The sequence below is a fragment of the Electrona antarctica genome (genome assembly GCF_951216825.1).
Source record: "Electrona antarctica genome assembly, chromosome: 4".
NCBI lineage: Eukaryota > Metazoa > Chordata > Actinopteri > Myctophiformes > Myctophidae > Electrona > Electrona antarctica.
Window position 1 is genome coordinate 41,422,391 of NC_136809.1, and position 60,948 is coordinate 41,483,338.

The 60,948-nt window shown below is 43.3% G+C and overlaps 1 protein-coding gene across 3 annotated transcripts; it reads right to left on the bottom strand.

Moving 5' to 3' along the window:
- Positions 1 to 3,720: 3,720 nt before the first annotated feature.
- On the bottom strand, positions 3,721 to 57,303 carry LOC306921762 (complement C3-like). Of its 3 annotated transcripts, none has more exons than XM_079499049.1 (37): positions 57,244 to 57,303; positions 56,080 to 56,171; positions 55,014 to 55,102; positions 50,256 to 50,343; positions 49,248 to 49,353; positions 42,745 to 42,865; positions 42,235 to 42,350; positions 41,371 to 41,520; positions 40,835 to 40,940; positions 40,404 to 40,498; positions 39,304 to 39,495; positions 37,836 to 37,892; positions 37,636 to 37,728; positions 37,263 to 37,392; positions 35,410 to 35,478; positions 30,771 to 30,977; positions 30,469 to 30,583; positions 28,734 to 28,822; positions 27,016 to 27,155; positions 26,229 to 26,444; positions 25,602 to 25,659; positions 25,097 to 25,186; positions 24,615 to 24,818; positions 23,766 to 23,841; positions 23,417 to 23,576; positions 22,720 to 22,815; positions 21,431 to 21,581; positions 21,054 to 21,136; positions 19,436 to 19,516; positions 19,105 to 19,251; positions 18,575 to 18,637; positions 16,463 to 16,505; positions 10,166 to 10,376; positions 9,813 to 9,970; positions 7,621 to 7,788; positions 6,164 to 6,306; positions 3,721 to 4,356 (listed from the first exon to the last, which is right to left on the bottom strand). In XM_079499049.1, exons 1-37 carry the CDS (start codon positions 57,274 to 57,276, stop codon positions 4,120 to 4,122), a joined length of 4,473 nt encoding a protein of 1,490 aa, XP_079355175.1. In that variant the 5' UTR covers positions 57,277 to 57,303; the 3' UTR covers positions 3,721 to 4,119. The 3 variants fall into 3 exon arrangements, with proteins under 3 accessions (XP_079355175.1, XP_079355174.1, XP_079355176.1); XM_079499048.1 differs by having other exon boundaries at positions 55,014 to 55,105; XM_079499050.1 differs by lacking the exons at positions 42,745 to 42,865; positions 50,256 to 50,343; positions 55,014 to 55,102; positions 56,080 to 56,171; positions 57,244 to 57,303 and having other exon boundaries at positions 49,248 to 49,324.
- Positions 57,304 to 60,948: the final 3,645 nt, after the last annotated feature.

Here is a 60,948-nt window from a genome sequence, read left to right on the forward strand (position 1 = left end):
TCCTTGCTGGCAGATCAGCCCGTACAATAGCAGTGTCTGATAAAGTGCATGTGAGCCCGAAACTTCACAGCACTTTAAAGGGTGCAATACATTTATTTTAAGTGGAGCCCATCAGTGTGCAAGCATTTGTTTTGCCCATTATTTCTCACTCAGCACGTGCCCATAGTGTGCACGTCTTTCATCTACAATAGCAGGTAAACTGGCACAAAGACTAAACTTTGGAGAGAAGTGGCAAAATAAATGTACATTTAACAAAACAAAATCAAGATGTTCTGAATAAGAATCGGTGTGAGACTCATATGGCTAATCTGAGTGAAGGTGAGAACAATGTACACTTGTACAGTGTAAGAGTAGAAACTGTTTTGTCTTTCCTTGAAGATACAAGGTCAGCCAACATGTTTCTATAATGAAATATCAAACGAAGCTATAGAGACAGAACATGGACTTGGGCCAGCTTTAGGTCAAACTGATTTTTTTCCTTAACCTTGGTAGAAAAGTATTTATAGAAACATAAACTGCGCGCGTGTGTGTGTACGTGTGTGTGCGTGCCCATATGCGCTGGGCTTTAACCTAGAGACAAAGCTTTCTATTTCACAAGTTAACACAGTAGTGCTAAGGCCAGACCACACCAATGCAACTCCTTACAACCACTTGCAACCATTATCCCCACATGGCACTGTAAGGCTCCAAAAATCCAGAGATGCAGAGATGCATCCTCCACCAACAGTTACAGTGCAGTATAAATAGTGAAGGCCTTAAATAACAAATCAAAATAAGACTTCCTTACACAAGGGCCCTGGCAGCTCTCCCCTAGGTGCTTACAGCTTGTTGCTCCAAGCCCAACTAACTGATCCCCTGCCCCTAGCTGCAGCCTCCCTCTTATAGGGAGTGGATCCTAGTATCCTACCACATGGCATGAAATCAATTAACAGTCTCTAAAGCGGTTTTGTTGCAAGGAGTTGCATTGGTGTGGACTGGCCTTAACATTAAAAAGTAATAATCATACACAGTAAACACATGGTCCAAAATGTCAGCATTCCCATTATATCGCTGACCCATCCTTGTAAGTCTTCTATAACAGTGCGTGTGGAGGTCCTGATTCTATCCTCGACACAGGTCTCTATCTCACTGACTGTGCTGGTTCATGATAGGCAGTATGGTCTCCACGCTATTGTGTTCCACCAGGTCAGATGTATTCCTCACCAGGATCAGAGGAACCCTGCACACACAACAACGTAACTCTTATTTTCAAACTCAAACAAAACGATCAAAAGTAGCAGGTCCACAAACGTATGACACCAGTCATATCAAAACATGACTATTGTGACTCTCTCCTTAATGGACTACCGGCATGCACACTTAAGCCTCTCCAATTGATCCAGAATGCCGCAGCACGCTTGGTCTTCAACCAGCCAAAATTGTCTCCCCCCTTCTCTGCTCCCTCCATTGGCTCCCGGTTGCTGCCCGCACAGAGTACAAAACTCTGATGCTGGCCTTTAAAGCAACCAAAGGTATGGCACTCCCATATCTTCAAAGTCTGATCGGACCCACAAATGCTCCCACACGCTCAGATCAGCCAACGCAGGGAAGCTGGAAGCTGAGGAATTTTAATTGTTGTAAAACGGCTATATAAATATAAGTACAAGTAAAATTCCCATATTAAGTTTTGACTTGAATAAAAGTGCAAAAAGTATTGGCTTCAAAACTATAAATGCAAGTGTGTGTGTGTGTGTGTGTGTGTGTGTGTACGTACGTGCGTACGTCTGAAATCCACGTAACTCAAGAACCAAAAGAAGAATCAAATTCGACACCCACAGGGAGTGCAGTGCCCGGTGTCGAGTCGGTCGGACCCACGGTTGTCCAGAACCACCACAAAAGGCCTCTGCCCAGGCTCTGGACCTGATCTCCCTCCATATTGAGCTGTCCTCTTCTGACATCATTCTGACATCTGGAGCGCCCTTGTTGCTGAAAGGTTGCCGGTTCGATTCCCCGGAAGGGCAGGAAAAATCTGGGTCGGGAAGTGATTGGTCATCACTCACCCAACACCGCTGAAGTGCCCTTGAGCAAGGCACTGAACCCCCAACTTCTCCAGTGGAGCTGCTTAGTGGCCAACAGTATAAGACTGAGGTTGTACTGGTCAGCTCCCAGGTTTTAATGTGTGTGTCTGTCTGTGTGTTTTCTATGTGCAGGGCGTTGCTGAAAAGCTACTACCCTGGGCAAATAAAGGAAGTCGTCTTACTAGTATATATTAGTGCTGTCCCCGACTAAGGATTTGTATAGTCGAAATTAATATGAATACATTTGCTGTTAGTCGACTGATAGTCGACTGAACACCCCCCTGCCCAAAAAAAAACAAAAAACAAAAACAATTAGGATATACCAGTCATTGTGAGAACGTTTCTAGCATATGGATTTTCTAGCATTAGTTGCCTAATTACTGTATGCCCTGTTGCACACCCTTCACATATAATGCTTGGGTTAATCCATCCCTGACCGCTGACAGATCATACAATATCCTAAATATATATATACTAATGGTTTGTCATAATGGATATAGATTTTTTAAATTAATTTAATTTGAAATGAACATTGTCAGATATTAAGAAATGGAATAATGTTACAGCTAAGTTTGTATGGTGTATGGAGTATGAGTGTGTATTCAATATCATTTACCATTGCATTCTATAAAAAAATGGCAGTGAATCGTGATGCATTGGGAGATTGTAGATCTGCTACTTTCGCATCATTTTAAAAAGTGTCTAACACATTTTCTTCATACTTCTTCTTTAGTAACTTTAAAAACACAAAAAAATGGTGTCAGTGAAAAAAATAAAAATAAAATAAAAAACATTATTTTTTATTATTTTTTAACATCGACTGAGAGGTTGTTAGTCGACTGAGACCCGTTCCGATCGATTAGTCGACTATTCGACTAATCGAGGTCAGCACTAATATATATATATATATATATATATATATATATCTTGTGTATAGCTGTTTAGCTATATATAGCTTGTGCTCAGCTACTACCCTGGATAAATAAAGGAAAACTCGTCTTACTGGTATGTATGTATTGTTTTCTTGTTTGTTGTTTATTGTTTGTTGTTTATTGTTTCTGGTTCCCATAGAAACCATGGAGAGAGCTTCAGGGCTGCTGTTTGTTCCAAACCTCATGAAGAGAACCAAAGCCCCACAGGCCATCACTGCTAAATAAAACTATAAATTCCAGCCACCATCACCACTAAATAAGACTACAAATGCCAACCTGTATAGTCCATACGGGTCCATCCATTTCAGATCAGATGCCCTGAGCCGAGACCCGACCATACCCAAGGGACAAGTCAATATGAGACCCGACCATACCCAAGGGACAAGTCAATATGAGCCGAGACCCGACCATACCCAAGGGGCCGAGACCCGACCATACCCAAGGGGCCGAGACCCGACCATACCCAAGGGAGACCCGACCATACCCAAGGGAGACCCGACCATACCCAAAGGACAAGTCAATATGCCCTGAGCCGAGACCCGACCATACCCAAGGGAGACCCGACCATACCCAAGGGGACAAGTCAATATTTTGGACATGGCTCAGTACTCGGTTCACTGGACATCACCACCAGATGAGTTGTGCACACTGCTAGTAGGGAAAGGAAGTACCTCCACACATTTTGTTTTCATATATTTTATGTTTTGAAATATTTAACATAACATCTGCATATACTAACCCATTAAGACAGATTTACAACAAATTATTCAAACATCTTCAACATTTTTCCAAATATTTGCAGTGAGCTTGTACATCTGTTATTCTTGAATACCCAACGCTGAAATTGATGGCATTTGATGAGATTTAGCCTCAGACAAAGAATATTTTGTTATTTTGTCCCCAATTCCATGCGGTATATAGGAGAGATAACAGGCAAAGATCAAAATAACAATTATTCTACATTATCTAATAATGTGTAGAAATTAAGTAATGCAGAATATTTTTACTCTTGAGAATGTAAAATGAAACCAAGTGCACCTTTAAAGTTAGATCTAGATTAAAGATCTAATAAGGGTCCATTTGGTTACCAACTCTCCCCATCATTTAGCTGGGGACCACCTGGAACCCCCTCAAGGACCACTGGTGGTCTCCAGACCACTGGGATAATAATTGTAGTCGAGAAGTTCAGAATCACTGTTCCTAGCGTTAGGGTTAGATATCATCTCAGTGATCCAGTCCACATATCTGTGGACGTTGGCGTAGACACCAGGCTTGTTCTTCTGAGCACATCCGTCCCCGAAGCTCACCACACCAGTGATATAGTGAGTTCCAGTCTGTTCACACACCAGGGGCCCGCCTGAGTCACCCTACAGGGATAAAGAATAAAAGAATAATAATAAATAGCTGCAAGCAGCGATAAAACGGGGTCAAGCCATAAAGGCCCCTCTCTTAACAGCGTCTCCTCTTTAAATAGCTGGTTGGAGACTGGAGATGACGTCACTTTCTTTGTTACGCTGATTGGCTGAAGGGGTTGTCTGTCAACGCTGTACTCCCGCAGCCAACCAACCATGCATTAGCAGGGTCGAGACTCCACACAAATGAATGGAAATGCAATTTCAAGGGGGAGCTAGTCCCCCCTTGACGTCAAGAGTGCATAGAGCAGATCATATAATTCATTCATTGGGAGATCTAAATGTCAAGGGTCCTTCGACGAATGACTGTGAGCTTCAGTTCTTGAGCGATTCTCACGACCCTCTACCATAACGACAGCACAGAACTGCCAAAACGGCGAAAAAATGGCGGACCCGTACGAAAACAATAACGCCGGGGCTCCACTGCACGTGCTGCGTCTCCGTCGTGTGCGTCAAAAAACGAACCGGGGCAATTTTAATGCAGTCACGAAACGCAACGCAACGCGGGCAGTGGAGCCACCCTTCATTGATTAAAAATGGAACATTCCCTGACGGTGACGGAGACACGACGCTGACGCGCCCGGTGGAGCCCCGGTGTAAGGGGTCTTCGCCCCTTCTGGCTTAATCCCTAATAAAAATACATGATTTATATAGCACTTTTCTAGGTACTCAAAGTTGCTTTACAGGGCCAAAATAAAAACAACTTTATTATGACGCATGTTGGTGTATGTGACTTGAAAGTAGTATACTGTGGTCGGCTGGACCGAAAGTGGTATGTATGTATACATGTATATAAGGTAGGCGTGGTAGGTATATTCTATAACATCTGTTGATGGTGACGTAATTAAGATATGTTTTAATGTCGGGTGGGTAAAAGGTAAATGCATGTATACATGATTGTATGTAATCTGAAACCTATCTTAATTACGTCACCATCAACAGCCGATTATAACCACACCTACCATACATACATACCACTTCTGGTCCAGCCGACCACAATACTTGCGCTCTGCTTGCGCAAGTAAATACTATTCCATATTTTGTTGAAACCTCTGCATTTTGGAGGGGTGACAAGGAAGGTAACAGGTTGTCAATCACACGCAATTCACGTGCAACATTGCTGTACAGATTGCGTGTACGTGAATAAACAGGTTTAAAAATAAAAGCAATACAGTTTTAGCCCACGCTTAAAGTGAAATTAGAAATTACGTATAATTATCTAATTTCCAAGTAACCTTTCACGGACAGGGGGAGGGGAGACGGGCACATAGGTTCTTGAACCAATAGGGAGCCGGCATCGGTTTTGAATCCGCTCCTCTAGTCCTTGGAAAGCTTGGGTACTTTCAGGCTACGGTGTGTGTAATAAATAATTAAAATCACACCTGTGTTAAGTGAGGGGCGCTCTTAACATCTTACAACATCGAGGAGGGATCACCTATGATTAGTTGATGATGTAAAACAAACGGTGTCAAAACAAACATTAAATTGTCTTTATTGTTAATGGGATTTAATGTTTGTGTTAGGGACAAAACAATCATTAATTTCTCTTCATTGTCAATGGCATTGAACTAAAAACAAACATTATAGGAAGGGCTAGCGCCCCTCAAAATAAAAAAAAACTCTCTCACACACACACACACACACACACACACACACACACACACACACACACACACACACACACACACACACACACACACACACACACACACACACACACACACACACACACACACACACACACACACACACACAAACGCACCTGACAGGCGTCAACCTCTCCCGTCAGGTATCCTGCACAGATCATGGTATTGTCCAGTCGGTCTCCATAGACATGTGGAGCCATGCAGCTATGCTTAGGGAGCAAGGGAACCTGGGCGTCCAAAAGTTTGCTGGGACGGTACCCTGAGGGTCAGGAGCACACAGAGAGGAAGACATTCTGTTTGGTTTGGTTCTAACATAGAAGCCAGACAATGAACAGTGTTGGGGGTAACTAGTTACAAAAGTAACTGTCGAATAAATCAACATGCATTAAATAAATGAATCAATTGGCCAACATTGTGTCGATATGAAGAACAACTCTGAGCATACAAATTATAATGACATTTTATTGATTTTTGTAAAAATAAAATAAAATAAAATAAAATAAAATAAAATAAAATAAAATAAAATAAAATAAAATAAAATAAAATAAAATAAAATAAAATAAAATAAAATAAAATAAAATAAAATAAAATAAAATAAAATAAAATAAAATAAAATAAAATAAAATAAAATAAAATAAAATAAAATAAAATAAAATAAAATAAAATAAAATAAAATAAAATAAAATAAAATAAAATAAAATAAAATAAAATAAGCAGAGCGTGCAAGTACTGTAGACCGCTACAAACTTTCAAATCTCAGCCTCTCAGCCCTCGCTTGCAATATTGAATTATTACGTTTAGCTATTTGCTACGTACCTTGCTTTTGGAGGAAAAAATGTAGTATTTTGAAGTATGGTAATGATTACTTATACCTGTTATGGCAGTGGTGTCAGATTACATACATGTATACATAGGGGCATTACCTTTAGTCCACCCGACACTGAAACATGTCATCGTTACGTCACCATCGATAACCAATTATACCCTGGCATTGGTACATATATTCATCACGTCATATGCTCATATGTCTATATATATGTATATGTCTATATGTATGTAATTTCTGAGTTGATTAGTGGTATACTGTGGTTACTCGGGTGGTTTGATGCGTATGTCCCTTTAATCCACCCGACACTGAAACATATCATCATTACGTCACCATCGTAAACCAATTATACCCTGGCATTGGTACATATCTTCATCACGTCATGGGACATACGCTTCGTAGCATGACGGAAAACATACCTGCACGGTCTGCTTCCGTATGTCCCGTGCCAGCATATGACGTCATATCATATGCTGCTAAGGGACATACGCATCGTAGCACCTGACTGATAGCATTACTTGCACACTCTTCTTGCGCAAGTAATGATAATAATAATAATACAAAATAAAGATCTAGGCTATTTAGTTGTTCTATTTGATCATTTTGGTAAAAGTAACAATATAATTGCTCTTGCTCAGACAGTAATATGTAACGAGATGTATTACTTTCCAACACAGACAATGAATACGGTGGTAATGTGTAGTACTAACATGGTACATTGGGGGTAATGTGTAGCTGGATACATACATGGTGGTACTTGGTGCATGCCCATGACTGGAACAGTGATGCCCCATCCAGAGATCACACACGACACCATGCCGTCAGGGAAGCGCTCCTTTGGCAGACAGGCAGTCTTAACGTAGCGGCTTTCCTTGACACAGAACGGGCTGTCCATGACTCTCAGCTGGAGTAATGCTGAGAAAAGGTGAACAGAATTAGTAATGGTACATTAGTACAGTGGGTTGGAACCTCCAGTGTGTTCCCCACATGGTTTTGGGGGTGGTCCCCCGGCCTGAAAAGGTTGAGAAACAATTCATTTGTATTTCTGACAACAAAGAAAACGGAATGAATGTTTATCAGAATAACATACTGTGGCTACATACATTCATTCATTTAGGCTCCTTGCGTCTATATCTTAATATGTATCATATCAATCAAATCAATTGCGCACTGGTGTGGGTAACAAGAGCGCTCAACCACCAATATTCCCCGCAGTTCACAGTCACCACAGTATAGTTAGCCAGTTCCAAGTAAGTGTCTCCGTGAACCTTTTCTATTATCCATCTTATTCGTGCATATGGTCCAAAACAGAGCTACAGCTATCGTTGTAAAAAGTGACAACTTATCTAATAAAGTTTACAGTTTATATAAATCAGCCTCTCAAACCCACGGCTTGTTCCAATGCGTAACTACGCCTACAAGCTGTCGACACGCCGTTTCATCATGGTGTGTTGACAGCTTGCAGATCTGTTCTTTTGAGGAAATAACCAATGATGCATGACGCGCAATGGAGTATAGGCTACTGCTAAGCATTTTTGTAACCAAATAAGCCTGTATAGGTACTGCACAGTAACATTACGCTGGCACGGGGTGAGCAACATATGGAACTTGACGTTAATGCAGTGAACATTAATTATGTAGTGTTTAACGAGGTCAGCAGTCGCAGCGCACATGAAACCTGATGTTTCAAAAACGTTCCCTCACAGACAATCCTATTATCTTATCAACATATTAAACAAATGCAAAGTTGAATGACATTGGATAGCTGATGTGAAGCCAAACATATTTGTTTATTTTCGCCGTTTTAATTTAACTTTAAATAGTGAAAGGCTCCACCGTGCATCAGATTGTGCTCGTCTCGCCATATCTGTGGTTTTGAAATCAGCTGTGTTCCGACCGAGTCTAGAGTCCCATTTGTGGCAACTCAAGTGCGACTTGAGTAGGAGTCTTTTAACTCGAGTCGCCATGTCTGCCCCTGGGCACTGAAACTCAAAGGGCCCCCCTGCACATGCATGCGTGGACGGGGGGAAGTTGCGGACCCGATATTATTTTTGCGGTTTTGTGCATTTTTAGGCATTTATTTTGGCCTATAGAGGGTATGCGTTTGCATAACGTCAATGGCAAAGTTTAATACAATCAGATAGGACTTTTCTGTTTGGATGTATGGGCTGTCAAGGCCAGAAAGTAGTTTTTGGCCACTCAGCAGGCGTTCCTGCATAACTTCCGGGTATGATGATGATGTCACGTACGTATACCCTCTATTCCGGCTGCCTCCCCCGTCCCCGAGTGACAGCCAGGCATTAACACATTATTTTTATTTGACCCACTTCGTGAGCAGAATCCGCCAGTGCCAGCGTATTTCAGTGTTTTTACCTTTTTTTGTCAAGCCACCTGACACGCTATGCGTGCAGAATGTAAACAAAGCCTGCATGCGGACGCATGTCTTTTATTCCACCAGAATCACCTCTCCACCTGTCACCTGACCTCACACGGCCCAGTGAGCCCACCCTCCTTGAACAAAGTTCATCTAGCGCATCGTTGCTGCTTTACACACAATTGCACTTTCCAGCTGCATTCTCACCAACAATAAAACACTAATTTTGACTCATTTTTTAGATAATAACAAAATGGGGGAAACTTCTGGGAATGTGCCCATATGGTAGATCCGGCCCTGTCACAACACGTGTGTGTGTGGTTCTGGACATTCTATAGAGCCTCTGAGAGGGAAGTGTGTTAACGGCATTACAAAGGACAAAACAATCACCTTAAATCTTATCAGCCTGAATCACATTTCACAAAGGGTTACGTCACTGTCTAAGCCAATTTCTTGAACAACGTCGCATACTTTCTTCATAGTTGTGTCAATACATTCAGAATGGTAACTTGCTTGACAGTTAACCATGCAGTGGTCAGTGACGCATGTAAACGCATGGCCTCACCGATGTCATTGTGCAAAGCACTGGCCCGACCCTTGCTGTACGATATTCTGTAGTCCTCGTGAACGATGGCTCTCTCCACGGGGATGAACTGGTCATACTCTTCATCTCTAATGACGTCCACTCCCCCCAAGACCACCCGCATGTCCATGGAATCGTTACTGGAGAAACAACTATGGTCAATCATTTCTCCAGAGAGAAGTAATGTGAATATACTTGGGTCTTGAGCTTAAAAAGGTTGAGAACCATTGTTTTTGAACACCGACTTGAGAAATATTATCATGCAACAGGAGTTTATCAAACGATCTCATGAAAATGGAAGTTAAATTAAGAACAAGAACATTGATTCGTCTCACATGCAGTGTGCAGCAGTGAGAACCCAGCAGGATGCAATGAGGCTGCCTCCACACACGTGTTTGAAGGGCTCAGGAGAGCCGGTGGGTCTGTGCTGCAGGGAAGCCTGCCATGGATGAGTCCCAGGAACTGACGTCTTGCCTCCAATGATCCTCTCTATGTCGCCAGGCTCAGGTCTGGCGTACTGGGGCCTGCCGCACTCTGAGAACTGAGCTGGACAACATGAAGACATAGTACCGTATATGAGAGATAAGATGAGATATACTTTATTAAAGGGAAATTGAAGCTCTACAACAGCAAAATGTGGCACATAAATCAAGCTGGACAGACAGAAAAACAACAAACACAAGTGGACATAAGCACACAAGACCAGAACCACTAAGGGACCATATGCAAAATTGGGGGAGTAGCTGGGTCCCAATTCGTTAAAATCGTGCAAAAGTTTTTGATTTTTGGCATGGTGGTAGCACTGGTAGGTATGGTTATAAGGTTTTCAAAAACCATCGCAAACGAGTTGGGCTCGCCCCCTAGTGGTCCGTTTGCAATGAATATAATATTAAAATGGGTCAGTATATGGTTACAAATCAAAATAATTGATAAAAATAGATTTTCCAATGGATTCTATTAGTATTGGGTATGCTAAATGACATACAAAATAATTGGGGAAATATAACTTCTGGAAAGGCATCGTTTTCAAGATGGCGTCAACGGTGGCTGCAGTGAGCTTAAAATGCATATAAACTGGGATTTAATACATACAAAATCATAACAATTATGCACAAGTTTTTGATTTTTGGCATTGTGTTAGGGATGGGCATAAGGTTTGCAATGAATTAATCTAATATGTAATGTGCCAGTATATGGTTAAGAACCATAATAATTGATAAAAGAAAAATTTCAATGGATTCTATTAGTATTGGGTATGCTACGTAAATAACATACAAAAAATGTAGGAAATTACTTCTGGAAAGGCATCATTTTCAAGGGTGTGAAAACGTGTACGTCACCAAGAGGAGGGCGGCGTCTGAAAAGCTAGGGACGGCCCTCTCGTGGGCATTCAATTCTAGCCCACATCACTCAGAATAGAGTGACGGTGGTATGTTTTTGTAAATATTGAGCTCGTTCTTGGCGACAACATAGTGAACCAACACCAGGATGAATATAAAGAACGTTGGGCCCAAATACATTACAAGGACAAGGAAAATGTTGTGAACAAACACGGCTGTGCTTAGATACTTTGTTGAACGTTATGTCTATGCGCCCGTGCGCCGTACAGCCGAGATCCAAGCCATTCTATATGGAGTGAGAATAGTCTCAAAAGACTCACAGCAAATATTACAGATTTGTAACTCACAAGTTCAGATTTGCAACTCACGTGAGTGAACTCACAGGTTCACATTTGTGTTTTGTATCCACAAGTTCAGATTTGTGTTTTGTATCTGTATTTCGCATCTGTGTTTTGTATCCGTGTTTCGCATCTGTGTTTTGTATTTGTGTTTTGTATTTGTATTTGTGTTTTGTATCTGTAATTCGCATCTGTGTTTTGTATCCGTGTTTCACATCTGTGTTTTGTATTTGCGTTTTGTATCTGTAATTTGCATCTGTGTTTTGTATCCGTGTTTCGCATCTGTGTTTGAAACACAAATACAAAACACAGATGTGAAACACGGATACAAAACACAGATGCAAATTACAGATACAAAACACAAATACAAAACACAAATACAAAACACAGACGCGAAACACGGATACAAAACACAGATGCGAAATACAGATACAAAACACAAATCTGAACTTGTGGATACAAAAGACAAATGTGAACCTGTGAGTTCACTCACGTGAGTTGCAAATCTGAGCTTGTGAGTTACAAATCTGTGAGACCTTTGAGACTACTTTTGAGACTCTTCTGACGTTGGGCGTTAACGAACGTCATCATTGGCTGAGGGAATCTGTCAATCATTCTGATTGACAGATTCCTCAGCCAATCAGATTGGTCCGCCTTCAGCCAATCCTATGGCTCTAACGCCCTGGGGGCACGCTGGTCCATAGCTCTAATGCCCTGGGGGCACGCTGATCCATAGCTCTAATGCCCTATGGCGGTGGGCACGCTGGTCCATAGCTCTAATGCCCTATGGCGGGGGGCACGTTGGTCCATAGCTCTAATGCCCTATGGCAGGGGGCACGCTGGTCCATAGCTCTAATGCCCTATGGCGGGGGGCACGCTGGTCCATAGCTCTAATGCCCTATGGCTGGGGGCACGTTGGTCCATAGCTCTAATGCCCTATGGCGGGGGGCATGCTGGTCCATAGCTCTAATGCCCTATGGCGGGGGGCACGCTGGTCCATAGCTCTAATGCCCTATGGCGGGGGGCACGCTGGTCCATAGCTCTAACGCCCTATGGCTGGTCCATTAGAGCTATGGACCAGCCATAGGGCGTTAGAACAATGGACCAGAGCGCCCCCCATAGGGCATTAGAGCTATGGACCAGCGTGCCCCCGCCATAGGGCATTAGAGCTATGGACCAGCGTGCCCCCCGCCATAGGGCATTAGAGCTATGGATCAGCGTGCCCCCCGCCATAGGGCATTAGAGCTATGGACCAGCGTGCCCCCCCATTGGGCGTTAGAGCAATGGACCAGAGCGCCCCCCCATAGGGCGTTAGAGCTATGGACCAGAGCAGGCCCCACCATAGGGCATTAGAGCTATGGACCAGCATGCCCCCCGCCATAAGGCATTAGATCTATGGACCAGCGTGCCCCCCGCCATAGGGCATTAGAGCTATGGACCAGCGTGCCCCCCGCCATAGGGCATTAGAGCTATGGATCAGCGTGCCCCCCGCCATAGGGCATTAGAGCTATGGACCAACGTGCCCCCCACCATAGGGCATTAGAGCTATGGAACAGCGTGCCCACCGCCATAGGGCATTAGAGCTATGGACCAGCGTGCCCCCCGCCATAGGGCATTAGAGCTATGGACCAACGTGCCCCCCGCCTTAGGGCATTAGAATTATGGACCATCGTGCCCACCGCCATAGGGCATTAGAGCTATGGATCAGCGTGCCCCCAGGGCATTAGAGCTATGGTCCAGCGTGCCCCCAGGGCGTTAGAGCCATAGGATTGGCTGAAGGCGGACCAATCTGATTGGCCGAGGAATCTGTCAATCAGAATGATTGACAGATTCCCTCAGCCAATGATGACGTTCGTTAACGCCCAACGTCAGAAGAGTCTCAAAAGTAGTCTCAAAGGTCTCACAGATTTTTAACTCACAAGCCCAGATTTGCAACTCACGTGAGTGAACTCACAGGTTCACATTTGTCTTTTGTATCCACAAGTTCAAATTTTGTTTTGTATCTGTATTTCGCATCTGTGTTTTGTATCCGTGTTTCACGTCTGTGTTTTGTATTTGTGTTTTGTATTTGTGTTTTGTATCTGTAATTTGCATCTGTGTTTTGTATCCGTGTTTCACATCTGTGTTTTGTATTTGTGTTTCAAACACAGATGCGAAACACGGATACAAAACACAGATGCAAATTACAGATACAAAACGCAAATACAAAACACAGATGTGAAACACGGATACAAAACACAGATGCGAATTACAGATACAAAACACAAATACAAAACACAAATAAATACAAAACACAAATACAAAACACAGATGCGAAACACGGATACAAAACACAGATGCGAAATACAGATACAAAACACAAATCTGAACTTGTGGATACAAAACACAAATGTGAACCTGTGAGTTCACTCACGTGAGTTGCAAATCTGAACTTGTGAGTTACAAATCTGTAATATTTGCTGTGAGTCTTTTGAGACTATTCTTACTCCATAATTCTATGTCTTTTTGTAAACTCGTCAATCTGGGTTCCTTGATGCTGTCTCCATGCTGGAAAGCTGAACATATAATTCCGTTTTCTGGCTCATTCCCTCGACGTGACCTGCTGTGGCACTTATTTACTGAGCAAGTCTGCACCATTGTGAGGTCAGTTTAAAAAAAGAACGGGATGGTCGTTCAATGTAAACAAACCAGACACATATGTGTCACCACGTGACACATATGTTGACGCCCCCTCAAGGAGATTTTGGTACACCCTATAATGTAAAAAAGTAGTCTGTTTGCAATGAATCCAATGCTGGCCTATTTAACATAGGATTCATTGCAAACGGACCACTAGGGGGCGAGCCCAACTCGTTTGCGATGGTTTTTGAAAACCTTATGCCCATCCCTAACACCATGCCAAAAATCAAAATCTTGTCACCAAGTGCATAATTGTTATGATTTTTTATGTATTAAATCCCAGTTTATAGGCATTTTAAGCTCGCGGCAGCCATCGTGGACGCCATCTTGAAAATGATGCCTTTCCAGAAGTTATTTCCCCCCAATTTTTAGTATGTTATTTAGCATACCCAATACTAATGGAATCCATTGGAAAATCTGTTTTTATCAATTATTTTGGTTTTTAACCATATACTTTAAATTTAGATTCATTGCAAACAGACCACTAGGGGTCGAGCCCAACTCGTTTGCAATGGTTTTTGAAAACCTTATAACCATACCTAACACCATGCCAAAAATCGAAAAGTGCACGATCTTGTTGATTTCGGACGAATTGGGACCAAGCTAGAGGCAGTTAATATGCATTTGCATTATAGAGTGGCAGTTGGCATGAAAGAGTCTATACCGCTCCGTATGCATTCTCAGTGGGAAGGTGAGCCTTCGACTGAAGGCGCTCACCCTATCCTGCAGAATGACATAAAAGCGGAGGGATTTTCCAGCATGGAGTTTAGTTTGTCCCTGATCCTCCTCTCCGTGACTGACTGCAGGCTCTCCATTCGGAGGCCAACAACCGAGCTGGCCTTCTTAATGATCTTATTGTCTCCACGAGGCCGAAGGATGGGGAGAGAGTATGTTTTGCACTCCGTCCGTCCGTGTGTGTCCGTCCGTCCGTGTGTCCGTCCGTCTGTGAACAGCTAATCTCTGGCACCGTTGGCTTGATCGCAGCCACACTCTGCACACACACTCCCTGAATGCCAGAGCTGAACCTCTGCCCCAAAGTTTGCACATTGGCCTGTAATAGCACCACCAGGAGGCCGCTTTGTGCAAAACAAGTTTTTGGACAGTACACCTACAGATTTTGTCCAAACATCACGCAAATTGGTACACAGTCTCTCTAGAGCAATTCCACAAAACAGGTCTTTCAGATTTTTCCGACTCCATCCTGATTGGCTAAGATTGGCTTCCAAAGTTTGCAGGAGTGCTCCGGAACATTTTCAACTCAGCCTCATGGTGGCGCTATGACTGGCCGATTAGTGTTTTTACCTATAACTGCACCGGTCTGTGTAAAACCTTGTATGCACACTCCCTGGAGGCCAAGGAAAAACCTTTGCCTGGAAACTTTCACATCTGCTCTTTATAGCGCCACCAGGAGGCTGACATATGTCAAACACATTTTCTAATATTACTCCTTCAGATTTTATCCAAATTTCACGCAAATCGGTACACATGATCTCCATAGTCCATAGTCTTGTGGCAGCGGTGGCCGAACGGATAGCGGCGCGGTCTAGATACCGGAAGGTTCCCAGTTCGAATCAGCCGTCCGACACGTTAAAATTACCACCGCTGAAATGCCCTTGAACAAGGCATCAACCACTACGATGAAATGTGTTCTATGAGCAGGGCCTGGCTGGAAACAAGTTCTTGAGCTTAGCCCAGATACCCTGGGTAAATATAGACTTCATTTCATTTCATTTCATTTCATGTGATCAAGATGGGTTTGTTTGATTTCTCATAATCCATCCTGATTGGCCATGATTGGCTTCTAAAGTTTTCAGGAGTAGCCTCCTAAACATTTTGCCAAACAACACACACATACTCTATTTCACCAGCAGAACAATATTGGAGCACATTCCTTCTGTTTAGGCCGATACAATTTCTTTTTTATAGGCTGTTTTGAGATACCATTGAGATACCATTGAGACACACACACACACACACACACACACACACACACACACACACACACACACACACACACACACACACACACACACACACACACACACACACACACACACACACACACACACACACACACAGTTGTGGAAAACCACCTCACTTTTTCAAAAAGCTGTACTGAACCGTGCTTTCTGAAAAGAAGCAGAACATTATGAAGTTTCTAGGTGAAAATATGTTGAACGTTTTGAAGAGTAATACATAAGACTTAAAAGTATAAACAAGAAAAGGTCAACACATTACATAACGAATAACATAACGTAATATAACAGCAGTTCACCTGAGAGCTCATTCCTCTTCTCTTTGAAATAGAACGACATCACCTGTCAGCCAGAGAAACACAGTGTGTTGGAACAATCAACACAACATGTAGGACAAACGGCCTCTTGTGATCCCCTCCCTAGTTTCTTAACCCATTCCATCCGGGAGAGCATTTCGAGAGTCATTTTGCATTTTACAATTAGAATTTAGGCCTTTTAGCTATAATGTAATGAGAGTATGCACATGCATCACACCCCCTCATCTACTGTAGACTGAGTAGCAAAACATTGAGCAGTATGGAGCATTGGGGTCATGGGAAGCGCTTGTTGGAAATCACTCAACGGTCCTGCGTACCACCCGTAGGGTGAGGGTGTTTGCAGATAACTATTTTAATTGAAACAAATAACATACAAAACTAGAACTGCACCCTGTCGAGTGCCTACTTGCTTGTTGCACACAAGTAGGCCATCAATGGCCTACTAGTGCGCAAGCAGAACGCGCAAGTACTGTCGACCGCTACAAACTGTCAAATCTCAGCTTCTCTGTGAAAGAAGAACATGAATTACCACCATGAAGGTAATTCTATTTAAGCATTTCAAATTAATTCTTTCGTTACGTAATTAACAACAATCAATTACGTAATGTTGTAATTAATACGGATGAGCGACGGCTTTCGATGGTGACGTATATGTCGATCAGTGTCGGGTGGATTAAAGGAAATGCCTCTATGTATATGTATATGTAATTTGTAAGTTGATTAGCGGTATACTGTGGTTACTTTGCGTATGCCCCGCTTGATGCGTATGTATCAGAGCAGCATATGACGTCAGGGTATAACTGGTACAACTAGCTCTCAATGATGACGTAATAAAGATGTGGATTAAAGGACCCAATGCCAGGGTTCAATTGGTTTTCGATGGTGACGTAATGACGATATGTTTTAGTGTCGGGAGGATTAAAGGTAATGCCCCTATGTATACATGTATGTAATCTGACACCACTGCCATATCAAGCACAAGTAGTCATTATGTCATACGGATGAGCGACGGCTTTCGATGGTGACGTATATGTCGATCAGTGTCGGGTGGATTAAAGGAAATGCCTCTATGTATATGTATATGTAATTTGTAAGTTGATTAGCGGTATACTGTGGTTACTTTGCGTATGCCCTGTTTGATGCATATGTATCGTAGCAGCATATGACGTCAGGGTATAACTGGTACAACTAGCTCTCAATGATGACGTAATAAAGATGTGGATTAAAGGACCCAATGCCAGGGTGTAATTGGTTTTCGATGGAGACATAATGCCGATATGTTTTAGTGTCGGGAGGATTAAAGGTAATGCCCCTATGTATACATGTATGTAATCTGACACCACTGCCATATCAAGCACAAGTAGTCATTACGTCATACGCTGGCACGGCGCATACACATCAAACGGCGACATACGGAAACGAAAACTATTACTTGCGCGCTCTGCTTGCGCAAGTAATAAATCTGTTATTTAAATAGCATATTTAAACCAGTAAGACCGCTGAGGGCACACATCCGCCTATAGGTGACAGCAGACTGCTGGGCGAGCGCTGGCACTTTGGTATGGGGGGTCAGATCAACATATGGAATGAATTCTGTACTGGCCATATATGGAGCGTGTCTTAAATGTACAGGGTTTGATGTGGTCAGGTCAACATATGGAATGTCAGAACAGGTCAGCTCCATATAATCTAAGGGTGGCAGAGGGGGCAGTGTACACTGCACAGGGTTGATGAGGGCCCAGGTAAGGCCTTAGTTTTCGGGCCTGTTGAGAACTAATAACTTTGGGGCGGGCCTGTCTAGAGTTAAACTGGACAGGTATCAGTCAAAAGGGAGACATCGAAGAGGAAGGTTGGATGGGTCAGAACAGGTCAACTACATATGGAGATCTAAGGGTTTGAGGTCAAGTATAGAGTTGCTGGCCAATATTGATGACATCAGGGATCTCCATATATGGGCTTAATATTGATGACATCAGGGATCTCCACCCCCTGATGATGTCATGTGATGTCACGTGATGTCACGAGGCAAGACCAAATATGGTCCTGCGGTCGCAATAAATAAATAACAAAATGGTAGGAGAGTGATATACTCACTGTGAGAGTTGCTTCTCCTGATCCTCTGGCGGTCACTTGTAGCTTCTGGTTTATACCTTTGAACTGTGCACATTTAAAGTGTTTAAAATGCACATTTACACACACACACAGTCACACACACACACACACACAGTCACACACACACACACACACACACACACACACACACACACACACACACACAGTCACACACACACACACACACACACACACACACACACACACACACACACACACACACACACACACACACACACACACACACACAGTCACACACACACACACACACACACACACACACACACACACACACACACACACACACACACACACACACACACGCACACACATTTGAGCACTGCGCTACATCTGCTTCACGTACACACCCACATGCAAATACAGAGGACAAACAGTATAGGTAGAGCATGCTCATCAACAGCTGTGTGTGTGTGTGTGTGTGTGTGTGTGTGTGTGTGTGTGTGTGTGTGTGTGTGTGTGTGTGTGATGTGCGTGCGTGTGCGTCAACAGACCAAAAAGGTTCTACTGGCATAGACGTTATAGTCGTTGAAATTGAGGCGATTTGGTCGATATGGAGGCACCGAGATCGTCACATCCAGATCATATTCTGATTCAGTGGTCCAGTACTCAGATAATGCCTGGTACACCAGCATGGTTGCCTGGAAGGAGATGACACCCACAGATAGATTAAGGAAGAGAGTGGACAAGATTTAAGTATGATACATACTTGTGTACTTGAGTTTTACTCAAGTGAATTTTGAATTCCAGAGTTTTACCCGTAACAGAGTATTTGATGCTTTTACTTGAGGAAAAAATGTGAGAACTTTTTCCACCAGTGGTTACCTGAGTGGATCCGTAGCCTCCATCAAAACTCCTCCTCTGTTTGTTCAACCATCTGACAACAGGCTCTGCATCGTCAATGGCCTTCGTTCATGAAAAGGACACATGAAAAGGACACTTTATGTTAAGGTACAGTATTATATTCATCATTAATAGTATGGTAAAGGCCTATGGGTGTTTTTATTTTCGTATTTTTTTTTACCTTCGGTTCTCTAGTAGTTATTGTCCGTTGAAAATAGCATGTCTGGCCAAAAACAGAAGCCAAAAAACGGAAGCCGAGATAAAGGCATTTATCCAAATCCATTAGAATGGAAGTGAACGTTTCTGTTTTTGTTTTGTGATCATGCGATTTACTGCTAGAATATTTCACTGAGAGTAAAATGGTGATTCATAGGTTAGAGAAGAGCCATGTGAAGTCAAAACATGTGAAGACATGTGGTACTTCATATGTTGTGACTGCATCCTAATTGATAGCTCTGGTGGCTAACTTAGCTGCTAATATGTACCTGCCGACCACTGCTGACCACTGATAAGTCAGTAATTGACGTCCCCTTGGTCCTATAGCGGGCTTGGACCAAATAATAGAAGTTATAGAACGGTTTAAAAATAAATAAATAATAATAATAATATTTCTGGCCCGGGTAGTACACAGTATACACACGTCTCATATCCCTGTTCTAATTAGACACAGACAATCCAATGGTCAGCATCTGGCCTGCACTGTAGACACAGCACTGTGCACGCCCACCTCTGCCCGCTGAGGCACTGCATGGCACTACATTTTGGAAGAATTCTATGGCTTATTGTGCGTATTGTTCTCATTGCTTATTGCCTTCTTTCTGGTCCCGCCTTATCGCTGCTTGCAGCTATATTTTAGGCTGATATATAATATCTGCCCGCAAATTACAATTACGATTTTACGTACTTTTTATCTGCCATGATCAAACATGACCAGATCCTGATCTGTGGAGATGTGAACGTTAATATTTGCTGCGGACCTCCTGGAGTCCTTCAACCTCACCCAACCCATGAAAAGGGACACACGGCTAATCCGTCTCTGTCCTTCATGTGTTTCGCATGCCATGTACGTCTGACCACTTTGTCCATTATCTTCAACATTTTCAACACCCTGCTCTGTGGTACATTCTGTTTCCCCTGCATGCACACCGCAGCCTGTGCTATAAACCCATCAACTGCACCGTTGTCCCTGTTGTTCAATGACCTCTATTCAAAATGTACAGACATTCTGGACTTCGTTGCCCCTGTTGAAGAGTTTTCTGAAAATGCATGTTTCCCCAAGGTTTTATTCACTGATTAGCCTTGCAAATTCTACTGCTTTGCAAAGAAAAGAAAAGAAGTGTCACTCCCCGACATTTCCAGCAGAGAAACTCTAATCTATTCAGGGAATCTGAATAGAATGAACATATAACACTGTGGGCAAATTCCCCCCTTATCTCACTGACAATGTTCTGACATTGCGCTGACAATCTACTGAGTTGCCAATGGCAGGACATGTGAAGTTCTCAAACGGCACATCTGTAACCCCCCTGTTGAAGTAGTAGTAGCAGAAGGATTCATGAACTGCACCATGACCCAGTGACATAAGAGAGAGGAAGCTCACCTTGACCTCGACGAGTGCCAGGAGAGAGTAGGCTGTGGTCTCCAGAGTGTAAACATCACTGGACACAGGCCAGTGGCTGGCATCTGAGGAGTGAGCGAGCACACATGCATACAGTACACTGTATAGATGTTACAGTACAAGTGAGAAATGAGTAAGCTCGGAAAAAGGCCCCATCGAGAGTCATGCCACCGGATGGACGGACCCTTTCTTATCGCGTCCGTGGGAAGGAGGGATAGTTTGTTCGTCTAAGTGTTAACTCATGCCTCAAAACGAGCCCTTCTTTTTTTATCTGGTATTTCAAACGTACTGTAACATATACGTATAGGCCACACACACACACACACACACACACACACACACACACACTTCAAAGTTACCTGTGGATGCAAACTTGTAGAGAATCTCCTTGTTCAATTTGTTTTCGATGGCCAAGGCATACGAAGTGATGGCAACAGCATATGGGTTAGTGAGGCTGGGCAGCCTTCTCTCCAGATATCCCACTGCTCCGTCTATGCTGTCTGGCATTCTCTAAACACAGTGGGAAGGACACAACATGATGATGGAATGGTTCAGTGTTTTTTTTTTTTATATGTTTTTTTTGTGGCTTTCACCTTTATTTTATATTTTTTATGGAGGGACAGACAGTAGGCTGACAGGAAATGGGGAGAGAGATGGGGGGGAAGACAGTAAAGGCCGTCGGGATCGGGAGTCGAACCCGTGGCACACTGCCAGACTGGATTACCAGCCAAGGTGCCTGGACCACTGAGCCATGGCCCAGGCCGGAGTGGTTTAGTGTTGCTCAAACATTTCAGCTCAACACCAAAGCAGACATTTTGTTCCCCAGGACCCTGCAACTACAGATGAATTAAGGAGAATTCCGGACTAAGCTTTTTCTTACCTTAATCTGTGATTATATCTCAGAACGAGTGGTAGAGATTACATCCCGACTCCCCGACTCCATCGCAGCTCAGAGCGTGAGTGGTTGAGTTTTTGCGGTAAATCGCTTATTGCAGGGGTCAATGTTCATGCTCATACATACATACAGAAAGACCTACTCGCTGGCTCACTTAATGTCAATGGGTGGTGCTCAAACATACCTGTGGCTAGTCTGTTTGATGTTGTGGGTGCTGCTATTCAGACGGTACTATATATCAGGGGTTCTCAACCTGGAGTTGGGGGGGGGGGGGGGTTCCTGATGTATTTATTTATTTATTTTGCAACTGAATTGCTGGGAAATGGAAATTTAGAGTTTGCATAGTACACATAGTGCATGCATAAACTTTCCTTAATGATTATATCTGGTTTCAGTATTTACTTATTAGGCTATATATTCTCTCTATTATTAGGGTTATTGTAGTGGTGGGGAGGGGGGCGGGGCGGGGGGCGCGAGACATGGCCAAAGCATTTTCAGGGGTCCCCAGCCAAAAACATTGAGAACCCCTGCTATATATGATGTGTAGCAGGGGCTGGTATTCAGATGGTACTACTCTATTTGAGGTTCGGGTGCTGGTATTCAGACGTTATTTTACGTGTGACCTCATTCATACCATTTTGTATGAATCATTTATAGTCATTTGACTCATAGCAAAAGAGGCTGCTTCAGATTGCTTGGAACATGGCACAGGATGGCAAGGAGTGTGAGAGTGCATGTGTGTGAGTTTCTTACATTAGTGATGGCAGCACACATATGGCGTGCCTGCTGCATGGCGATGAGCGTGAAGGCAGTTATAGAGGCATCAGAGTCCACTCCGAAAACATCCCCCTAATTATACACACACATAATGCACATACTTTACTAGGGATGTAACGGTACTTTTCTTTTTAGTTTAAAATGTTTTTATCCCACGATTTTTCAACCCATTTTTTTCACCCAGTGTCAATTATCTAATGTAATCCTGGGCGCTACACTTCCTCTGCCAACCCGGGGGGGCAGCAGACTGACCTCGTGCTTCCTTCTATGCATGAGGAGTCCAAGCTGCTTCTTTTCAACTGACAGAGAGAGTTTCCCCGGCCGGACATAGCGTGTGGAAGGAACACGTTATTCCGACCAGTTCCTTTCACCCCAGCCCCGGCTGGCCAGGGGGAGGTAGTTTAGAGACCAGGATTACTGCATGTTATTTTTGAGGGTACCTACCCTAGGGGACACGGGGAGACCATGCAAACTCCACACAAGTAACGATGTATTTTAACAGTGACGCAACACGCTAAATGGTTGGCGATACATGGGCGATATTGGTTCATTCATGGCAATACAGTACGATACGATTCAATGATTTAAAATCGATACGGTAACTATTTGTGCGAATCATGTAGTGCAGTTATTATGGATATAATTAAGTAAAGAGTGATCTCAGTGTACATACCGCCATCTCTCTATTGTTCACCCGTCCAGTTTCTACGAAGCTTCCTTTCACTTGTGTGTGGAGAATGAGCCACCTGACAAAGTCACAGATCAGCCTATCATACGCCAAGTCCACCAGCTTACTGGACATGGCTAACACCTTGACCACGAAGGCTGTCAGCCTGTAGGAAACAGAGTTATTATAGCTGTCTAAAACTCATAGTGTGTGTGTGTGTGTGTGTGTGTGTGATTTTTTTTAAATATCTATATGGTGTATACTATACAGTATATTCAAAAACTGCTATTTTTAAAGGTCTTTGATACATTTTGATAATGTTTGTGGGGGAAAGAAATTTGGAGATGAAACTCACCAAGTGCTGCATACATGTCGTTGAGACATAGCAAAACAGCCAGCAGTCTTTAGGAAGGCAAGCTGATTCATATAGCCTAAAATACACACAAAAACACATGGTCACCTTCTTCAATTAATGGCCTAAGTCCGTTTTTGAGGAAAATTATTGTTTGGCCTAAGTCAGCTCCTCATGACACCTCTGGTAAAGCGGCCTAAGTCAGCTCCTCATGACACCTCTGGTAAAGTGGCCTAAGTCAGCTCCTCATGACACCTCTGGTAAAGCGGCCTAAGTCAGCTCCTCATGACACCTCTGGTAAAGCGGCCTAAGTCAGGGGTGAAAAGGATCATGCTGATCCTAGTAAAATGGACTATCTCAAGGGTGTGATTAAAATATTTTGGCCTTAGTCACATGGTTTTGTGACTTAGGAAAGTTTACAGAAGTTTGTAACCGAAAGGTTCCCAGTTTGATTTCCTGGAACAGAATAATCTGTGTGGTCACCACTCACCCCTCCCCCAACACTGCTGATTGAATATTTATTAGACAGAAATGCAAACAGCACGAGTGCAGTCAAACACTTGGTCTAAAATGATTAAACACCCAAAAAGTCCTTGGAGTCCTGTTTCCATGGGGTCCAATAACACCAAGCAGCAGTGCAAGACTAAGAACTTTGTTTCCTCTCTTGATCCAGCCTAGGGCATAGCCACGGACGGGTTTCGACAACTTGGGATGCGATGCATGTGAAGGAAGGCGTTGTTGAAAAAGGTCATTCGTTCTCAGCGAACCTTGCCTTGGTAAATAAAGGTTAAACAAAATAACTAAACAAACCAAATCAATCCAGTGAATATTATCTGTACATAATTCCTATACCAGTTCTGATGTGCCGGATGGCTTCCTCGCGCTTGTCAAAGCCCACGTCTTCCCACGCGTTGGTTTTGTCCAGGTACGCGGCAGCGCTGACGGTCAAGGCCATGCTCATCATGTTGTGCTCTCCATCAGGGCTGGAGGTCTGGCGGATGAGACCGCCCATAGAGCTCCCACTGACCACAGGCTCCTTGAAGGGACGCTGTCCAGCTAGACATGCACGCACGCACGCACGCACGCACGCACGCACGCACGCACGCACGCACGCACGCACGCACGCACGCACGCACGCACGCACGCACGCAGAGTGGTGGAAAGTGCTTTCTTTACTTTAAGTTAAAAATATCAACTCTGCAATGTAGAAATACGTTAAGTAAAAGTCCAGAGGTATTGGCATCAAAATGTACTTAAAATAGCAGACAGACAGACAGACAGACAGACAGACAGACAGACAGACAGACAGACAGACAGACAGACAGACATCCTACTTAATAAGATCATGGTTCTGACAGGAGCGCCTGGGATTAGATCTTTCTCAGGAATGACGCTGCTGTTCAAAGATAACACATGTTCACCACCTGAAGGAAATGCCGTATGGACAGGTATAGTGTTGTTAGTATTACATTTTTATCCCACGATTTTGCAAGTTGCAACCCAGTGTCAATTATCTAATGTAATGCTGGGCGCTACACTTCCTCTGCCAACCTGGGAGGGGCAGCGGACTGGCCTCATACTTCATTTTTTTCACTTTTGTAATCGACTTGATGATAGTAAAAAATGGTAATATCGAATCGCAACAATCTTTGCTTCACAGAATGGCAATATAATTAAGGATCACAATACCATATACCATATCGAATTGGCACCCTATCGAGATCGTATCGAATCAGGAGTTAAGTGAATCCTCCACCCCTACATGCCAAAAAATATACAGTTTTTGATATTTATGAGAACATTCTTGTTTATTCCAACCAACTAAACCAGTGGACTCACCGTGTTTAGCAGGTTCCAGCTTTACATGCTTGGATTCCTTCATCAAGTCTCCTTCAGGCTGGCACACATCATTAAAGGTATATAGGGTAAGGGTAAGTGATTTTCTTTGGTTAAAAGTCAAAATGTTTGTTCAGTAACAGTGTTAAATAGCTCTATATTGTGATAGTAAACATTTCTATAGGGTGTTTGTTCAGTAACAGTGTTAAATAGCTCTATATTGTGATAGTAAACATTGCTATAGGGTGTTTGTTCAGTAACAGGGATCTCTGCGTTTCTCTTGCTCTTTAATAAACCGACAATGTGTGTTTCAGTTCCAATTTTGTCCTGTGTGAATTCTCTCTCTCCTGATGGGATAAAATTGTTCTCCTGACCTGAACATGTGTTACTACTGAATAAAACACTCAAACACTTAAAAACAAGATTGAACTTTTTTCAAACGGGTCCCGGAGAGACATCAAATTTCTCTTTTGGGTCTCAAGCTAAAAACTTTGAATGAGAAAAAGAGAAATGCAGATCTACAAGCTCACAACGTGTTGCAATAGAATATGGATGTGGTTAAAATATGTTTATTAGTGTATGATTTTGAATGGAAGTCTTATACGTCACATCACAGAGCATGTTACTTACCAATACTTGCAGGTTCCTTGTGATCCCATCACTGAAAATGTCTCCTTTAACGGAGGCTTTGACCTCAACAGGGTACCAGCCTGCATTCAGGGGCCTAATGACAAAGGGCAGCGACCGTGTGCTGTAGGGCTCGACATCCACCTTCAGACGATACTTCCCATGCTTAGAGGCCACACTGCACACATGGGCTGAAGATTCAATCAGCTCCACACGCACCTATAGGAGTTAAAGTTTGTTGCTTTAATCTAAAAAAGTGCGGAGAATGTGTCTCGCAAAATTGACATTAAAAGGGATATTTCACTTTGCGGACATTTTGCCTGTCTACTCAGGCTTTTGTTTCAACCCAGACATTTTGCCTGTCTACTCAGGCTTTTGTTTCAACCCAGACATTTTGCCTGTCTACTCAGGCTTTTGTTTCAACCCAGACATTTTGCCTGTCTACTCAGGCTTTTGTTTCAACCCAGACATTTTGCCTGTCTACTCAGGCTTTTGTTTCAACCCAGACATTTTTTTAAGTTGCTTGATTCAGTATTTAGATATTTCATAATAATTTTATCAGACACCCCCCTTCCTACTGGAACCCATTGTAACGTCAAACTCCATTTGAACCATGTTAGATTCATTGAAAACACCCGTCGGTGTATGAATGTGTGTGCGCTCGCTCGCGCGCGTGCGTGCGTGCGTGCGTACGTGCATGCATGCGTATGTGCGTGCGTGAATGGGGGAATGTATAATGCACAGCGTAAAACGCTATATAAACGCACCATTTACAGTACCATGTACTTACTGTAACTGGATATGGGTTAGGGTTGTGCAGCACTGCCTTGACCTGCAGCTGCTCTCCTTGGACGGCCACATAGGGCAGCCTGAGGTCCATGAAGAATGGCTTCCGAACCATTACTTCCAGTGGATCAGCCACACAGATTCCTTAGCATATGGAAAAAGCAGGGAAACAGTTGTAGTGCTTATTGTTATGATTATTACCGTCGCTGTCTGTCTGTCTGTCTGTCTGTCTGTCTGTCTGTCTGTCTGTCTGTCTGTCTGCGCGTGGAACCGGCCGGTTGCCTTAATAGTGTGAGATTCATAGATTTTGGGGCCTAAATGGTAAATGGTGCATTTATATAGCGCCTTTATCAAAGGCGCTTTACAGAGATTGTGCATTACATTCACCCATTCACAGTTCACACACACATTCATACACCGATGGCAGCGGAAACCATGCAAGGCACCAACTAGCACATCGGGAGCAATTAGGGGTTCAGTGTCTTGCTCAATGACACTTCGACAGTAACTCTGGGGGAGCCTTGTTTCGAACTGGCAACGTTACGGTTACCATCCAGACTCTCTACCCCTGAGCCACCGCCGCCCCATAAATACTATATTAACGTTTTTTTTCCCTAAAGGGGCACAGAGGGAAAAGGGTGCTCTAGCACCCACTAGTGTCTATCTGTGCACGCCTCCCGAGTGCAACCAAACACAAAGGGCTCCATTTTTGTCTCACTTTACCCCCAGCGCGGCCCGCAATTCAGCCGCTGCCCGAAAATTACGAATATAGGAGCTTTCTCTGTCCCTTAATGGTATTTTCGTCCCGCGTCACCCGCTATATTTTTTGCCGACACCGGTATTTGCGCCTAGAGGTGTGGTCATGGGCGTGTTGGCACGCTTTCCCCTAAATTGCTATTTTTTTAATTGCTAGTGGAGTTTAAAAGCACCCGTAAGCCCTGCCGTGCAGCAAATGGGGTTTATTGACCGAACTTTCCTTTTCGCTTCATACCGTTCCGTAGAGACGGCCTACACGCACGATCTATATACCAAATGAAAGCCCTAGTTTACATAGAACTTGAAGATTTGAGCGAGTTGTGACTCAATGAAAAGATGAGTGTTCTTGGCTCTGTGTGTGTGGAGAAAAAAAAAAGAACGGCACGGGCTGGGGGGGGGTTGGGGATGGGGGGTGCAGCAGTGAGACTTCAGGTCAGCGGCTATGAAGCAATATAGCACAACGGGCAACGGGTAAGGGATCTCTTAAAGGGATCTCTTAAAGCCAAGACTGGTGATTGGTTAAAGTTGGTTTAATTATTGTAACGCCCAAACTACACCTATGCATAATATAACGGGTAACGGAGGTGTTTAAGGGATTTAGACAGGTAACCAAAATACCAAGATGGTTAGCAACCAAATCTGAGGTTTATTTGTATACTATTTAAATAGTTTTGAAAAAAATGCTGCTACTTGTTCCAAAGTGTCCCATTTTCATGGCAATGGAATGCAAACGTATGTTTTCTCATGCCAATTGAATTGTGCGATAGGCTGGGACGAAGGCGGACAATGTTACGAAGGTGAAAGAAGGAAGTTGTAGTGATCTGATTGGCATAGGACTGGGAGGAGAGGGTGGGGTCCATGAAGACACATGGTTGCGAACTTGTGTGGAGGGGGGTGACTGCATGGGGGAGCCATTATAGAATACAAGGTAAACAGAAACCTATTGTGGCTTATTGCTTCTCTTACCATGCGTCTTGGACAGGCTGATGCCAGTCACTACCCAGGTGGTCACTGAATCTGGTAGAAGATTCCACTGCACAGTGGATGTGAGTTTACTGAAACAGAAGAGATGACAATAGGCTCTATAAGAAAAGCAATTGAGGCAGGTGTGTGTGTGTGTGTGTGTGTGTGTGTGTGTGTGTGTGTGTGTGTGTGTGAGAGCGCGTGCGTGCGTGCGTGTGTGCGTGCGTGGGGGCGGCTTCATTGGCCGCACCGCAAAGTGGCATGGGCGAAAACAAATTGGGAGGTTAAATCCCCCAAAATGCATAGAAAACTATGTATTTTGGCACCGTTATACCTATAACACACAATCATCTATCATCTATCTATTTTATATATTTCTTTCTTTAGTTCTGTGACCCACAAGATTTGTTTCTTGTACAGGGCTTATATTAAAGCAAGGAAGCATCAATAATAACATCCGTCATCTGCTTTTCTGTGCAAAAGCCCTAACAAATGCTTCCTTATAAGTTAACATATTTGGATTTTACCAGAAAGATAACACATAAATCCGTGAGTGACAGACTTCAACACTTGTCAGTCACTTGGCATAGCCATAGGCTAGCAGCACACAGCAATGATGACAGCATGCATGCATTGTCAGGGAGCGTGTGAAATACACAACACAAATGTAGCACATTTTTGTTTTATTTTTGTTTCTTGTTGAGCCTTGTTGTGTCTTGAAATGAGCAGGGAATTTATATTTTAGGATCAGGCCTATCCCATTTTTCGCCACAAGGTGGCAAATCTGCCTATGACAGGAGCGACACGACGTCTTTCTTCAGATGTTACGAGAGAAATAACAGACTGTCTCCCGTTCTTCCCTGTTTGTTCAGGCAGGTGCAGATCATTTTTAAAAATACATTATGTTTACTGAGCCACACCACTGGCTCTGATCCATGTTTTGAACAACAGCGGTCAACGGATCAACTCATTGCGTTTCATGTAGTAGAATAGTAGATGAATTCCCCATTTGTACTAGCTACTAAAAAATGATACCTGCAAATGATGCTTCAGGCTCTAAGCGTAATTTATTTTGTCTTTCCCCCCCAGAGTCTAATTTCCTCTTGGGGAGGGGCTGTTCAGCTCTGAGCAGGGCACTGTGGAGACGTGCAAGTTGCAGGAGGAACGCATGAAAAAAGCGGTCTGACTCAGAGATTTTTCTTTTTTGAATACACTGACACCACATAAGACAGGAACGCCCATAAACGTCACATCCGGTTTTAGCCTGGGGTAAGAATTTTCTATGGCTGCCAATGCAACTTGGTCCAATCCTTAATCACATACGGACAAACATCTATGCCGATGCTATCTAACTTGCGGAGGTAGCGTGCCTTGTCCACGGGCAACAGATCTTTCAACGTATGGCATTGCAAATACGTTTGATAATCGCTACTCTGCTCAATATTGTTTTGAAAATGCCGCAAATTGCATTGCAGTGAACGAGCGCAAATCACAACTTCCCCCGGTTGTGGGCGGAGTCACAGTTTGAGGCGCTGTTCACGCGCAGTGGTGTCAGTCTATGATGAAATGGTGTGGGTTTGGTGGTGGTGCGACAGTTGTAGTTAGTTTCAAATAGTAAGTAATATAAGCACTTTAATTTGAAATATTTGGGATTTTTGCATGCCATCATGTTTGGTGCCCATGTGCGTGCGTGCGTGCGTGCGTGCGTGCGTGCGTGTGTAGGTTTCGTTTAAATCACCAGTTTGCATCGTTGGGAGGACAGTTGGGCAGTGTGACAGAACGCCATAGCGAGCTCTCGAATGAAGAACGTAGAATGATTTCATCGCTGTCTATATAATCCTCATCATATGGGCCTAGGATACCATGTTGTAACATAGGAAAGAAAGACAGACAGGCTAAACTTACTATTATCCACATAGCCAGTACTCATACTCTGTCTCTCTTTTCACCTCTATTATAAATGTATTAAGGCATACAAGTCATAAGCCAGGGATCCATTTAAGCAAAGAAATGCAGTACTGTTCTTCCACCACTGCTTACTTCTCTTCCTGCGAGCCGGGTAGAGGTGCTCTTTCTTCATGTCAGACTGCTGGCTAGCCATCTCCGTGCAGCACTGCACGAAGGCTTCAACACAGGCCTGGTCTTCTCCCATGTAGTGGCTTCCACGCTGGCAGTCCCGTGACACTGAGGTGTCTTTCATCCCATCCACACAACACTGACGCTGAGTCTCATCACTGTACCGCCGCCCTGGTGGAGGGATGGAGAGACAAGAACAGAATGGCGTGTTGGAGTAACCTCGCTTCACCAGACTTTACACCCCGGAGGAAAGCCTGGTATTTGTTTGTGCATGTGATCTGGTTTAGATTTTTTTTTAATAATAATAATATAAAAACACACACACAAAAAAAAACATTGGTGGGTTCCGGTTGGCGTCGCATTGATTTTGTTCCCCACACAATGCGAATCAATTATGCTTGTCACGCTACAAGTTAGAAAAAAAGATTATTATTGTTTTTAAGTTAAAAAATAGCAGATACAAGATCGAAGCACGTGGGCTGTATATCTCACTTGTATATCTGCTATTTTTTAATAGCCAACGCAAAAATGTAAACATATATGCTTTCGGGGTTAAGAAAAGCAGTGCCTAATGGTGGTGTGGTGATGGGAGCAAAGAAGCCCATACAACCTTCAGAGACACTGACAGCAAGAGAAAGTAAAACGAACTAGAAACAAATTTCAGGAAATTTGACTGGGTGCCTGCAGCTCGCCAAGTCTGTGCAGCATTTGAGCCACGGACCACCATTTGATGACATTTAGCCTCTCAGACCCTGTAAGGGTCCATTTGGTTGACTTTCAATGGGGTATTTTGTCTAAGTTTATTGCACATTACGTTGCCACCAACATTCTAATGCTAACATGCTAACATGCTAATACTAACATGCTAATGCTAACATGCTAATGCTAACATGCTAACATGCTAATGCTAACATACTAACATGCTAATGTTAACAGGCTAACATGCTAATGCTAACATGCTAACATGCTAACATGCTAATGCTAACATGCTAATGCTAACATGCTAATGCTAACATGCTAACATGCTAATGCTAACATGCTAATGCTAACATGCTAACATGCTAATGCTAACATGCTAATGCTAACATGCTAACATGCTAATGCTAACATGCTAACATGCTAATGCTAACATGCTAACATGCTAATGCTAACATGCTAACATGCTAATGCTAACATGCTAATGCTAACATGCTCATGCTAACATGCTAATGCTAACATGCTAACATGCTAATGCTAACATGCTAATGCTAACATGCTAATATGCTAATGCTAACATGCTAATGCTAATGTTAACATGCTAACATGCTAATGCTAACATGCTAATGCTAACATGCTAACATGTTAACATGCTAATGCTAACATGCTAATGCTAACATGCTAACATGCTAATGCTAACATGCTAACATACTAATGCTAACATGCTAACATGCTAATGCTAACATGCTAACATGCTAATGCTAACATGCTAACATGCTAATGCTAACATGCTAATGCTAACATGCTAACATGCTAACATGCTAATGCTAACATGCTAATGCTAACATGCTAACATGCTAATGCTACCATGCTAATATGCTAATGCTAACATGCTAACATGCCAATGCTAACATGCTAATGCTAACATGCTAAGGGGTCCATTTGGTTTCGCTCAGGGGGGGGGGCGGCCCGGTTCTGGCGAGCCGCCCCACGTCCGAAACGGTTGAGAAATGACAGTTACGTGTTTCCCAGAATTTCTCTATTGACTTTCAATGTGTGTGTGTGCGTGCACATGTGTGCATGTGCGTGCATGTGCGTGTGTGCGCGCGTGTGTGAGAGTTGGTCAGGTGACCTTGAATCATTAACAAAGTATCATTTTCACCTGGGCTAGTCTATGCAATGCAAACAGTATTGAAAGTTAAAAGCACAGTGACTCTATGAGAGAACGTATGTCCGAACAAATTGCTCTATCGCAAAAAGTAAAAGTCGAATGCGATTTTTGTTTTCGCCGTGAGTGACCCAAGGCATTGAGGTACGCCGTGTGCGATCGTGGTATTGGTATTGGTTTTTAAGTTAAAAAATAGCAGATACAAGATCGAAGCACGTGGGCTGTATATCTCACTTGTATATCTGCTATTTTTTAATAGCCAACGCAAAAATGTAAACATATATGCTTTCGGGGTTAAGAAAAGCAGTGCCTAATGGTGGTGTGGTGATGGGAGCAAAGAAGCCCATACAACCTTCAGAGACACTGACTGCAAGAGAAAGTAAAACGAACTAGAAACAAATTTCAGGAAATTTGACTGGGTGCCTGCAGCTCGCCAAGTCTGTGCAGCATTTGAGCCACGGACCACCATTTGATGACATTTAGCCTCTCAGACCCTGTAAGGGTCCATTTGGTTGACTTTCAATGGGGTATTTTGTCTAAGTTTATTGCACATTACGTTGCCACCAACATTCTAATGCTAACATGCTAACATGCTAATACTAACATGCTAATGCTAACATGCTAATGCTAACATGCTAACATGCTAATGCTAACATGCTAATGTTAACAGGCTAACATGCTAATGCTAACATGCTAACATGCTAATGCTAACATGCTAATGCTAACATGCTAATGCTAACATGCTAACATGCTAACATGCTAATGCTAACATGCTAACATGCTAATGCTAACATGCTAATGCTAACATGCTAACATGCTAATGCTAACATGTTAATGCTAACATGCTAACATGCTAATGCTAACATGCTAACATGCTAATGCTAACATGCTAACATGCTAATGCTAACATGCTAACATGCTAATGCTAACATGCTAATGCTAACATGCTCATGCTAACATGCTAATGATAACATGCTAACATGCTAATGCTAACATGCTAACATGCTAATGCTAACATGCTAATATGCTAATGCTAACATGCTAACATGCTAATGCTAATGTTAACATGCTAACATGCTAATGCTAACATGCTAATGCTAACATGCTAACATGTTAACATGCTAATGCTAACATGCTAATGCTAACATGCTAACATGCTAATGCTAACATGCTAACATACTAATGCTAACATGCTAACATGCTAATGCTAACATGCTAACATGCTAATGCTAATGCTAACATGCTAACATGCTAATGCTAACATGCTAACATGCTAATGCTAACATGCTAATGCTAACATGCTAACATGCTAATGCTAACATGCTAACATGCTAATATGCTAATGCTAACATGCTAACATGCTAATGCTAACATGCTAATGCTAACATGCTAAGGGGTCCATTTGGTTTCGCTCAGGGGGGGGCGGCCCGGTTCTGGCGAGCCGCCCCACGTCCGAAACGGTTGAGAAATGACAGTTACGTGTTTCCCCGAATTTCTCTATTGACTTTCAATGTGTGTGTGTGCGTGCACATGTGTGCATGTGCGTGCATGTGCGTGTGTGCGCGCGTGTGTGAGAGTTGGTCAGGTGACCTTGAATCATTAACAAAGTATCATTTTCACCTGGGCTAGTCTATGCAATGCAAACAGTATTGAAAGTTAAAAGCACAGTGACTCTCTATGAGAGAACGTATGTCCGAACAAATTGCTCTATCGCAAAAAGTAAAAGTCGAATGCGATTTTTGTTTTCGCCGTGAGTGACCCGAGGCATTGAGGTACGCCGTGTGCGATCGTGGTATTGGTACGATAAAAAACGTGGTTGTAAGAGCGAGTTAAGAATTGTGCTTGTGATGAAAAAATTGCTGACTCATTCAGGTATTTAACATTATGATGGTACACCTGTCGCTTTCAGGGCTGTAGTTCACGTACTGTATGTATCTGGGCTTTGGTTGGGTGAAAGAGGACGAGTGTGGCTACAAAACTACCGAAACCCATGCGTGTAAAGTGAATATTTTGGCCGTGAGGACGATTTGTTCGGAGAATTTCGGTATAGTCTTCACATTGGCTTCTCACTCTGATCCGCTCTCTCTCTGGGCGTGCGACACACTGAGTCGAGAATATTGCTCAGACCACACACACTTTGAACTGCGATAGCGGGCAAACCGTGCAACGTATTCGAATTCCGTCTGAACCACCACAAAGTCGATGGCCTTGTGTGCTGTTTGACGTTTAAATCGTGTTTTTACGTACCAGTATGCCAGAGCAATGTGGCTCCAAAGTAACGTGTCGTTTTCTGTTTTCACCCGCGTCTCCCCATCGACTTTGAATGGGGCATTTTTCGCGTCGTTTATTGCGAATTACGTCGGCACGGTAACACGAATCGGAAAGAAAAGCACAAGCACACCATTCCCGGCCGAGCCGCACGTTTTGATGTATATATTGCGGGGCTTTGGCAAACCGTGCGGCCGGCCATAGATGTCGAAGTTTCGCGTATTGGTGATTATAATAATTCTGGGTGCCTGCCATGCAATGGCAGAAACACAGGTTGAAATCTAAAACGCATACTTAATCGTAATAATTATAATCACCAATACGCGAAACTTTGACGTCTATGGCCGGCACTCCATTGGTCTGCACGTGTTTTATTGTTTCACAGGGGTGATTGGCGTTACGACTTTTGTTGTAGGCCTACACAGAATGTGTGGTTATTAGTTAATTCATAGTGGGAACCTTCCCTCTTACCTAGGGTCGTCTTGACATCTATTATGGTCAAGGATCGTTTCATCCTCGTGCTGACTGCACACTTTAATTCTGGAAATACAAGAAAAATGCTGAAAATGACAAAGAATGCAGTTGAATGAAAATGTGCCAGTGCATTTTTTCACCCACCCACGCACTGGCAAAAAACATAAAATATCTTCCTTCATTAATTGCAATTCTACTCATGTACAGTATACATGCTTAATGTCCATGCGGACTAGCATATATTGGCCAAACGAAAAGACTCAAACTCAAATTACGCATTGGGGAGCATAAAACAGCTATCCGCACAAACAACCCTGAGTATGCTATGGCCAGGCATTATAAAGAAGCCAATCATGGTTCTCCAGCCTCTCTCAGATTCTGGGGAATCGAAAAGATTTCAGCCTCACCACGAGGAGGCGATATCATAAATAAACTACTCCGCAGAGAAGCCCTATGGATCAACAAACTCGACACTTTAGAACCCAATGTTCTCAATGAGGAATTGAGCCTTTCATGCTTTTTAGACGGTCACTGAGACCCCCCCCCCCCTCTCCTTGTCTTAACTGTCTCACGGACATCAAAAGTTGGATGGACAACAACTTCCTCCCTTTAAATGAAAATAAGTGAGGTAATAATTTTTGGCCAACAATCAGTCCCCTCCCTCACCACCTTGGGCCCCCTCAGTACCAATATTCACTCCTTAGAACCTGGGCGTGATATATGACAATAGTTTTAAGTTTGATAAACAGATTAGCTCTGTGGTCAAGACTAGCTTTTTCCAATTTAGACTGCTGGCCAGGATTAAGGGCTATCTCTCCCAACCCGACCTTGCATGCTTTTATTTCATCGAGGCTTGATTACTGTAATAGGCATACTGTACATAGGCATTGACCAGTCTGCCCTCAGATGCCTCCAGCTTGTACAAAACGCTGCCGCCCGCCTCCTCACTACCGCGAGGAGGCGTGATCATATTACCCCAGTCCTCGCCTCACTGCACTGGCTACCCGTAAGATTTAGAATAGATTATAGATTTTATTATTTGTTTTTAAAGCCCTAAATGGGAAGGAAGCATGAGTTCAAGTCCGTTGCTCTCCCCAGGTTGGCGGAGGGTGTGTAGAGCCCAGGATCACATTAGTATACACTATACCTATTATGAGAACTTTGTGAAAAAGCAAGTCCAAACTAGAAAAGCGTGTTCCTTGGAGCGCAGATCTGCGCAAGGCCAGGTAGCCTGCAAACTTTAGAAGGCAGATAGCGAATTGGAATGGAATATGAAAGATTACTGTTTCTTACAACATCCCGAAGCGTTCCCAGGCCAGTTTGGAAATATAATCCCCCCCATCTGGTCCCTGGTCTACCATGGGGTGCAGCAAGGACCTCCCTAGGAAGATGCTCGGGAGGTATCTGTACTAGATGCCAGAACCACCTAACCTGGCTCTGAGTCCTTTCCAAGTCAAGGAGCAGCGGTTCTACTGAGTCTCTCACGTCTGACTGAACCTCTCACCCTATCTATAAGGGTAGAAATCCCACACTTCATGATTATAGGTGAGAGTAAGAACGAAAATTGCTTGGTATATCGAGAGCTATGCCTTCTGACTCATCTCTCTTTTCATCACAACAGTGCGTCACAGCGAGAAGGTGTTAGGCGATTTGAATCCCACAATGTCATGGCTGTGTGTAACAACCCGGTCATTTACCCGACAAGAGAAGTCCAGTTTACGTTGTTTCAGCTAAGTTAGTCTTTGCTAAGTAATAACACAACGTTATTCTGGGGCAGTACTGGTCTGAAAACAGCATTACCTTGTCTGTATGGAGTCCCTGGGGTAGTACTGGTCTGAAAACAGCATTACCTTGTCTGTATGGAGTCCCTGAGGCAGTGCTGGTCTCAAACAACAGCCCAGCATCGTAGAATACACCCATACTGTCCTCGCCCCCACCTGGTGTACAGCCTGTATCATGCTTATCCACCATGTCCCACACCTGAGATAAACGCACGCACGCACGCACGCACGCACGCACGCACGCACGCAGGACAGAAATAGAGAAAGAGAGAGAGAGAAAAAGAGAAAGAGAGAGGGAGAGAAAGAGAGAAAGAGAGAACTAAACAAACTGCAAATATAATATGTATAGGCTAATGCAGTAACTCAATAATTCTGTTACGTTTTGGGAACAGTAACTAGTAAGTGACTAATTACACATTTTCAGTAACCTGCTCTAACACACCTTTTTCTGTGTGAGTCGATGTTTGTTGTTGAGGACGTGGACAGCTTTATCCACAGCTACCAGGCCCACTGTGGCTCCCGGGTCTCCTGTGACCTTAGATAGATATAGATACCTTTATTATCAAAACAAAACAAGAAGCATCAAAAATACAGAGGCAATGGTAAACAAAGGTAAACACAAAAAAAGTGTCCATACTTCACCTTCAGACCAAATCTCCTTCCTGGCTGCGGCGATGGATACACTGATTCTAGTGTTAACTACAATGAGAGGGAAAGACAGTGGCAGATTACATTATATTCGAAGTGTGTGTGTGTGTGTGTGTGTGTGTGTGTGTGTGTGTGTGTGTGTGTGTGTGTGTGTGTGTGTGTGTGCGTGCGTGCGTGCGTGCGTGCGTGCGTGCGTGCGTGCGTGCGTGCGTGCGTGCTTGCTTGCGTGCGTGCGTGCGTGCGTGCTTGGTCTGCATGCGTGCGAGCATGCGGGTGCGAACGTATACACTCTTCCTTGGAGGCCAAGTAAGTAAGAAAAGAAAACTGAATTTCTCACATGTGCCTGTTATAGAGCCACCAGGAGGCCGATTCTTCACACAAATGCATGCAGGAGTGGCCCATTCTGAACAAAATGCCTCAAATTGAATGCAATGTGGAAGAACGCATCACTGCATGCCTGGCTGACATCTCAAAGTTGATGTCTTCTGACCACCTCAAGCTGAACCCAGACAAGACTGAGCTTTAAGTCCTGCCCCATGCAGGAGCTATAACTATTTCCATATTGGTAACTTCGGTTCCAACAGCCAAGAACCTTGTTGTTGTCCGACCTGGACAGTCAGCTCCATTGGCTCCCGGTTGCTGCCAAAGTACAAGTACCAAGTACAAAACTCTACAAAACCAAAGGTATTGCACCCCCATATCTTGCAAGTCTGACCGGACCCTACAAACCCTCTCGCACACTCACACACAGCCAACGCAGGGTAGCTGGAAGTACATTCACTAAAACGCTGGGACAACGCTCCACACGTCCCAAACTCATCTCCCTACTGGCTCCAAAACTATGGAATGCACTTCCGATTGCAATCAGAACTACAGAATCACTTCTAATCTTCCGCCGTAGTCTGACAACCCACCTCTTCAGACTCCATCTTAGCCCGTAGCACTTGCCGTAGCACTTGCCCTAGCCTCGACGACCTTACAGGCGTATGCAAAGGCTCAACTTATGTAATTTGATATCATTTAGATAGCATTTTATGTAGACATAGCACCCTATAATGTATACTCATAGTTTCATTATTGCGATCGTAGGTTGCATTTACTATGAAAACCTACATTGCCGTGTGTCACGTCACACCTCTATATATGGTCATGCCTCGTGGCATCACGCCTCCATGGTCACGCCTTGTGACATTATGGCTCCATTATGGTCACGCCTCGTGACAACACGCCATATCGGATCGTGCCAAATCATGTCACACACAATGTTTTGGGCCGATCAAATAATTAGAAAGAAGAAAATAAAGGCAGGGTACAACACTTTTCGTTTTGTTTTTCTTCTTATAACTTATTTGCGTCACACTGTGAGCTTTTAGATCTGTTGTTTTTCAATGATTTTTAATACATCGTATACATTTGAAAACTTTTGGGACCTTCGAGTACTTTTTACTTTTAGCATACTCACAGAACCCATGCAGGTGTCCGTCACCTCCACCCAGGTGGAGTCAGACACCACTTCACTGGTTCCAGTGTGGTAGTAGACTACCACGCGGAACGAGGGCAGCATGTCTTTGGTGATGGGCAGTGACAGTGACATCAAAGCCTGTCCTTGTCTTCGGTAACGTCCAGCCTTCACTAACTGGCCTCTGCTCAGGATCTGAAGTAATACATTGTTGTTAAGAACTGACATGCATATAAAGTAACAAATACAGTGAAGAAGAGAAGATTGTGAGAGAAGATTTGTTGTGTAATTATTATGTTTTTGAGGTGCGCTAGCCCCTCCTATGTCCAGCTTTTAGTGTGTGCAAACACAAACTTTGTTCTAACACAAACATTAAAAGCCATTGACAATGAATGGAAAATGTTGAGTGTTTGTGTAAACACAAACATTGCGTAACACAAACATTGAAGACAAACGTGTGAGATGATGATGTACAATGACCATTGCATTGCGATGTAGCCTGAACCAATCCAATAAATAGTAGCGTGTAGATCTCAACCAATAAAAGTGTTTGGAGTTACAAAACCTCGCTCAAATAGAAACTGGGAGCGAATATTGAGGGGTGGACGACGTTGCTGCACGTTTGTAGATTTGAATTATTATTACAAAACACACATTAACCTCTTTAGCTCTATTTAAACTTTGGCTATTTGAAAATAGCTGATCTACAAGGCTACAGGCTCACAATGTGTCCCGATGCGATGCATTTTGAGCTTGTAGATCACTTGTACTGCCGACTGGCTCGGGACTTGAGCCCATGACACACCGTCAGGCTGGATTGCCGGCCTAGGTGCCTGGACCGCTCAGCCATGGCCCAGGCCCTACTTTTGGTACTCTGAGTACACTTATATTCGATACCAATACTTGTACTTGTACTTTTACTCAAGTAAATTTCGAATTGCGGACATTTTGCTGTCGGGCAGAAACCTCTCATCTCCATATTTTAACTTTGTCGTTTTTTGTAATTAATGCCCTAGTCGATCATACCACAGCGTCGTCACACGAAAGCATGACAAGCAGAATATCCACAAGCTCGAAACATGGGTTTTAATGGGTTAACTCACCAGGTATGTGATGTCGAGGGTTTGAGGCGCATTGAGGCCAAGAACAATGCCGATGCGGATGTTGCTTCCCAATCTTGGTCTAATCGAGTCCACATCTGTAACAGCAACATTACGAAGGACTTACTACTATTATATATAGCAGAAAAGAGATTAAAGTACTATTTCATGCAAGAACTGACTTATTTCTACTAATTACAAATGCCATGAAGCCTAGAATTCATGTAGTTATTTTATTTTATTTTTTATTCTTTTGTTGCATTCCTAAGCCTACAATTTCATGACCATCTGAATCTCAGTTGACCTGCATTTGAATCTCATACAAGAGACTCAGGGGAATGTGACAAAAACAAAACAAAAATAATCTCCATGATTTCAAGGCTTCATAGGGTGTGCAGGAGGGGGGGTCATCAAAATGCTCTGTTGTTGTGTACCTGCTGTTATGTGGAGATAATTGTTGGGTGTGGACGTGTATGCGATGGCTCTCATACTGACTGATGCCTGCCTGTAAACTCTAATGTTTACATCCACAGTCTTTGCCTGAAATCAAACACAGACACACAGACATGGACATTTCTAGTAACCTTTACAATACAGTATTATTGGAAAGAAGACTGTGCACACAGTTCATTTACAAGCAGGTGCTTGGGCGACAAGACAGTATAGTTAGGAAGAATGTGGACACATCAGACCCGCACGCTGCCACAGAAGACAGAGGAAGGTCTTGAGTTGAGCCGAATGTGAACGAAAATAAAAGCCTGTGTACCGAGGCTATAAGGAAGGTCTCACGACCGAAACGTTGCTCTTGAATAAAGTATTCTCTTGAACCTTCAAGTGGCAGTGTGTGGGTCTAACCTGTCCAGATTATTCCTGTCTATACTATAGGCCTACAGTAGAAAGAAAGAAAGAAAGAAAGAAAGAAAGAAAGAAAGAAAGAAAGAAAGAAAGAAAGAAAGAAAGAAAGACTTACAGTGATATCCAGGTGTGAGGCCCCTGCCATTGTGTTAATGGCGACCTTTGCTATGCCGTTATTATCCGTTACCACTGGTAGCGGGTGTCCTGGTTCCACCACAACCGCTACGCCAGCGGCAGGAGTGTCATCACAGTTCATGACAGTAATCTAATGTGAATGTGATAAACAGTTATCAGTGTTGTTGAATTTCATTAAAAAAATTCCCTTTGGAGATATTGCAGCGGTGTGTACAAAAGCATCAAGCCCAATTACACTTTCGTTGGACACACATTGGCATTTTTATTTAGTTTTAGTCGTAGTCTTTTAAATACATTATTTTTCATTTAGTTTTAGTTTATGATTCTGAATCCATTCCAAGCATTCATTTTGCACAAAAAACAGTCCTTGGGCTAAAAACGGCCATATGAGTAAAATCACCTGTAAGATTCCCTTTTCAACAGCGAATAACCCCACGAACCAGGCGAATAGCGCCCTCTAATGGCAGTGAGTGGTCAGAGGTGTTTGATGCCACCCCATAGAGCTATAAAGGATAGAGACCGAACCGCAGCGCTAGCCCCGCCCCCAAGCTATTCATTTCAGTGGCATTTTGAAGCACCCGGAAGACTGCCGGAAGTATAATTATAACTCAATGGCTCGAGCGAGCGGAAGTTTAGCCTAGCCTAGCCCCGGACCTCAATTTTGAGGTCCGGGCTTACGCACGTGACGTCATGAACGTCCGTCCACCTCCATTAAAGTGTTGCAATTCCACATTTCGCCAGTAGGTAGTGGCATCTTCAACGTTGGATAGCCTTACTGGGTGCTTGTGCCACCCTAACAATGTTTAACCCAAATCTGGCATCCGGCATCTGAGACTTTATTTACCACAACTTCAAAGACCATTCCCGCCTTGAAGTACTTTGTGGTCTTCTTGAGATGGATGGTGTATGGAGACATGACAATATGGATATCCCTCACCTCTGCCTTAACCATTTCACTGCCTGAGAGACGGAACATACACACTCAGAAAACATGCATGCATACTGTATGTTACAGTACGTGGAAAATCTGTAAAATGTGTGCGTTTCACCCCCCTGTCAAAACGCCCCCCCCCCACAAGTATTTAGGATTTATTCCCATGACGCTCAGCAGGTATAATTCTTAATAGTAGACTAATAGTCTTAGCTATTGACATGAATTGCCCATTGTTATGACATAGTCAACAGCTTTAACAGTTAAACCTTAGTTTTAGCAGATAACTCGTCTCCACTACCAAGTAGGGGGGTGCGCACGCACGCACGCATACACACGCACGCGCACACGCACACACACACACACACACACACACACACACACACACACACACACACACACACACACACAGGTCACTCTTACCACTCCCTGTCAGCACACTCGCAGACACATATATGTGGCTCTTCACCAGCTCACTGATGTCAGGAAAGACGTGCGTGATGTTCCTCCTCTCCAAGGTGGCCCTGCCCAAGCCTCCTACCACCTAAAAAAAATATATTAATTAACTGATCCTCTCCAAGGTGGCCCTGCTCTTATCATCTTATCATCATACTGTACATCATCATACATCACATTCAATGCTCAGCCAATGAAATCATTTCTGTGGTACAAAACACACTGACACAAAACTGGGCAAAGGAGGAGCTAGCGCCCCTCAAACAAATACATTATATACATTTACTAGCTGGCCAAGTTGGCCCTGCCCAAGCCTCCTAGCACCTAAAAACATGCATGCACTTGAATAAAAAAATAATTATATTTACAGACCATAATGTGAATCATAAAAGACATTATGTTATGAAGTAGAAGCTGGCCTAAACTGTCTATCTGTGTGTGTGTCTGTCTGTGTGTGTGTGTGTCACGCTGTAACACACACACACACACACACACACACACACACACACACACACACACACACACACACACACACACACACACACACACACACACACACACACACACACACACACACACACACACACACAATTCAATTCAAAGGGCTTTATTGGCATGAGAAAACATACGTTTACATTGCCAAAGCAGAAAGCAATCAAAACAAAAAATATGTACTTTTGAACGTCAGAGTCTTCAATAGATCAATTTCTATATTGTACCAAGATCACTGGATGCAGGTATAGTGCAGGAATATACACAATGATTAGTCTTTAGGGTGGTTGTGTTCCGTTTGATATCCTTCTCCTATCACAGCAACTCACAAATCTTGCTGCTGTGTTTGCACATTGTTGTACTTCGCCCAGCAGATATGGGAGTTTTTTGTCATTGGTCATGTTTTCAAAATCTCCGTGTGTAGTTGTAATCTGTGGGAAGTATGTGTCTCTGATGTCTTGGTACAATGGACAGATGGTTAGGAAGTGTAGCTCGGTTTCCACTTCATTTTGTGTGCAGTGGGTGCATAGTCTGTCTTCTCTCGGGATACAGGTCTGCCTATGACGGCCTTTCTCGATCGCAAGACTGTGCTCACTGAGTCTGTACCTAGTTAGGATTTTTCTTTGTTTTGGGTCGGTCACGGTGCTCAGGTATTCTGCCACTGCGTATTCTCTGTTTAGGGCCAGATAGCATTCTAGTTTACTCTGCTTTTGTGTTGCTTTTTTCCAATGTGTCAGGTAGTTTTCCTTTTGCTGTTTTATAATTTGGTTTAGTCCAATGGGTTTTCTATCTCGTGGCTCTGTTTGTGTTTGTGCCCGGAGTTCCAGGGCCAGCTCGCTGAGGGGGCATCTCTCTAGAGTTTCGCTGTTATGGAGTGCATCTAGGTCGCTTTCTTTTAGGTGGTTGTAGAACTTAAGTGCTCTCTTTTTTATTTTGATTATGAGTGGGTATCGTCCTAATTCTGCCCTGCATGCATTATTTGGTGTTTTTCGCTGGGTACGGAGAATGGATTTGCAGAATTCTGTGTGTAGGGTCTCGGTTTGGTGTTTATCCCATTTTTCAAGGTCATGGTTTGCTAATGGTCCCCAGATCTCACAACCATAGAGGGAAATTGGTTCTATCACAGAGTCCAGTATTTTAAGCCAGGTTTTTATTGGAATGTCTATTTTGATGTTTCTTTTGATAGCATAGAATGCCCTTCTTGCCTTGTCTCTCAGGTCCTTTACAGCTTGGTTGTAGTTCCCTGTGCTGCTGATGTTTAGGCCAAGGTAGGTATAGTTTTTTGTTTGTTCTAGTGGGATTGTATTTAGGAAAAAATTATGGTTTTGGCGGCTGGATCTTTTTTGAAATATCATGATTTTAGTCTTAGTTAGGTTCATTGTCAGGGCCCATGTCTGGGAGAATTTGTGTAGGAGATCAAGTTGCTGCTGTAGTCCTTCCTTGGTTGGAGACAGCAGCAGCAGGTCATCTTCGAAAAGTAAGCATTTGATTTCTGTGTTTGCCAAGGGGATGCCTGGAGCTGTAGACTGTTCTAACGTTTTTGCTAATTCGTTGATATATATGTTGAAGAGTGTTGGACTCAGGCTGCATCCCTGTCTAACTCCTCGGCTTTGGGGGAAAAAGTCTGTGTGTTTTTTGCCTATTTTAACTGCGCATTTGTTGTTAGTGTACATTGATTTTATGATGTCATAGGTTTTCCCCCCAATGCCACTTTCCACAGTTTGTACATCAGACCCTCATGCCAAATTGAATCGAATGCTTTTTTAAAGTCGACAAAGCATGAGAATAATTTGCTTTTGTTTTTGTTTATTTGGTTGTCAATTTGGGTGTTTAGAGTGTAAATGTGGTCTGTTGTGCGATATTTTGGTAGAAAGCCAAATTGTGATTTGCTCAGGACATTGCTTTCTGTGAGGAAGTTTAGAATTATGTGGTTGAGGATCATGCAGAGGATCTTTCCGAGGTTGCTGTTTACACAGATCCCGTGGTAGTTATTTGGGTCATATTTGTCTCCACTTTTGTGGAGTGGCGTTATCAGCCCTTGGTTCCATGTGCTGGGGAAGATCCCAGAGCTGAGCACGATATTTAGGAGTTTTAGTATGGCCAGTTGGAATTTGAGGTCGGTGAATTTTATCATTTCATTTAGAATACCGTCTGCCCCACAGGCCTTCTTGGTTTTAAGTGTTTTTATTTTGTCTTGTAGTTCTTTTAGGTTGATTTGGGAATCTAGTGGATTCTGGTAGTCTTTTATGGCTGACTCTAGGTTTTGTAGTTTATCTTTTATTTGTTTTTGCTCTTTGTTCTTCTCGATTGGGCCAAAGAGGCTAGAAAAATGGTTCACCCATATACTGTATCTCCATTTGGGATAGGTAGTTCGTCCTGTTTTAGCTTATTAAGTCTGTTCCAGTTTTCCCAGAAGCTGTTTGTCTGTATGGAATCCTCAATATCTTGCAGTTGGTTTCTAACATGTTGATCTCTTTTTTTCTCTTACTGTATTCTTGTATTGTTTCAGTGTTTCCCCATATTGGAGACGTGTGTTGTGGTTGTCTGGGTCTCTGTGTTTTTGGTTTGATAGTTTCCTTAATTTTTTCCTGAGATTCTTGCAGTCATTATCGTACCATTTGTCATTCTCAACATTTTTTCTGGCTTTCCTGAAAGTTCAAATATATGATTGAGGCCTTCTACTGCCCTGTTTACACTTTCACTGTTTTCTTCAAAGGTTTTTTCTAGGAACTGATCCAGTTGTGATTGGACTTGTTTTTGCCTAATAGCATTTTGGAAAGCTTCTGCGCTATGTTCATTCCATTTGTAAAGTTTTCTTATAGTATGTAGTTTGTTTGGCGTTTGTTCTTTGTGTCTGTGTGTTGATCTGTTTAAATAGGCTGTGGTTCTGTTGTGGTCTGACAGGGGTGTTTGCGGGCTGACTGTGAAAGCTCTGAGAGATGCCAGGTTTATGTCAGTGATAAAGTAATCTACCGTGCTGTTTCCCAGGGATGAGCTGTATGTATATCTACAGAAGGAGTCCCCTCGGAGTCTACCGTTAACGATGTACAGACCCAGTGAGCGACAGAGCTGTAGCAGTTGTGACCCATGTTTGTTTGTTGTTTTGTCGTGATTGTATCTCGGGGGACATGTTGGGGAGCTGATGTTTCCCCCTCCTGGTAAGTGTTTGTTTCCCTGTGTGTTGAGGGTGTCAGGCCCTTGTCCTGTTCTGGCATTTAGGTCTCCACAAATTACAATGTGACCGTGTGCCTGGAAACGGCTGATATCCTCTTCTAGTGTGGGGAAAAGGTCCTCTGTAAAGTAAGGGGATTCAATTGGGGGGATGTAGGTGGCACACAGGTAGACATTCTTTTCGGTTGTGGTAAGTTCTTTGTTTATTTCTAGCCAGATGGAAGTTTTGACTAGCTTAATGGAGTGGATTAGTTCTGATTTGTACCATATTAGCATACCTCCAGAGTCCCTTCCCTGGGTGACTCCTGCCAGCTTTGTAGAAGGTACCACAAGTTCTCTGTAGCCAGTAGGACAGCCAGTGGGGCCGTCCCCTCTGTGCCATGTCTCTTGTAGGACAATGATGTCTATGTTTGCAATCTCTTTGGCAAAGTCTGGGGTTCTGCTTTTGATGCCAAGGGCAGTCGACCTCAAACCTTGTATATTCCAGGATGATATAGTGAGTGATTTGTACTCCATTGTTCACATTGTTGTTACATTCCAGGGGTTCTGCCCTGGGCCCATGCTGTGTAGAATTCCTTGAACATCTGCTCGATGCTGTGTGTGCTGGGGATGGCTCTGGTCACCGCCTGTGCGTATGTGTATGGTTGGAGAGGGAGGGGGAGAGTGGGCGGTGGTGAGGCTGATGCAAGAGTGTATGGGATGGACATCAGTGGTGTGGGTGAGCTGTATGTGGCATGAGGTCTGGGTGGAGCAGTGAGGATAGGCATCAGGGGTGTGGGTGGGCCACCCTGTTGTGTGGTATGAGGTCTGGGTGGAGCGAAGGGGTGTCTAGGAAAGAGTCTGCTAGGTGTATAGGGGTGGTGTCTAATAGAGCGTCCTCTGTGTGCAGTGCGGTGTCCTCTGGGTGTAGGATGTTGTCCATGATGGTTGCATTTGTAGGGTGTTGTGTCTGTAGGATAGTCGCGGTCGAGTGCGATGTCCTTCAGGCTCTTTGCAAAAGTTGGAATTTCAGCCTTGCGGATGTGTACCTGGTCGTGTAGGCTTCCCTTGTGCAGGGTTGGGTGTTCTGCGAAGTGGACCTTACTCTACCTTGCACAGATTCTGGAAGTCTGTGCGTTGATTGCGTTGATGTAGTCTTATTCGACGTCGCCTCTGTGTAGCAGTGCCGAGATGACTACTTCTGCGTTGGGAAATGTTGAGGTGGCTTTCTCTATCATTCCCTTGGTAGACGTAACCATCTCGTGGTCTTCCTGTACCCATATGTCGGTGTGGATTATTATGTGGCTGGGGGAGCCCAGCCGGTCCCTTGTCAACAGCTCCATTGCACGTGCTGTGTTTCGACATCTGATGTGTTCAACTCTGCTTTGGGAAGAGCTTTCTTGCATCGATGTATTTCCCATTTGAGTCAGTCAGGAGTACAATTTCTGGGGTTTTTAGCTGGCGGTTTTCTGGAGGAAAACCCTCCCTGCTGATTGCTGGTTGGTCTTGCTTCCCTTTCAAGCCTTTCTATCTCTCTCCTGAGTTGCCCTGTTTCCTTTTCTGTCATTCTCCTTAGCTGTTCTGTGTCTTTTCTCATACTTTCCCTAGTCTCTGCTATTTCCTTTTCCTGTCTTTCTCTTAGCTTTTCTAGCTCCTTTCCCATGGTTTTCTTTAGCTGTCTTATCTCCTTTCCAATATGTTCCCCTAGCTGTACCAACTCCTGTCTGAGCTTCAACTCACTGTCTTGGAGCCTTTTCACCTTTACTTTAAGCTCACTCTCTTCCTGTTCCTTTGTGGCACTGGCCCTGGGAGCTGTCTGTTCTTGCCTATACTCCAACAGCTGTTGCTCCATCTGTACTTGCCTATATTCTAAGCTATGGAATTGTTCAGCCAACTTGGTAAGCAGGTTTGGCTCTATGGTGTGAACTTTTGTGGCACTGATTGGTGGGGGTGGACTCTCTACTGTGGCTGTATGTGTTGTTGTGTCTATGTCTATACTGTTTGAAGTGCGCGCGCACACACACACACACACACACACACACACACACACACACACACACACACACACACACACACACACACACACACACACACACACACACACACACACACACACACACACACACACACACACACACACACACACACACACACACACACACAGGGTTTGACTGGATTTGCTGAAGTCCTAGAATGCCCATAATGCTTAATGCATTTCCCCTCTTTGTGGAGAGGGAGCTGGAGGTGTGAAATTTGTAGTCCAGGAAGGACGTGAGACCACATTTTCATGACAGGTTTTTGGTCATGGCATCATGACTAAAATATATAATAATAATAATAATAATAATAATAATAATAATAATAATAATAATAATAATAATAATAATAATAAATAAATAAAAACATATTACACACTTAAAACCCCCAGGAAAGTGTTTCTTGTGTCTTAAACATCATTAAAATAAGCTCTGGTTGCAAAAGGGGTGAAGTGGCCCTTTAAGCTAGTAGCTTGCCTGGGCAGCATTCCATTTCGGGTTTATGATCCGGTCGGGAGCGGATGGTAACTTTCATCATGTTGTAGTCAATGATTTGTAGTCATCTGGCAGGAAACCACAAGGCGGAATCAGTACTATGAATGGGTACTCCTTATTCCGCCTTGTAGTTTCCTGCCTGATGACTACAAATCAGTGACTACAACATGACGTAAATTACCATGCGCTCCAGACCGGTTCACACAGCGGTTTTGGGACACAGACCAGGCTTTCCTCCGAGGTGGAAAGCCTGGTGACGCGAGGTTATTAAGCGAGTAACAGAGAGGATTTGACAACCTGTACTCTCTGAAGAGAGGAGGGAAAGCTCTTCTTCTGATCGTGTTGGTCAATGACTCCAAAGACCACATGGGCAGTCCCCTGCACTTCTGTACCAAACAGATACCTAAAAGCACAGGTGAAGAAAAACATATCGGCCAACATAATATCAAACACAATAATGAACACAATGAATAAAGTACACCAATATTGATTTTTACAGCAACATTTGTTTTGGTTTTACTCATATTCTATTGAATACATTTCAATTTAGTTTTAGTCATATTTTAGTCATCTGAAAAGTTTTAATCAAGTCTACAGTTGATTTATGATTTTGTCGGCAAAAATGTATGTACTGTATATGAGCTAGTAGATCTGCTATGTGTGCAACCAACTGGATCTCTTCTAGTGCCTCCTTAACATTTTAGTGTAGTTTTAATTGGTTGACCCTTGTGAATTAACCATTTAAAGGTGTAGTTCACCCAAAAAAGTACTTATTTTCAATCAATTACACAAGCTCAAGCTGAATTTCAACAGACATAAATACTACTACTACTACTACTACTACTACTACTACTACTACTATTACTACTACTACTACTACTGCTTCTACTACTACTTCTACTGCTGCTACTACTACTACTACTACTACTACTACTACTACTACTACTACTACTACTACTACTACTACTACTACTACTACTACTACTACTACTACTACTACTACTACTACTACTAATAATAATAATAATACAAATACTACTAATAATAACAATAATAATAATAAAGTTGTTACTTTAACGTTACAATTTTACGTTCTCTTAATTACGTAAGAGAAATTCTCTTTTGAATAATAAGAAAACATATTTGCAAATGCAAAATATAAAACATGTCTAATCAGGACCCATACAAAAACTGCCAACTGTATTCAATCAAACAAGAATACATACATACATACATACATACATACATACATACATACATACATACATACATACATACAAACAAACAAACAAACAAAAAACATACGTAGCTTTGATGTCGACGTGTAGCTGATCGTTGTCCACGTAGAAGCAGCTTCTCTCTGGGAACAGTTTTACTTCAAAACTAGGCAGCACTAGACAGGGATGGGAGTTGGGACATGAACATCATGTGTATTATAGGCAGCACTGGAGACAGGGATGGGACATGAACATCATGTGTATTATAGGCAGCACTGGAGACAGGGATGGGACATGAACATCATGTGTATTATAGGCAGCACTGGAGACAGGGATGGGACATGAACATCATGTGTATTATAGGCAGCACTGGAGACAGGGATGGGACATGAACATCATGTGTATTATAGGCAGCACTGGAGACAGGGATGGGACATGAACATCATGTGTATTATAGGCAGCACTGGAGACAGGGATGGGACATGAACATCATGTGTATTATAGGCAGCACTGGAGACAGGGATGGGACATGAACATCATGTGTATTATAGGCAGCACTGGAGACAGGGATGGGACATGAACATCATGTGTATTATAGGCAGCACTGGAGAGAGGAATGGGACATGAACATCATGTGTATTATAGGCAGCACTGGAGACAGGGATGGGACATGAACATCATGTGTATTATAGGCAGCACTGGAGACAGGGATGGGACATGAACATCATGTGTATTATAGGCAGCACTGGAGACAGGGATGGGACATGAACATCATGTGTATTATAGGCAGCACTGGCGACATGCACGTGTGTATTTCATGCTTAGTTATTGCCAGTGGTGGTGCGGCTGTGGCTCAGGAAGTAAAGCAGGTCGTCTAATGATCCGTGGTTCGGTGGTTCGAATCCCGGCTCCTCCTGTCCACATGTCAAAGTGTCCTTGGGCAAGACACTGAACCCCACCTTGGCTCCAGTGGTTGCCACCATTGGTGTGTGAATATGGGAAGTGAGGACGCTGGCGTTGACGTTTCGCTGCTTCACCTCCCAATGTATGAATGAATGAATTCAAGCGTAGTGTTAGTTCATTGCGGCACGGAGGGCAGATGGTTTATATGTGTGTACATGGTTCCCCCTCATTCATTCCCCCTAGTGATCTATACTGCTTCTTTAAATCTGCTGCCTCTCTAGGCCACGCCCTCATTCCCACAGTGCAATTCAGGCTGCCTACTTAAGCATCCTCAGCTCTCTACTCATTCTTTGCATGCTGAGCTCAGGCAGATCGTGCGGCATCTGCGTGGAAATTAGCCCCACCTCCCCGGCCTCCTCCCTGTAATTCTTAGTCCAGGGATTATGGGATATTATTGTATTGTTTGTGATTGTGTAGATTCATTGTGTTGAATCATGTGTTGATGTGTTTCATTGTGTTGAATCATGTGTTGATGTGTTATTTCTGTGTATTGTTCATGGATTATTGTATCTTTGGCTCTGCTCTGGGGGGTCGTTGATATCAGAGCTGTGTCAGATAATCGGAGATATCAAATGTGATATCAGACCTGTGTCTCGGTACGCAGATCATCTGATATCACATGAGCAGAGCCACACCGCCATACTAACTATGCAATATCTTTGCAATAAATGGTCTATGGTCAATCTGAGCCGAAGTGTCTCAATGAATGTAAAGCGATTCGAGTAGGCACGTAGTGCATAGAAAGTACAATCCATTATTATTGGTGTAAAGTAACATACACGTACAAGTACCGAACATGAGTACAACTTCTTCTTCTTCTTCTTCTTATTGTCTCCACCAGGCCGAAGGCATGGGGAGAGAGTATGTTTTGCACTCCGTCCGTCCGTGTGTCCGTGTGTCCGTCCGTCCGTCCGTCCGTGTGTCCGTCTGTGAACAGCTAATCTCCGGCACTGTTAACCCGGTCGATGCCACATTTTGCACACACACTCCCTGGATGCCAACGATGAACCTCTGCCCCAAAATTTCCAGAACGGCCTGTTATAGCGCCACCAGGAGGCCGCTTTGTGCAAAACAAGTTTTTGGACAGTACACCTACAGATTTTGTCCAAACATCACGCAAATTGGTACACAGTCTCTCTAGAGCCATTCAACCAAACGTGTCTTTCAGATTTCTCAGACTCCATCCTGATTGGCTAAGATTGGCTTCCAAAGTTCGCAGGAGTGTTCAGTTTCAAACAAAATGCTGCAAATCATGAACACATTGTGTGATTTCCGTGAAATAGCGCACGCACATTCCCACTAGGCCGAGGAAGAAATGCCACGTGAACATTTTCAACTCAGCCTCATGGTGGCGCTATAACTGGCCGAAAAGTGTTTTTACCTCCAACTGCACGGATTTGTGGATAACTTTGTATGCCAACTCCCTAGAGGCCAAGGAAAAACCTTTGCCTGGAATTTTTCACATCTGCTCTTTATAGCGCCACCAGGAGGCCGACATATGTAAAACACATTTTCTAATATTACTCCTTCAGATGTAACCCAAATTTCACGCAAATCGGTACACATGCTCTCCATAGTCATGTAATCCACCTTCATTGCCTACGATTGGCTTCTAAACTTTTCAGGAGTAGCCCGCTTGGTACCCGTTTTGTACAAATCACCACAACTACTCAACGCAGCGTCCGATTTCGGTGAAACTGTGCATGCATATTCCCACTAGGCTGAGGAAAAAATGCCACTTGACAGTTTTCAAATCAGCCTCATGGTGGCGCTACAACAGGCCAAGCTGTGTCTCACACACACACACACACACACACACACACACACACACACACACACACACACACACACACACACACACACACACACACACACACACACACACACACACACACACACACACACACACAAACATGATTATATTACTCCTAAACATTTTGCCAAACATCACACACACTCCTATCCTCCTGGTGGAGACCTGTGCCCAGAAGGGCACTTTTTCTAGTTATTATTATAATTTGTAATTTTTGAATATTACCAGTAAGACGCCTGAGGGAGAGAAACGTGCCTCATCTGCCTGGGTGACTGCTGGGGGAGCACTGGTGCTTTGGCATGGGGGGTAAGATCAATATATGGAATGAATTTTGTACTGGCCATATACGTATGGAGCGTGTCTTGAGTGTACAGGGTTTGATGAGGTCAGATCAACATATGGAATGTCAGAACAGGTGAGCTCCATATATGGAGATCTGCGGGGCAGCGGGGGCAAAGTCTTGAGTGTACAGCATTTGATGAGGGCCCAGGTAGGGCAGGGCCTTCATTTTCGGGCCAGTTGAGAACTCTAGTTTTCACCGGCTTCCAGCTTCTGAACTAATAACTTTGGAGAGTTTCAATGGACAGGTAGGTATCAGTCAAAAGGGAGACATCGAAGAGGAAGGATGGGTGGGGAAGGATCAACAAATGAAATGTTAGAACACGTGAGCTCCATATATGGAGATCTAAGGGTTTCCGTGAGTGTGGAGGTCACACTGATGGGGCATATCGGCGTGTGCACGCATCTACCTGGGTGATGGCAGACTGCTGGGCGAGTGCTGTCGCTTTGGCATGGGATCAACTTTGACCAATAAATGCACAATGAAAAAGAGGTATGGAGAAGATTTATGGCCATGGCTAGGGTTCATGGCCGTATAGCATGTCTTGGATACGGGATGTCACACTACCATTATATGACCATATGGAGTAATGTGATGTCACGATATGTGACCATATTTGGAGGCTTGGATTATGATGTCACCATATATGGGATGCATTCCCATATATGGACATGCCTGGGGTGACCAACCAACCAACACACGGACGGGAAATGCACAATTCCATATAGGAAATGCGACCTGCGACAAGGGAGACATCGAAGAGGAAGGATGGATGGGGAAGGATCAACATATGGAATGTCATAACAGGTTCTGATATCCATATATTGAGATCGAAGGGTTTGAGGTTTGAGGTCAGAGTTGCTGGCCAATATTGATGACATCAGGGATCTCCATGTGCACCATATTATGTGCACCATATGGCTGATGTCACGTGATGTCACAATGACCTGGGGGCTTGCCTGTGGGTGACAAACCAACCAACCACTGACGGGACATGCTAGATTCCATAGTAATTGCGACCTGGGTCGCAATTACTAAACATACATTAACCACTTAAGCCCTCTGCTATTTGATTTTGTATTCATGACAACATTTTGAAATGGGTCATATAGGCCTAGCCTACTGCATAATGATTACTTTTACTTTTGATATTTTATATTTTGATGCAAATAGAAATACCTTTGTAATTGTATTCTTGCTCAAGTACATTTTGAACACTGGACTTTCGTTTGTAAAAGTATTTTTGACATTGTAGTATTAATACTTTTACTTAAGTAAACCATGTCTACTTCTTCCACCAGTGCTTATTGCTGTATACAACTCGTAGTGAGGCACAAGTGTCTCCAACCCTCTCAGACATTAAATACCTGGTAACCTGAGACCTCTTGTGGCTTATTGCTTTTCTAAAACGGTTACAAACATATAGCAATATTAACCTCATACAACTATTCCTAATTCACAAAAGTAGCTACACTTTGCGCCCACCAGAGGGAGCCACTTCCTTGTTTTTACGGCAAGTCTCTGTGACGGGGAAAAGGAGGCGCTTGATGTCTTTACAAGGCCACCCGGAGCCACACATTCACAGTCATATGAGCGGGGACGGTGCTTGACACCCCTGATATAAAGTGATTGAAGGTGTAGAAGATTATATTTACTACGTGGTCTAATCAGAAACTAGCCAATCAGAATCAAGTATTGGGACTAACCGTTTTAGAAATCCATTTGCTTACCGTATTCCTTGACCTCAAATGCAGCTGAGTAGCTCTGCTGTGGGATGTCTCGGAACCTGGCAACCAACTTCCACACTCCCACACTACTACTACTGCGCGCACACGCACGCACGCACACGCGCACACACACACACACACACACACACACACACACACACACACACACACACACACACACACACACACACACACACACACACACACACACACACACACACACACACACACACACACACACACACACACACACACACGCTCTTTGTATAAACCAGGCACATGCACCACCCCCTTTTGCCCTATAGACAACAAAGTGCCCTCTTTTTAAAAAAAACGCACCGATCTGCAAGACCCTGTACAGTTCAACACAGAAAGTCTGCTAGCTGTTCAAGTGGTTTTAAAAAGGTTCCTACCAGATTTGGTGACCCCCAGTAGTAAATCCGAGGACCCCCTAAGGGTCCCGGACCCCCTGTTGAAGACCCCTGCACTAGTATGTTAGATCCTGAATTGATATAAAGGGGAATTCCACAGTAGCCGTTTTTATTGAATTCTGATGATAATGTTTGTGTACTGTGAACCACTGTTAGTGGTGAAAAAAATAAATCATCAAACCAGTCAAACGCAGTCCTGCTCAAGGTGGAAGCCACAGAGTGACAACATTCTGTTCTGTGGACTTATTATCATCTACAACAGATGTAAGCAAAAATAAATACATTTCCGTGCGATTTAATCAGTATGGAGCGCTCGGCATGAAGTTTATTTTTCTCCTTTTGTCCCTCCGCTTCTTCCAGTGATTAATGGATATATTATTGTTGTCATGTTACGGTAAGAATATGGCTAGTCGACTGAATACCCCTTTAAAGTTGAAAGTTCACCTCCAATAATCGATAGAAAAAAACTATTTTTGGGGGGCTGAACTATAAACATAGGCCTGTTGACCTTGACCACAGCCACAGTCATCGATGAACACAAGAGATGGAAACAATCGGGTCAAATGATCTAAAAAACAATAAAGGTACGTTTTCTGCCCAGCAGGACAGGTTGAATTAAATAAAAAATGTTCAAGTACCTGTCAATTCCTGGCAGGTTGTAATTCGACTCGTAGATCCCTGACCTAGAAATGACTGTAGCTTTCAAATGCAGAACAATGCCATCTGGATTCTGATAAATAAAAACAATCGTATTAGTGAACGACCATTAACAACTATTGTGGTAATTGATAAAGAATAAAACTAAAACAGACAGAACAATGCTGTGCCATGGTCATGCCGTGAACAAAGGGTGTCAGTCATGCAGAATAGCAGCTACTGTATGTCATCTATTTAAAAGGCCTATATATATGATGCATATAATGACAATAGAGCGTTGCAGTCCCGCCCCCTTTCATGACGACGCCAGGCCCAGGAAATTAATCACAATGCATTTTTCCCATAGACATTTCAAAAAGTATTTATTTAAAGACCTTTTAAGCGTCGTACGAAGCCAACTCGAGTCGTGACAAATCATGATAACACACACAAAATGTTGGACCAAACAAATAATTACATAGAAGAAAAACAAAAAAAGTGTTGTAACCTGCCGTTTTTTTCTACTTTCTAATTCTTTGTTTGGCCCGAAAAATTGTGTTTGTTGTCATGATTTGTCACGACAAGAGTTGGCTTTGTCCGCGGCGTAAACGTCTTTAAATAAATACTTTCTGAAATGTCTACGGAGAATAATTTCCTGGGCCCTGGTAGGGGGCGGGACTGCGACGCTCTATAGGGTCGTAATAAAGAGCTGACAACATGCATGAAAGCCTGTTGATGAGTCTTTCAGAGCGGGCTTCTATTTTCGAGCATCGAGCTGCAGGGCACAGACCGCCAACATACAATGTCCCACAATAAGGTCCTTTCTTGGCCCCACCCCTCTCCAATTGTTTATATTGTGTTTAATTTCCAAGATGGCCACAGCACCAGGAGGGGGTGGGGCAGAGGTGAGTGGGTGGGGTTGACATATGCCCTTACTGGGCTGAATTCACACATTCAAGACACCTGTCTTGTGTCTGTGTTTAATGGCCACTCCAATGCATTTCCAATGGAAGCCCATATGGTTTGACCAAACATTTTGTTTGATGGGGGGAGGGGGGCAGAACACATCCATCAAAGCTGTGTTCAGACACAAGTCAGGTGTAAGACACAAGGCAAGTGTCTTGAATGCAGCTCAGTAAGGGCATATGTCGACCCCGCCCGCTCACCTCCACCCCACCCCCTCCTGGTGCTGCGGCCATCTTGGAAACTAAACACAATATAAATAGTGGGAGAGGGGTTGGGCCGAGAAAGGTCCTTATTCTCGATCTACCTATCATTTGAATATCACAATCACATCCTTAAATGTTCTTGTTTCAGAGGCCTCGCCCCTCCAGTTCAAGCTGCCAATAGTGTGGAAAGGCTGGCCGACGGCACGAGGCTCCACAAAGTAGACAGGTCCAAAAGTTCAAGACAGTGCAAGCCGGCAACAAATACAAAAAAATCAATAACACTGGCCAAAACAGAGTTCCAAAAATAGGAAACGAAATGAACACTTAAAGCTACAACAAACAGGAACTTAAGAATACTGCTAAACAGCCGCTAAACCTTTCACAAAGGCCCTGGCATTTCTGACCTGCTGTTGTCTCTGACTATAACCTCAAGTCAAACTGTTCACATGCAGCATGCCTGCTCTTAAACAGGTGGGACAAACCATTCCCTAATCAGCAAGTGGTAACCAATTAACTAAAAATCTGGCTAACTAAGCCCTATCAGTAATCTTACACATTACTATTCATCATAAAGGAATTTACAAACATATTCAACTATTTCCCAGGCACAAATTCATTCTGACCAAACATAATACAACATGGTGAAGAAACACCCCTCCTCTTCTACAGTCCTTGGCACACTCCAATCTAGGATCTGCCAGCACTGATGAGTGAGGTGACAATTCAACTTCAGTGACAATAAATACACATTTAAAACCCTTTCAGTCCTTGTGTGATAATTTAAAATGTCAGATGTGCAGCCTCACACATGTTTGTCCTTGATTATGCATGTGTATAGGGCACGGGCTGCCCCGTGACAGAGCACAAGCACATGTATGACTTTTCCAACGGAACTCCTCATCTAGACAAGAGTAGCGGCTCACCCACGCTGCTGGCCAATGGAGAGCGACGTCACTACGTGGCGGCCATCTTACTTCGGGGCAGCATAACATTGTGTCTATGGGGCATGTGCTTTTTAAATAACCATAACGTTTTCAACCGATTTTCAAACGGTTTGGTTTGTTATAAACGTCAGAGATGTCCACATAATGCTTTTATATGACGTTCATATAAAACAATAACATTAAGCAGATAAGCATCCTGAATCATAGCCACGTTGATAACGTTTGTTATACACCAACCCGTTTGTAAATCCGTCAAGATTTGAGCGAGTTAATAGTATTTTTTTAGCTGCCATAGAACATATACTGTACTAGCACTGAGGCAAGATGGCCTCCGGGTGAACTACGTCGGAGACTCCGCCTTGAGCCATCTAGCCTTTATACAGTATGTCTATGTTTGTTCCCGCATAACTGCCGGGTACGATGATGTCACACACAAAGTCTCTTCTGTATATAATAGCCTTGTTCAACTTTTGGGGAGCACCAGGTTATTGATGGTCCTGATTTTGTCAGACCACACGGTAATTTACAACCCGATGTTGAATGGTTAGTGCAACCATTTACGTGGTTCAGAATCAGAATCAACTTTAAACCGTCAATACTTGTACTTGATCTGCTCTCCCCTACAGTACACCAAACCTTAATGCCGAAAATAGCTGATGTACAAGCACACAACACCCCATGCTGCAAGGCGTTGTGAGCTGAGCTCAGCTATTTCGGGCGAATGTTCCCCTCAGAAAAGGTATTTTAGGGTTCAAGTGGATTAAAAAAAAGTTAATATCACACAAATATTTGGTGGCCCCACTGTAGTAACTTTTAGGGCCCCCCTATGGGTCATATATCATGGATTGTGTTGTGATGAATGAATGCATAAAAGGTATGTTGACCACCACAGCCACAGTCATCGATGGACACAAGAGATGGAAACAATTCAAATTATTCTTTACAATTACAAGAGATGGAAACAATTCAAATGATTCTTTCCCAATGACAATTTGTTCTAGGCCAGTCTTGTCTGTAGCTGCAGCTAATATGGCATGTTGTGTTTGTGAAACAAATACTGTACCACAACGTCAACAGTAATTATGCCGGACATCGACGTCCTATCATAAGAAACAGGCTCCATGCTGGGGTTCACAGCAAACATCCTGTAATGAACTGAATTTGTTGGCGAGAGCGAGAGTGAGAGTGACAGACAGACAGACAGACAGACAGACAGACAGACAGACAGACAGACAGACAGACAGACAGACAGACAGACATATTAAGTTCATATTACCTATATGTTCATTTAAACCTACGTACAACATGCATTTTATATATGCCACAAATCACAAACAGAATGTTATACTTACATATGATCACAGGGGTGACGTGACATTGTAATTGGCTAGCACAATTTGTGGGAGGGGCCTATAAGCAATTGCGGCAACCACACTTTGCAATTTTTCCAAAACTTTTCTAGTTTTACTTAAAGCTGATGGCTTCACTAAGCCCATTCATAAGATTACTATCCTGACCTATTACACGGCTTGGTTGAATGCTCGATTCTGATTAGTCAATCACTGAATTCAGTGGTGTGTTATTACTGAATAATGATTGATGAGCTCAATAACAGTGACAATGAAGGGAAAATTTACATCATCTCATATTTGCCATTGACAATGAAAGGAGAAATTATGAGTATAAGAGCGCCAGTGCCAAAGAAATCAGCTTACAAGATGGGTCACTTCCGCACGCCCCAGAAGTGATAGCCGTCCATATTTGATGATACATCATCGCGGGATGGATTCACTTTCTTAGCGTGATCAAAGTTTAGACTTTTATAAGGTCTCAAAGATCGCAGTTTGTCTCATTTTGAGGAGTAAAAGGACGATTAAGTGTGCACATCGGATCCGTGTGGAGGCTGTCTAACATGTGAGTAAAAGCAAAAAAATATATGTTTTAATTGCTGGATTAAATTAAATTAAAGAAAGACGAGTTCCTTTGTTTTGGCACAGGCGGGTCGTGGAGAGAAGAACGAGGTCCCGCATTCTTGGCATACATTCGGTTACAGAATCCGGACGGATTCCGGATTCATATTCCTGCTCATACAGTTATACTTTCCCACGATGAGGTTCCCACACTTTTTAGCCTGTGACCCAAAACAGAAATGAGATATTCGTTTTGCGTTGTAATCACACCCTTGGGAAGTGAGGGGCGCTCTTATCATCTTACAACATCAATTACAATAATGTTTGTTTAAGCAACGGGTGCTAATGTTTGTCTAAGTCCTCAAAACAAACATTAGATTTCTCTTTATTGTCTATAGCGTTTTCTTAAACAAACATCGTTGAAAAACAAACATTAAAGCCATATATAGGAGGGGCTAGCGCCCCTCAAAAATCACACCTGTGTGAAGTGAGGGGCACTCTTATCGTACATCATCATGATGTAACATGTCTATTTGCTCAGACACATATGACGGTATTTTCGGTATTTTAGTCCTACACAAAGAAGGAAGGACTACATTTGCTCAGACACGTATGACGTAAATACTCCATTCATTGTCAATGGGAATTTAATGTTTGTGTAAGACGAAAATCTACACTAATAGCTGAATATAGGAGGGGCTAGCACCCCTCAAAAATCACACCCATGTGAAGTGAGGGGCACTCTTATCACCGTACATCATCTTGATGTAACATAGACACTGTCTATTTGCTCAGACACTATAACGTAGAATTCTCCATTCATTGTCAATGGGAATGTCCCGACACAG

What these genes read in the sequence shown, in the direction of transcription:
- LOC306921762 (XM_079499048.1), bottom strand. Translation starts at nt 57,276, where the DNA reads ATGGCCGCAGCACCAGGAGGGGGTGGGGTGGAG. An exon ending in CGACATGTATGCAGCACTTG is followed by an intron (nt 23,577 to 23,765) that starts GTGAGTTTCATC and finishes TGTTTCCTACAG; the next exon opens with GCTGACAGCCTTCGTGGTCA. An exon ending in TGAACAATAGAGAGATGGCG is followed by an intron (nt 22,816 to 23,416) that starts GTATGTACACTG and finishes GTGTATAATTAG; the next exon opens with GGGGATGTTTTCGGAGTGGA.